Source organism: Lactuca sativa, chromosome 8 (assembly GCF_002870075.4).
Source record: "Lactuca sativa cultivar Salinas chromosome 8, Lsat_Salinas_v11, whole genome shotgun sequence".
NCBI classification, from domain to species: domain Eukaryota; kingdom Viridiplantae; phylum Streptophyta; class Magnoliopsida; order Asterales; family Asteraceae; genus Lactuca; species Lactuca sativa.
The window spans coordinates 70,587,682-70,659,770 of NC_056630.2; the positions used below are offsets into that span (position 1 = coordinate 70,587,682).

General features: G+C 38.4%; 1 protein-coding gene across 3 annotated transcripts; it reads right to left on the reverse strand.

Moving 5' to 3' along the window:
* Positions 1 to 20,339: 20,339 nt before the first annotated feature.
* On the reverse strand, positions 20,340 to 32,282 carry LOC111902652 (isoflavone reductase homolog). 3 transcript variants are annotated; one of them, XM_052766814.1, is made up of 5 exons: positions 31,887 to 32,281; positions 31,549 to 31,789; positions 31,244 to 31,447; positions 28,261 to 28,379; positions 20,340 to 20,460 (listed from the first exon to the last, which is right to left on the reverse strand). In XM_052766814.1, the coding sequence occupies exons 1-5, from the start codon at positions 32,214 to 32,216 to the stop codon at positions 20,428 to 20,430; spliced, it is 927 nt and encodes a 308-aa protein (XP_052622774.1). In that variant the 5' UTR covers positions 32,217 to 32,281; the 3' UTR covers positions 20,340 to 20,427. The 3 variants fall into 3 exon arrangements, with proteins under 3 accessions (XP_052622774.1, XP_052622773.1, XP_023754236.1); XM_052766813.1 differs by lacking the exon at positions 20,340 to 20,460 and adding an exon at positions 25,804 to 26,037 and having other exon boundaries at positions 31,887 to 32,282; XM_023898468.3 differs by lacking the exon at positions 20,340 to 20,460 and having other exon boundaries at positions 28,047 to 28,379.
* Between the last annotated feature and the right edge of the window lie 39,807 nt (positions 32,283 to 72,089).

The following is a 72,089-nucleotide window of genomic DNA, read 5'->3' on the forward strand; positions in this document are numbered from 1 at the left end:
TGGTCAGAATGAGGGAAAACCGGGATTTCTTGCTGTTTTTGCTTGAGGATACTTGCCTTATCAAATTAGATCTGTAACATCCCAAAATTTAAGACCAAAATTTCTTTTTAATAAAACATTACTTTAACCAAAGACATCATTCCAAAACATAAACTGAGTATAGGTTTTCAAAACACATGTTTATTATCAAAGTAAACATTCCCAGGTTGACTAATCTATGGTGTGTGCCATGCGATCACCCCGAGCTCCTCCCTCCGCTACCGGAAGTACCTGAAAACAAAACTGAAAACCGTAAGCACGAAGCTTAGTGAGTTCCCCACCTTACCACATACCATGCATAACCACATGCTGCACATACTGGGCCACGCCCGCTATCCAGGGCCTCGCCCCCTACTTCGGGCCTCGCCCGGTACAACGGCCTCGCCGCTCCAGGCCCCGCCTGGCTTCGAGCCTCGCTCGGATACAGATCTGTTTCCCTTAGGCCTCGCCGGTCACAGGGCCTCGCCCTCTAACATATAATAGCACATAAACATATCACATAACATTACATAAACTAAACATATACTAACAACTCTTGCTCTAAGGCCTCGCCTATCTCTGGGCCCCGCCCGAGTTCTGCTACTGATGAGTCATGGAACCTCGTCCATACTCCTGCTGATAGTGAGGTTCGGGCCCAGCCCACCCTCACTCCTTTCCTAACTTGGGCCTCGCCCCTGCTCTGCTGCTACTGAGATGTGGAACACCATCCACACTCTGCTATTGGTGAGATACGGGACCTCGCCCTCTCTCACCTCCCTACCAGGCACATACAAGTATCACTCAGACAACAAGTATAGACTATCACATAAACCACTCCTTGGGCACCCGCCCTCTGTCATTGGACCTCGTCCAACTATCATACTAGCATACTGTGCCTAGGGCTAACCCCCGGGTCTTCTACTCATAACTACATGGGCCGGCATTGTGGCCGTAGACCCATTCATACAAAGGGAAACTCACCTGATATTGCCGGACTGCTGCTGCTAACCCCTTTGACCGCTACCTGACCGCTAACTCCGAACTGCTGCTCCGCTAGCTCCCCGAGCTACCAATATTAACATAACACTTAGTCTAACTGACCTCCAAAGGTCAACCAAGTCAACTCTGGCCAAAGTCAACGTCCTGGTCAAAGTCAACCTTCCAGGTCAACCCTACTCGTCGAGTCACCCTACTGACTCGCCGAGTTCATAATTCCAGAGTCCTTCCACTCGCGACTCTACTCGCCGAGTCAGCCCCTGACTCGCCGAGTCTACTGATTCCCGATTCCTGTCCTGACCAACTCACTGAGTCCTGGCTCGACTCGCTGACTCGAGTCTTAACTCGAAGGGTTTGGGACCACGCGACCTGACTCGCCGAGTCTAAGAACAGACTCGCCGAGCACACGACAAACTTCATCCAACTCGACGAGTTGTTCATCCAACTCGCCGAGTTCATGCCCATCTTCATCCGACTCGACGAGCTGTTCATCCCACTCGTCGAGTTCCTCCTCATCTTCATGGTACTCGCCGAGTCCACTCAAAGGACTCGCCGAGTCCGTTCAGATCTCCCAACATGCAGAGGGCTTTTGAGTCATGCAGGGACTCCAATCCATAGATCCATACTTCCAAAGCTCAATCCCTACGTAAAGTTGCAAACTTTACGTATAACTAAAGAGATCTAGGCTCAAAACACATTAGGGTTTGGTTTAAGGACACAAGGGCTTCACCAACTACTCATCTCCTGATGCTTTATGACATAATAGACCAGCCCAACAATAGATCTGAAGTGGCAACAACATATCTAAGCCCCTAACCCGATTTGGGTCTCAAACAACCATAAAACCCCCAAATCTTATGACAAAATAGATCTAGATGCAAAGAAGGGAAAATGACAGCTTAATACCTCCAAAATGAACACAACTGAGGTAGATCTCGAGCACACACTTCTCCCTTGAAGCAACCTTCTTGATCTTCAAGCTTCTCTCCAAAGTTCCCTTCCTCCCAAAGCTATTCTCTCAATAATGGAAGCTCACACGGATTATAAGGTTTACAAGTCTTCTAGAGTGATATGGGGGCTGAGGGAGGGACATAACACCCTTTATATAGGATACAACTCCCGGAATTAGGGTTTTCCTTGCACAGACCAGACTCGCCGAGTCACCTTGGCCGACTCGCCGAGTCGGTCACTTACTCCCCGACCCGGATCCCGTTCCGACTCGCCGAGTCCTTCCTTGGACTCGCCGAGTCCCTCCTAAATTTAGGGTTTCCATTACTTTCTTGGCTTTCAAAATCTTGGGTGTTACAACTCTCCCCCACTTAAACTGAACTTCGTCCTCGAAGTTTACCATGGCCCATCAACTGCGAACTGCCTCCAATACCCAACACCAGCCGCCTACCTGCGCTGGCCTTCCGTCTGGTCATTCTGACTATCATCAACCTCGCGAGTAAACCTCGGGTCATACCTGACCTCGAACAACTTAGAAACAAAATTTACTCAACCGATAATCCTTCTGGTACTCACCGAGTACTGCACTGAACCCACAGAGGTTCTCCACTACTTTCCTTGCGCAATTTCCTTGCCTTCCCAAGGCAAAGCCTCATAATCAACCCTTCCTCTGACACTGTGAAGGTCCTATCCTTCACTAGCTCCATCACCTCCCCGCTATTCCCAGAATGGGTCATCACCGTCAGTACTCACTGACACTCCTTTCTGCCAACACTTGGTGTCGAGAACCCCTCGACTCAACTAACTGAATTCCACCATACGCTGCATACTCGCATTGCCACCAACTGGCGATTCTGCTATTCCTCGACTGACTCCCTGATGAACTGAGACCACCCTGGTCCCTACCAACCTATCAATGACTGGATTACCGGCTCCCACCGGTAGCTAAACCCAACACCATCCCTGGTCGCTCTCAGCGACGTCCAAAGAAACCTCGACCACCTATAACTGCTCAAACAATCCTGCCATCCAAGCACTACAAACTCGGGATCCCCGATCCCCTAACTTGACACTAAGGTCCCGACCAGGTCCCACCTGCGCTGCTAAACTCACGGGCCTCGCCCACGGGTCTCACCCAACCATACTACTGAGCAACCCTGCTCCCAGGTCTCACCTGCACCGCTAATCTCATACGGGCCTCGCCCACGGGTCTCACCCAACTATATCCTGGAGCGGCCTCTCCCAAGGTCTCACCTCTCTAGAGCTATACAGGCAATTCCCTACTACTCTCGTCCACTACCCATTCCTGATCCCTACCTGATCACTAGGAGATAAGGGCCTCGCCCCGACTCCTGCTAACGAAACTACTAAGGAATGCTACGGCTTACCCGTAGTCTTACATTCCTACCACTGACTGCTAATACGAAGGCACCCACGTGCCATCGACTTCTCAAGATCCTTATTCCGACTCCCGCGAGTCCTTCAGGCGATCCACAATCTGAATTCTCAATCATAACCAACCATACCATCCCACGCGCTAGCTGATATGGAGTTTCTCAAACTCCCAACCCTGGAATCCTCAATCCATCAAACGTTGAACTACTTCTCTTCCCTCTCGGAGGTCACGTACTCGTCCTGGGTCTGCGTGCTCTTCTCCGGGCACACCCGGAGGATTCTCCCCCACTTCGATCCTGCTTATCCCTTGCTGCTCAATACTCAAAGAGATCCCGATCCTTGCTACCATTCCATAACCCATCCACTGAGGAACCCAAGCCCGCCATAGCTAGGGCTTTAGCCAATCCATCACAATCACTGCACCACTCCGAACTAACGAAACGAACCAAATCCCTCCCAAGCATGCTACAGTTACTGCATCCTTCGAAACCTTCTTCAATAGAGCACATCCCCCTAACTACCATACAAATATCCAAGGTATGCAAATGGCATATAACTCGATCACAAACAACCAATCAAAATAAAACACTCATACCGATAATGATGCAGAACCATAACAATGAAATCATGCACAAAATAAAAGAACTGAGAATGGAAATTGCATACCTGCAATGTCCGGCGATGCTCGCGCCTCCAAGGTCGTCATCTGAAAAGCCCTGCTCCCTGCTGCAGGTGCCTCTACCCGGCCCTGACGGCCATCTGCGATCCTCAAGGTTGCAGGGGCGGGTGCCATCACCCGTCCTGCTGAAGACAAACTGGGGCACTGGGCCTTCTTGTGGCCCCGCTGGTTGCAATGAAAACATATCATGTCTGATCCCTGCGCGGCGGTAACAGTACAATCCCTGCTAAAATGACCAGTCCGACCGCACTTGAAGCAGCCAGAATCACCACCGCTACCACTCCTGCACGCGCCCCCGTGCACCCTGCCACACTTTCCGCACCGACTGCGGTCCTGATGATCCCTCGATCTCGAATCCGATCCCTTGGGCCTTTTGCCCGAACCCGCTGATACCTGAACCTCCTCCGGCTTCCTCTTTCGGATCTGCTCCAAATCAATTTCCCTTTCCCTAGCCCGAGAAATCATATCCTCCAACGTCTTACAGCTGGATCTGCTCACGAACTCCCTGATGTCGTCCCTCAACATCTCATGGTACCGAGCCTTCTTCATCTCCTCATCCGCTACATACTGCGGTACAAGAAGAGCCCTCTCCCTGAACTTGGCGGTGATCTCCGCCACAGTCTCAGTAGTCTGCGTCAAATCCTGAAATTCTCGTGCCAGCTGCTGCACCTCAATAATCGGCGAAAACTCCGCCCTGAACCTGGCCGAGAAATCGCTCCACGTCATCGCGTCCAACGCGGCATCATCCCCCAAAGCATGACCAATCTCCTCCCACCAATCCCTCGCTCTGTCCTTCAGAAGACAGGAGGCGAGTCTAACCTTGTCCCCCTCGGGACACTTGCTTGTACGAAAAGCGTTAGCAACATCAGCCAACCATCTGCTGCTAGCAATGGGGTCCCTAGCCCCATGATAGTCTGGTGCCCCGCAGGCTCTGAACTCTCGAAATGTCAAGGTACGCGCTCCCATCAATGCCATCATCTCAGTACGGAAGGCTCCCAGCCTCTCCTCCAAGATCTCAAGTATGCCCTCCTTGACCGTGCCAAAGATCACAGGAGTCTGGGCTAGAATACTGTGCGTAACCTCAGCTGATATCAACTCTCTCATCCGCTCCTCGAGCTGCTCGGTCCCTGAACCCGAGGCTGATCCCTCTCCGGCGCCTGATCCGCCCGCTGTTCTCTCTCGCAATGTCACCATGCTGAAAATATACCACAACCATAATCAGAATACCCATCATTGATACAAGATCAAACATGCCCTACCAGGTTCCCGGTCTTGCCTCTGCCCTTCCTGAATCGAGTACGGATCCTCTGCTTTCAGTAGTACGGGCCCATACTACCTTCCACATCTATCCGTACTTTCCTCAGGAATTGCTTTGACTCCACCAGGTCCCTTAACCACTCATACTGCTCCCAACTCTATCTCATCCTAGGCTTACCCTAGGGAAACCTCTAACTCAACTCAAACCAGTCCTCAGCTGCTGAAGGTCTCCTTGTGATGCCAATTAGCCATCACTTAGATACCATCACATGTGACGAGGCTCAGATAATCCTTCAAGTAAAAGACTCGTCCCTACAACGGTTGGACTCAGACAAGAGCTGCGCCATAGGGCCAAATACAGCACTCTGAGATTATTCAACCCTGATCACATGTGACATAACGTATCTATCTAATGGCTAATTCCCATCACTCAAATTCCCACAATGCACAAAGCAAGCAGCATTCGAACGAGGGGAAAGTCTAACCACGACATGCTCAAGCAATCATATCCACATAGCAAGAATCTGAACTAGCACGCAACACAAACTCATAAACTCAGGCATAACCTAAACAGGCTATCCTACTACTGTCTAATCAGCACTATCATGCGACTCAAAAGCACAAATAACAGGCACATAAGGCATCATTCCTAGATCCTTAGTCCTATTCTAGCATGCTGTTCTATCAACTGATAATCATAACATAAACTTGTATGGGTATTTTGGGGTACTTACTTGAGCTCGGTTGATTGCATGCACCACACCTCTTTTCTCTTTTCAAAGTTCTTTTCTTTCTGGATTCTTTTTGCTTTTCTAAAACTGTTTTTCATTCTCAAAATTTCTTTTTACAAAACTGTCTTTTCACATTTTGAAAACTTTTCATCCGACCCCTCAGTTTGAGTTCAGGCACACCCGAGAGTATGCCCGAATCCCTCAAACCAAGGCTCTGATACCAACTTGTAACATCCCAAAATTTAAGACCAAAATTTCTTTTTAATAAAACATTACTTTAACCAAAGACATCATTCCAAAACATAAACTGAGTATAGGTTTTCAAAAAACATGTTTATTATCAAAGTAAACATTCCCAGGTTGACTAATCTATGGTGTGTGCCATGCGATCACCCCGAGCTCCTCCCTCCGCTACCGGAAGTACCTGAAAACAAAACTGAAAACCGTAAGCACGAAGCTTAGTGAGTTCCCCACCTTACCACATACCATGCATAACCACATGCTGCACATACTGGGCCACGCCCGCTATCCAGGGCCTCGCCCCCTACTTCGGGCCTCGCCCGGTACAACGGCCTCGCCGCTCCAGGCCCCGCCTGGCTTCGAGCCTCGCTCGGATACAGATCTGTTTCCCTTAGGCCTCGCCGGTCACAGGGCCTCGCCCTCTAACATATAATAGCACATAAACATATCACATAACATTACATAAACTAAACATATACTAACAACTCTTGCTCTAAGGCCTCGCCTATCTCTGGGCCCCGCCCGAGTTCTGCTACTGATGAGTCATGGAACCTCGTCCATACTCCTGCTGATAGTGAGGTTCGGGCCCAGCCCACCCTCACTCCTTTCCTAACTTGGGCCTCGCCCCTGCTCTGCTGCTACTGAGATGTGGAACACCATCCACACTCTGCTATTGGTGAGATACGGGACCTCGCCCTCTCTCACCTCCCTACCAGGCACATACAAGTATCACTCAGACAACAAGTATAGACTATCACATAAACCACTCCTTGGGCACCCGCCCTCTGTCATTGGACCTCGTCCAACTATCATACTAGCATACTGTGCCTAGGGCTAACCCCCGGGTCTTCTACTCATAACTACATGGGCCGGCATTGTGGCCGTAGACCCATTCATACAAAGGGAAACTCACCTGATATTGCCGGACTGCTGCTGCTAACCCCTTTGACCGCTACCTGACCGCTAACTCCGAACTGCTGCTCCGCTAGCTCCCCGAGCTACCAATATTAACATAACACTTAGTCTAACTGACCTCCAAAGGTCAACCAAGTCAACTCTGGCCAAAGTCAACGTCCTGGTCAAAGTCAACCTTCCAGGTCAACCCTACTCGTCGAGTCACCCTACTGACTCGCCGAGTTCATAATTCCAGAGTCCTTCCACTCGCGACTCTACTCGCCGAGTCAGCCCCTGACTCGCCGAGTCTACTGATTCCCGATTCCTGTCCTGACCAACTCACTGAGTCCTGGCTCGACTCGCTGACTCGAGTCTTAACTCGAAGGGTTTGGGACCACGCGACCTGACTCGCCGAGTCTAAGAACAGACTCGCCGAGCACACGACAAACTTCATCCAACTCGACGAGTTGTTCATCCAACTCGCCGAGTTCATGCCCATCTTCATCCGACTCGACGAGCTGTTCATCCCACTCGTCGAGTTCCTCCTCATCTTCATGGTACTCGCCGAGTCCACTCAAAGGACTCGCCGAGTCTGTTCAGATCTCCCAACATGCAGAGGGCTTTTGAGTCATGCAGGGACTCCAATCCATAGATCCATACTTCCAAAGCTCAATCCCTACGTAAAGTTGCAAACTTTACGTATAACTAAAGAGATCTAGGCTCAAAACACATTAGGGTTTGGTTTAAGGACACAAGGGCTTCACCAACTACTCATCTCCTGATGCTTTATGACATAATAGACCAGCCCAACAATAGATCTGAAGTGGCAACAACATATCTAAGCCCCTAACCCGATTTGGGTCTCAAACAACCATAAAACCCCCAAATCTTATGACAAAATAGATCTAGATGCAAAGAAGGGAAAATGACAGCTTAATACCTCCAAAATGAACACAACTGAGGTAGATCTCGAGCACACACTTCTCCCTTGAAGCAACCTTCTTGATCTTCAAGTTTCTCTCCAAAGTTCCCTTCCTCCCAAAGCTATTCTCTCAATAATGGAAGCTCACACGGATTATAAGGTTTACAAGTCTTCTGGAGTGATATGGGGGCTGAGGGAGGGACATAACACCCTTTATATAGGATACAACTCCCGGAATTAGGGTTTTCCTTGCACAGACCAGACTCGCCGAGTCACCTTGGCCGACTCGCCGAGTCGGTCACTTACTCCCCGACCCGGATCCCGTTCCGACTCGCCGAGTCCTTCCTTGGACTCGCCGAGTCCCTCCTAAATTTAGGGTTTCCATTACTTTCTTGGCTTTCAAAATCTTGGGTGTTACAAGATCAATATAAATCCGATTTTTTTTTTGATATATATGACTATATTCTTGATCTAATTGAAGATATTTATCAATTAATAAAATATTTGTTTCCTTATGTGATAATTGATTAATTATTTTGATTAAATTGGTAAATTGTTTTGCAAGAAATCATTAAATAAATCAAATATGGATAATTATGTGATTAAATGTTAATTTAGATTATTTGTTATTTGATCCTTGTGTTATGAAATGTTTCATATTTTCCCCTTTAGGTTTTATAGTTTAAATTTGACCTCAAAAGTTTTGTTGTTTTGAAATTTAAATAGTTGAAACCCAAATGTTTTGAAAAATGTTTCAAAACTTGCCCTCAAGTTTTGGAATTTAAATTTTGATTAATTGTTTAATTTTGATGTATATTTAAATTCTAAACCCTAATGTTTTGAAATGTTTCAAAACTTGCCCTCAAGTTTAATTAGGATTGTTAAAGTCTAAAACCCTAGTATTGTTTTGAAAAGTTCAAATCACACCCTTATGGTTTTATTAATTAATTAAGGTGTATAATTAAGAGATTTAGTAAATCCATAAAGTTTTTGGTTTAAAATTTAATTGAATTAAAAGTATAATTGTTAAATTTGACCACCTAATATTTTAAAAGTGTAAAATACACCCTATACTATATATAACATTAAAAGTCTAACATTATATATATATATATATATATATATATATATATATATATATATATGTATGTATGTATGTATGAGTAAAAGTCAGTCTTACCGTTAGTAGGCCTCAAGCTGGTCTATAAGGGGTGTTTAAGGAAATTGCCTATAAAATGGCGATTGAATGGGTATCCACTCTTACCCACCGCACTCTTGACTAGTGGAAGGTCGTTAGCCCAACGGGTAAGATAGGACGAAACCTTCCATTATAAGTATAATGAATTACAAAAGTAACTAAATGTTTTACAAATTCCCAATCTTAGTTACTTAGGCAAAAGTGAATTGATGCAATTCCATGAAATTACACTTTGTGCCCTTGCGAAGACATTAGTGGAGCGTGTGTGGTTTACCGGCACACTAAATGGTTCTAAGCAAAGGTAGCAAAGGGTGACTCAATGTTTGTCATAGTTCGGTGGAGCGTGTGTGGTTTACTGGCATATCGAATAGGTGACTGTAACATGTGGGGGCACCATGTAGTTTGCATGGTTATTCACACCCACTTTGTGATCCTCGGCATCCCAGTCACAAACAAGAGGGGAATATCGAGATTTAAACATGCCATTGAAATGTTCAATGAATCTCATAGGATCTAGGAGTTTTCATAGATTTAAAACTTAAATTTCTTTTTCATTTTTCATGGTGGAAATTAGTGAATCGTCATTCACTTACCTTCAAATGTTCTGCAATTTGGGTTACGGCATCCCTCTCCCGTTTTGTAGAATATTGTGTTGGGTCCTAGCCTTAGTATCTTATTTGGGTGACTTACTAAGGACTAAATCAATCAACTAACTTGAATTCGTTTTCTCCCGTTTTGTAGATGTCAAAGTTCGACAACTATGGTCTTCCCGAATCCCGTGGAACAAGCTTTCCACATGAAGATGATATTCCACGATTCGATCGAGGAACAAGAAATCATGCTTCACTTCCTCCACCTCCTCCAATTATTCTCCCTAACACACAAGTTCAAAGGCTTGAAAATTTCAAGATCACTGAAGCCCTTTTGGCAAGTAAACATAAAGAAGGAAAGTCGGTGTGTGCACACGTCCTAGGGATGAAGTCACACATTGATAGGTTAAGAATGTTGGGATCCGTTGTCTGTGAGGAAATGGCTGTTGATTGGGTTCTTCAGTCACTTCCTAACTCATATAGCGATTTCGTAAGAGAGTACTATATGATGAACCGCGACGTGACCCTTATAGATCTCACCTATATGCTTATTGCTGCTGAATCAGCAATGGTTTGGCGCAATAGAAAAGCAAAGTTGATTGGTGAATCTGCCTTCAAGACCTCTATGGATATAGACAATGGCAACGAAAGACATGCTATGATCGAAAAGTTTGATCATAAGAGAAAGTCAATGTCTGAAGTAGTTCCATGTCATGTTCCAAAAGAGTCAATTTACTTTTATTGCCAAGAGAAAGGGCATTGGAGACGAAGCTGCCCCATTTACCTAAGAGATCTAAGAGATGAGAGAGTCAAAACGTATGACTTTGCTTTAGGTAAAATCCATTGACTAACTCTTTTAAGCTCCTATTCTAGATTCTTAATGCATAATGTGATAAGATTACAATTGATGTTTTGTAGGATCGAAGAAAAGAGAGGAAGCTTAAGGGAAGAAGTGAGCAGAATCTAACCGTGAAGAAATGGATTTCGATCGCATTACTTGAAGATTAGATTATTGAGCTACTACTTGGAGTTAGAATAAGATTGCTAAGAAAGATGTATTAGCATAGTTTTTCAATGAATTGCATTGTAAGGACAAATTTTTCCGCAATAAAATAAATTTTGATTTTAAATTTTATTTATTTATCCTTACAATGGCGTGTATGAAAATTGATGTTAAAATGTTTCTATTGTTAGCAATAATGGAGTTGATTCTTAATTATGTTGTTTGTGGAAATGTCAAGAATTTACCAAATAGGGAGAGTTTCTCATCGCCCAAATTTCAATTGGACTGAAACTTGGAATCATGCAACTTGGTTGCACGATGAATGAGAAATTTCATATTTGGAAATTAGACTATTTCATTGACAAAGAGTCAAGTGAAGGACTAGGAGATCGAGTACACCAAGTTGTGTGTTGATCAAGTCCACCATAAGAGTAACAAAATATTCGTCATGATTTACTAAAGGTTTAGTAAATATGATTATACTTATAACATTAAGTGTAATTCTGAATTGATTGAAAAGGTTTAAATCAATAGCAGAACGAATAAGAAGAATCAAGAAGGCAGAAAGATAAAAGTTTCTCCATTCTAAGAAGAAGGGAGAGTACCTTTTATGCTTTATGATAGGTCTTAATGATTAAGAACCATATCTCAATTGATCCTCTAAGTGAGTCTTAGTACAATTGTATGTCTAAGAAGAGGAATCAAGAATTGAAGAAATGGTTAAATCAAGAGGTCAATCATACTTCGTTCCAAAACAAGTCTTAGAGTTAAGATTGCAACATTGAGGGATAAGTATTAAGAAGGTTTATAGCATTCATCAAATGTGGAAAAGTTGTGATGTCTTGGATAAGACAAAGACCAACTAGGACCAATTTATGAAGTGTTTTGATAAAAAAAACTACACTAACTCTCGAATATTTGGTTGTCAAGAAATGTTTATTGACAAGAGAATCTTATATGTCAAGGATTCAGTGGGAGTCTTAATGGTCTTGAAAGGTTTCAAGAACAAATCAAAATAGACCTTATCGATCATCACTAGCACACGAGTTGAGGTTTACAACCTATCGTGTTGACATTATTTTGTTTCTGTGCTGTTCCAGTTGAGTTAATTATGCATGTGAGTCCTATGAGTTCTCATTTGAATGCATAAAAGGCAAGGACCTTGATCAATGAAAGGTACATTGATAGGAAAAGGTGAGCTGCTTAACTACTTGGAAGACATGGTGGGCAGCTGTGCTACCATAAGGCAAGAAATCAAGATTAAGAAAGTTCGGTCCATATGAGTTTGAATTTGTCGTGAACTTTGGTTTTGACAAATTCACATGGATAGGAATGCATACAACATTAAAATCTAAGTGTCATAAGATTCCCTCCTTCATGAAAATGACTGTGAGGAAATGCTTTCACTAAGAAAGATTTTAAAAAGGATAGTGACTGTGAAATTGTATTCTCGAATTCGATTATGGTTACGATATCCCTTTCCATGATTTGAATTGTGAGGTTTGACAATTAGTCTGAATTGTTTAGACGCACATATGAGCTATCTAAGAAAAGGGTGTATAAGTTCAAGAAGCCTTGATAAAATATTATCAAAGCATTAAGTATTAGAAACATGGACTTAAGAAATTCAATAGGTATTAATTTTCTGAAAGTTAAGATGTTTCTGAATACATGTCGAAGCTAGTGGGAGCATAAAGTGTTATGTTTTATAATAATCATCATGATAGTGGGAGCATAAATGTTATGATTGTATGATTATTAAGGAAAGTATTGCAAGTTAGCAATATTAATTATAGAAAAACAAGAGTTATACCTTGCAAAGTCGTAAGTGTTGTAAAGTTGTTTTGCTATAATTAAGGGAGAGAATATTATGCTTCATTTCAAATCTAAAGGCTTAGGTTGTGGAATGTTAATAAATTTAGTCAAAGGTATATAGTGTGTTCTTAAAATTTCGATTATGATTACGGCATTCCTCTTCACAATTCGAATTTTGAGAACATAGCAAATGAAATATTATGGCGGAAGATTGATAAATTATCAAATCTTTATGTAAGACATTATGCATTGTGTCCCATACGCTTCGGGTATAGGATCGATTGCAAATGCTATAATATTTGACCATTCTAAAATTTTCCAAATGTCTAGCACATTTAGAGGGAAAAAGGACAAGAATCGGTTTTGACTAAGATAATTAAACAACTATCAAAGGACAATCCAAAGTTCGTCGAGGATTGGTCGCTTGTGAGTAGTTGGAAGTATAGTATTGGAAAATATGGAAATGTTTCCATATTGGATGGACCATATCGACATTATTATGAATAGATAAGATTATATTAAGAATGAGTTGTCATATGAAAAATAGGGAAACGTGTCCATATTGGGAATTGAATATTGAAAATCTATGACTAGATTAGAAACTTTTATGCAAAAGGATGTTCAAAGAATGTACTTTGAGTGAGAGACATCATATCTAAGGAATTGTATTGTAACAATTTCCGATAGAGGACTTTGTAATATCATTGGCAATAGTCTTTGTGACTTTGGTGCAGTGACATTACGAAAGGATCATTGCATAAAATGTTAGAATCTAATATATTCTATAAGTAGAAAGAATTTGATATTCTTTCACTTATGAAAAAGGATTAGGAGTTGTGAAATGAGAATGATTGGAAATGTGTTCAATTTGATCTATTTCACAAAGTAAGAACCATAGGTAAACATTGTATGCATGCTAAGAGCATAGGGACAAGTGTTGTAATTCAAGTAAGAAGTTGATTACCCGAAACAACAAATAATGAGTAATCGATATGGTGATAAATAAAAGGTGTTTTATTTATGCTCAAAGGTTTGAGGCCATATGGGATTAGTATTATTCTTGTGTTTCACTTTGCGTGTTTTGACTTCCTGAATAATTAATTGGTTAAGAACAGTCAAATTATTCGAACGGGCCACAGTCGTTCATATGTTGGAAGTAGGTATGAATGAAGATTGTCGTGAATTGGTGTGTGGATTGTCTAAAGAGCATTAGACATGAGCAAATGTTTGCTGCAACATTCATGAGTGCTTATGAATATGACTTGAGCATTGTATTAAACCCACGCTCACTTGGATCACTTCATGGATTGTTATCACGAGTGATTGGTGAGACGGTAACATCTTATATTCTTGAAACCGAGATGTGTGAGTTGTATCTTGCAAATCGGTTGCACATTGATAATATGTAAACGCACTAGTAACTTGGTGTCATAAAACATATTATTGTGTGTAATTCGGTGAGGGAGTGTAAGCAAGCATTGTATTAAAGTTTATCCGTTCCTTTTATCCGAAGTAGGATAAAAGCGATATCTTTGGGCCCCTCTATGATTTAATGATGACAAACGTAAATGCTCGGCCGGGCTAGGGCTAATTTGATTTGTTCAATTAGTCAGTCGTCATAAATCGGAAGTCGAGAAATAGTACAAAGAGAATGATTAGAAATCATGTCTTATACGATATCTAGAATGGAGGAATATATGATCCCTTATCTAAAGGACACGCGTATCTGATAGGATTAGAGTTGACAACGGCTTTGGAAAGCTACAATTGCAGATCAGGATCTGAAGTTATACGTATAATAGTTATTAGACTTATTCAAGTGGGAGACTGTTGGATTAGTGTCTAAGTCCATAACTATTTTGGTATGTACTTGACCCGATGGTGCATGGTCCTTTTGGGTTGCCTTTAATAAAACAACTTGATAGGATGAATTATGGAGAGAAATGATTAAACATGATTTATTAATATATTATGAGAATAATATATTAAAGGAGAAATCATATTGTTTAATTAATATTAGTCAAGAATTAATAAGAATTAAGTTTGTGACTAAAAGAGATTAATTAAACTTAAGGGACTGGAATTGTAATTATAAGATAATTGCAATTTGGGCTATGGATTGCCTTATATTAAGGAGTGGACGAATTCTATGGGGAAACCCATAAGAAATCGTCCAAGGCCTTAAGGAAAGGGGTCCATGGGTTGCTTAGGGCTTAAGCATCCAAATTAGGTTTTCCTTGTTAGATAACCCTAATAGCCTCACTATATATAGAACCCTTAAGGCTCAAAAACGTGGGTAACTTCTCTTCTAGGGTTAGAACACGTTTTGGGCAGCCTCCATCCTCTCTCCTCTTCATCCTCTTGCTCTTGGTGTTTGTGAACCATTAGTGGAGTGACATTTGTGACTCTAAGCTTTCTAAAGTCAATACAAGGAGGATTTGAGATTGTTATTGCTACATAACAATCAAGGTATGATCTAAACCCATTCTTATGTTAATATGATTACTTGTATGCTAGAATTAGGGTTTATAGTCTTGGATAACTTGCATGTACAATAGAGAAACCTAGATCCAAGCATTAGGGTTTGTATGAGCACATAGGATGTTCTTATGACCAAAACCCATCAGAAAGCGTGTGTTTGTATTTATGCTGTTAGTGTGTGTCGTGGGTGGTGTTTGCTAGGCCGAAATTCACGAGAAAAGCCACCACCACCACCGTGAGGTGGTGGCTGTCACCTCCGACCACCGCCTGCCGCCACAAGGGTGGCTAGGTGTGTATACGTGTGTTATTTTGTGTGTGTGTGTGTGTTCATTTGGATATTGTTGTTCAATTGTAATTAGTTACCGTAACAATCAAGGAAATTCATAACCACCACCGTGAGGTGGTGGCCGCCGCCGCGAGCTGTTGTTGACCACCACTACCTGAGGTGGTAGTGGGTGGTGCCCGACTTAATTAACAATTAATTAACCTAAAAGCTTAACAAATGGACTATTGGGGCGTGATGGGGTTGGAAACCCTAATTAGGGTTAAGAAAACCCTAATTTTAGATATGTTAATTTGGAATTGTTGGAACCTGCATGTTTGGACCACTAGATTAGAAATTTGAATTTAGCCCGATCACGTTGTATGTTTGGTCTAGTGGATTGATAGACTTAATGGATTAATTCCTTAATGGGTTAAGTACACTTAACCCTTATCGTCATTTTATGTGAAAACCCTAATTTTCTTTGGGCCTTTCTATTGGGCTTTGGTGATTGGGCTATTAATGGGCCATCCAAGAACAAGTATATGGACTATAATATTGGGATGGGCTTTTGGATAAGGCCCATTGGAAAGGCTTGGGCCCAATTTGGAAAATTAGGCTATAGATGGGCCACAAATGGGCTTTAAGGATCATGAGCGGTTGGACCATTGGAATGTCAAATATTTGGACTGGAATAAATGGTTGGCCCTTAGGGTAAGACCATGTAGAGATTTAGGCCCAATTTGGAAAATTGGGCCACATGTTGGCCTTTGTGTAACGACCCAATTTTCACGTCCAAAAATTTCGTTTTTAAAACATTGCTTTAGAAAACATCAATAATTAAAAACATTGTTTGATCAAACCACATCACAACATAAACCATGTTTGAAAAACAAATCATACAACCAATCGAAATATCAGAGTATCAAAATCAGGGTAAACTCATAAATGTGAAATCAAGGAGTGTGTATGTGACATGCTGCTACCGCGCCGGCTCCTTTCCCCTAGCTGAGGAGGTACCTGAAACCAAAACTGAAAAACGTAAGCACAAAGCTTAGTGAGTTCCCCCATCGTACCACATACCATACAACACATATCATACATACTGCCAGGCTATTCTGGGGTGCCTGACAACCCGGTACGGCCATTCTGGGGTGCCGACTACCTGTGCGGCCATTCTGGGGTGCCGTCCTACCTGTGTCAAGCCATTCTGGGGTGCTGACTACCCGTGTCAAGCCATTCTGGGGTGCTGACTACCCGTCGGTCCTGACAACCGATCCTCGGGGACTATTTCACCCCTACTGCTACTACTATCACATATCATAACATAACATATTATCAGACATATCTGGGGTGTCTGAACTACCCTTCGGTCCTAACAACCGAACTCGGGGACTGCTCCCCTCCTACTACCTCTAACTCATGTAACGGATCATGCTAGCATATAAACACAACAACACATACTGTCAGACGTATCTGGGGTGTCTGACTACCCTCCGGTCCTAACAACCGAACTATGCTACTATCACATGTAACACATCATACTAGCATATAACATATCAGGTAGTAGCAAACCTAGATGATATCACAGAGACAAACATCTATCATACGCCTCCTGCTGGGGGGCCGACATTGTGGCCTTAGACCCACCGCTACTGGAAGGTAACTCACCTCAAAGTAGCTGCTGATATGATCGGGAACTGACTGTCTACTGCTGCTGCTGCTGCTCCGGAACTCCTCCGGCTGTAATTCCCACAACATACTCAATCAAACACTGCTAACTGTCCTTTGGGTAAAATGACCATTTTACCCCTGATCATGCCCTAAGTCAAAGTCAGAGTCAACTTTCAGTTGACCCGACTCGCCGAGTTGGCTCTCCAACTCGCCGAGTCCCTACCAAAACGATTGTCCTGAATCCCATTTCTACTCGTCGAGTTAGGCGATGAATCGACGGGTTCTCCTTCTAGACTGATATTCAAGTCCTTCATCCTACTCGCCGAGTTGTATGAACAACTCGTCGAGTTCATCTTCATCCGATGAACACTTATGCTAAGACTCGCCGAGTTGTATGAACAGCTCGCCGAGTCTGTTCTTGATCTAAGGAGATTGCCTTGAACTCGCCGAGTCAGGGCATTGACTCGCCGAGTTCCTCCATGGACGAGTTCAACTTCCAACTCACTGAGTCACACCCCGTGACTCACTGCTCACACTCGACACTATGAAAAGGGGACAACTCGAAGACTCACGAGCAGACTCGCCGAGTCAGATGAATGACTCGCCGAGTCGTTACCATGCAATTACTATATGGTCGATTCTGCTTGAATCCAGTCCATGCCAATCATAGATCTGGGCTCCTAGGGCCTGGTTATCACGTAAACTTTCCAACTTTATGTGTAAATAGACAACCATGAGGGTTTTAAGGTCCAAAATGCACCAAAGGGGGTAGATCTAGGGCTTTCATGCAATATGGTTCCAAAAAGACAGTAGATCTGAGCTCCTGGTGCTCAACCATGCCTAGATCTAAAGGTCAATCAGCTTATTACAAACCCTCAAACATACACAAGCTTGGAAATGGTTCAAAGAGGACTTTAATGGAGCTATAAGGGACAATAAGCTTACAAACAGAGGGGAAACGAGTTATACCTCAGGGGAAATGTTGGAATGACACAGAGATGCTTGGCCTCCTTCTCCTCTTCTTGATTCACTCTTCTTTCTCCTCAAAAACTTCCAGAACACCACAAAAACACTTCAAACTCACAAGGAAACAAGGCTAGAGAGAGATATAGGGCTCTGAGGGTGGATGGGGGCGAGATTGGGGCGGAATGAGAGTTTAAATAGGGTGCAAACCCTTGAAACTTAGGGTTTCATCCAACAACGATGAGTCGTCGAGTCCGGAATATGGACTCGCCGAGTCACCAACGTAAACGTGTCCTGGGGTCCCGTCTCTACTCGACGAGTCGGACCTATGACTCGTCGATTCCAAGGCTAAAAATGGAAAATACTCAAATAAGATTTACGTACCAGGAACCAGGTGCTACACTTTGGTTCATTGTTTGACTTTTGGGCCTTGGGCATGAATCAAGCTAAATTGGGGGTAAAGTAGTCTTTTACCCCAAGCATGGACTTATGGTTAGGAATTGGAACCCAATTGTTAATTGGGTGCTATTTTGATGTTGACAGTTCGGGAATCTGTCATCCAGCAGCTTGAGTTTTGTCCGTGGGACTTCAATAGTGTGAGGTGAGTTACCTTCCAGTAGAAGTGGGTCGAAGGCACCAATGTCGGCCCACTAGTAGTTGAGTATAGTTGAGATGATTGTCTTTGTGATAATTTTCTGGTATGCCACTATTTGTTATGCTTTATGTGCTAGTATGTTATGATGTTATGTGATAGTGGTAGGAGGGGTAGGTTAGACCCCGTAGTCGGTTGAGCTAAATCGGAGGGTAGGTCGAGCACCCAGATATGCTTGACATGGGTAGGTCAGGCACCCCATATATGTATGATAGTATGTTTATGATATGTTATTATGTGGTAGTGGTAGGGGTGAAATAGTACCCGTAACCGATTGCGATAAACCGGAGGGTAGGTCGGGCACCTAGATATGCCTGGTAGGGGTAGGTCGAACACCCCGGTATGTCTGGCAGGGGTAGTTTGGACACCTCGGTATGCCTAACATGGGTAGGTTGAGCACCCAGGTATGCTCAACAAGGTAGGTTGGGCACCCAGATATGCCTGACAGGGTAGGTTGGGCACCCATATATGCATGACAGTATGTGATTATGTGGTATGATGGGGAACTCACTAAACTTTGTGCTTACGGTTTTCAGTTTTGGTTTCAGGTACTTCTTTTCAAAAGGAAAGGAGACGACAGGATCGCAGCGCATCACACTATGATTTCATCATCATGAGATCTTTGGGAGTTGTACTCTGATAATACTCTTCTATGACATGCCTTAGTTATCTGAAATACTGGCTTTTTATTATGAAATGAGTTAACACTATAGATGTTTCAGACTACTGGTTTTATACTTAATTAAAAATGAAATTTTTGGCTATGAATTTTGGGATGTTACATTTATGATTTGGGATATGTTTTAAGACTAGATCTGAGACTTGGACAAAATGACATATAGGATTAAGTCCTTAAAAGTTGGAATTCTAAGCCCTCGTGTACGTTGGGCGTACCTGGATGTATGTTGAGCGTACACTGTTAGAAGCCCAATCAGCATCAAGAGTACATGGTGCATACTAGCCGAGTTCACATGGCTTACTTGGTCCGTGTTGACTTCGAACTGTTGACTTTTTGATCGTTTACCATGTTTGACCAAGGGTATTTTGGGGAAAATATTATTAATGGGAAATGTTTGGATATTAAGGATTTGATTGAGCCGGTTGTCGGAGCTGGGAATTATTCAGACTGCATTCAGACTATGAGGTGAGTTTTCCTCACTTTACTTACGGGTCGAAGGCACCAAGTTCGGCCTATTGGATTGATATCCTGGTTACCATATGATGTTATGATGTTATGATTCATTAGATCCGTATGATTATCTTTATTTACCGGTTTATGTTCATATTTGTTTGTTGCATATGTCGACATGTTGGTTTGGGTTGAGGTGGTCCTGCTTTGTGTTGTAGGCCAAGAGACCCAAGGACGACCAAAAAGGATGTGGGCCCTAGGAGACGGTCCATTCAAGTCGGAGGCCCGTAGAGTGGTTCGGATAGGCTGTAGGCCCTGCGAGGCGGTCCAGTCAGGCCTACTGCTCGTGGAGCGGTCTAGATAAGCTGTATGTCACACCCCAAAACCAAGAACGGCGGAAACGTTCTGGGGCGGAGGACGTCATGTATAGTATCACAACAATGAAAAGTAGTAAACAAGCAACAACATCATCCATTGCATTAATAATATAATTATTATACAAGTGTGTTCTGTCAAATTATAATAGACACTAAAGCATAAATCAAAATGAAAGATGAATCTTGAAGAAGCTCCATCTTCTCTAAACCTTGCATCGGTACCTGTCTATGATGACCTGAGGATACAAGTAATTTTGAAAGAGAGTATCAGCTTTAAAGCTGGTGAGATCATAAGTATTTTAGTGTCTTAATTTGTATGTAAGAATTTGTAAGTATTGAAAATGTATGTAAATCGTAAGTATTGAAAATGTATGTAAATCGACTGTATTGAAAATGTATGTAAATCGACTATAAACGTTTGAAAAACTCTAGAAATCCCTATGATTCCTACTATTATAACAGGGAGTCTTCTACCAAGACTTAACTGATCTATATGTAGTCTTCTACCAAGACTTAACTGATCTATATGTAGTCTTCTACCAAGACCTAACTGCTCTGAATGTTCGTTTCTTGTAAAAGTGTGTAATTTTCCCAAGTGTAACTATCATTAAAAAAATATAGTTTTTACATTTAATGTTTAAGTGAAATGATCACTAAATATATGAAAAGGGGAAATTAATGTAGTATTGTAGTGTTGTATTATAGGAACTACTGCTGTACTAACTACCTTAAACCAGATTTATATTAAGGTATCATGTGATTAATTTCACCATTCTATCGACTGGTAACAACGACAAAGGTATGGTCGTAAAAAGAAATGACGTTTGGCACCCGCAGACCTGCAGGTCCGGCTGTAGCTAGCAGCAAGGTGTAGGACAGTCAATCCAGTATAGATCTATACACAAACTCACGCTCTCCCTCCAAGAGAATTCTGGCTACAACTCGGGCCATGACATTTAAGGCATGCTCCGATACAGTGGATCACAATTTTTGTCAATGTATATATGTATATGTAATGTATTGTTACTCGTTCTAGTATCGTAGTATACGTTCTCTTTCTAGTATAGTTGTATATGTTCTTCCTCTAGTATAGTTGTATATGTTCTTCTCCTAGTATAGTTGTATATGTTCTCATAGTAATGTAATGTATATATTCTCATAGTAATAAGTATTGACTCATGAATGAACTGACTCATTGTATGATATCGTGTTCTAGTAATAGTTCTAGTATCTTCCTAAACTACCCATATGGTAGTTTACTAGTAATCTAACTGGTACGTATGGACATGGATGTATACCCTTGCTACCCAAGGGCATTGGATGAACTGGAAGGACCTTTATGACTATATATGTACACATGATATATAACAAATATTTAAACGACCTTCGGATGAGTACCCGATATCCCACCAGACCACATCCAAATCGAGGAAAAGGAAACAAGGTGGATAGCCTTCCTAAGTCTTTTAAACATTTCTTATATAACTATACATATAGAGGCATGAAATTTATAATATAAAAGCAATAAAATAAGTTTTGTAAAACCTTTGAACATAATAATCATCTAAGAAAAGATCGACTTGATGTCAATCTATAAAACGGTTTGAAGGCATGGGTTTGATAAAACAGTTTAAGTATAAATAAACATTTGTTTGAAACACAGTTGTAAATGAGTTTGAAATGAAACATAAAGGGTAAAATGTACAGTTTAATAAGGAGTTTTAAACATATAAAGTGTTTATGAAAATCATTTGAAGGAAACTGTTTGGTAAAACGGCTAATGAGTAGTAAATCATTTGAATGCTGCTTATTAATCACATGTGCTTGATATAATAAGTAGCATAATTCTACTTGTATCCCCCATAAAACATTTAAAAATAGTTAAAACATTGAGTAAGGGGTATGAACTCACATGTTGTGGGTGATATGGATGAACTGAAGAGGTAGGACTGCTAGGTGTCAAGTGAAGACTTTAGACACACACAATGGTCCTAATTACATATGAAGACATATGTATATAACAATTAGTGATTATAACACTAATTAAACATGTAAAAACATCCTATTGCGAGGAAAACACTTTTGGTCAAATTCTAGGAGGCTAATGGGTTGCAACAAAGGAGTGCAAGACCTCTTATGGGAGTTTATGGTCAAAAGACAATATGTGTTGCAGTTTACGGCCCAGTGGAGTAAACTCCTGGCCGTAAACTCTCTATATGGTCCCTAAATGAAGCTTAACATTATTACAACTTACGTGGTGAAGTGCTTCAAGGCTTAAACAAGTGTTTGGGCTTCCTTTTAACTCCTTTGAGGAGTTCACGGCCCATGGACCATATCCCATGGAGATTACGGCCGTAATCTCCCTTGGGAGGGGGGTTTGTTGTGTTTTCAAGTCCTTAATTTATCTAAGAATGAAGCAAGGAAATTGTCCAAGGCTTTAGGAGAGTTTATAGCACCATTTGGCACTATTTCTTGGAGTTCACGACCCTGGAACTTCTTGGGTCGTGAACACCTTTTTCTTGGTGTTCTAAAGGTGTTTGCTAGTCCTAAACACATTAGGGTAGTTGTCTAAATTAGTCTCTTGGCTTAAGGAAGGTTTTTAAGGCATTTTGACACTTAAAAATGGAGTTCACGGCCCAAGAACTTCCTTGGCCGTGAACTCTCTTCTAGCCATGATTCTTAATTGTTTTGTGGTCTTAAACATGTAATGGCAGCTTCTAGGTTCATTCCCAAGGCTTTGAGGGACATTGGGCACACTTTTGGCCCTTAAAAAGGAGTTTACTCTCCAAGTGTTCTTGGGCGGTAAACTCCCGAATCTTGGGGTTTTGATCCGATTTTGATGTTATAAAACACAATCTAAGCTATATAATACAACTAGATAGAAGTACTCACGATTTGGGATAAAAACCCAAAGATCCGTGAGAGAGAATTTGACTTTTCTCTAGTTGGAAATGTAACTAATGAATAAATATGGTTCAGATTACTATATATAGTCCTGAGATTTTCGGCAGAAAGATATTTTATTCCCGGAATGAACTCTAATATCCTAGAGTATTAGAATAACAGTGTTGCACAAAACCCTAGTGCATCCACTCTCCTGATATCTCCTTAAGTGCTAATCCTGAAATACTCAAACTTATACCCAAAGTCTGGAATTTCACTGTAACTGTTCTAACTTCTATTGGCTTGATATGGTTTGTTCAGAAGGGAAATTTCAGGTTGTCACACTATAGGCCCTGTGATGCGGTCCAGTCAGACTGACTGATCATGTTTCCATGCTTGTTTGTTATGTTTATGTGGTGGTACTTTGGGGGAGCTCACTAAGCGTTTTCTTACAGTATTAGTTTTTTTTTTCAGGTACTTCAGAGGACCGTGGCAAGGCGAAGGTTTGACCATACACATCCTTGGTTTTATGATTGATTTGATCTTGGGAGACTTTGTTTTGAAAACAATGATTATGTAAACACTTCTTTTCAGTAAATGGGTTGTCTTAACAAATCTAAATTTATTGTGATTTTTAGATGTTAAAGATCTGCCACACAGATCCAACCTATTGATCACTGAGCTTCCCTACTCCAAACTTGCTCTAACTACCGGGTCCCACCCTCATGAGTCACACACTTACCAATTCACGATACACTGTGACACCATTAGATCCACCTAAACTTTAAGATCACAGAACACCCTATTTATGCGAAAGTTCCATCCGTGGCCTTAGGACTTACCACTAATACCATATGTCCTGAGCATAACCTTTAATATTTGAATGTTCCGCTCACTCAAGATAACATGACCAATAGGGCCTCACCATCGGGTCTCACCCAAGCTAGCATAGCCAAACGGTTCTCACCTTCAGTTAGAATCTATACTAGTCCAACCACCAATACAACTCTAACAGTGCTCCTGCTTGAACACGGGGAGGCTAAATACCAATAAAGAGCCCGAATAAACCTGAATAAAGGATATGATCCCCTCACAGTAACCATTCTTGTAACTTCCAAACTCATCCTAACGGATACTACGGGCTAGTCTGTAGTCCTGCCATATATCCACTAAATCCTTGGGCCCAACCCATGGTCTTGCCAACTATCCATAAAACTGAGCCAAAATCAACATGATTCAAAACCACAACATGTTGAACCCCAAACAGGCGTTCAGGTTGTGTTTCAAACCCTAAAGCCTTCATCACACAAGAACAGGCATAGGGGTACAAATATAATCCTCAATGTGATCCTAGCCACGAACCCATAATGCAACACTACCAATGCTCCACGTCCTCAGCCATGATAACCTGAATTCCTCAACATTTTCCTACCTGATTACGACCGAACAATGAACATTGCTCCTAGCATAAACCCCGACTCATACCACAACTAGAATTGGCTTTCAACTTGTCCTAGAATATGAAATTCCATATTAATTCACACCTGGAAAATATTTCCATTAATCCAAACAATTTCCCCCCACTTGTATTCAGCTACACTATGCTAAAATCATAACCATTAGGTTTCTGATCCATCTAACACTCCTCGCTACACAACCACGACCATCTAGACCTTACAAGAACTAAGATTCCAAGACCACACAAGTTAGGGTACCCACACCCCAAACCTGATTAGACACTTCACTACTCTTGATGAAATATTTCCGTAAGCAAAGCAACTTCCAGTGATACAATTCCAAATCCTTAAACAACCTCAACTGATAACTGATGACAAATAACGAATAACCCACTATCAGAAAAGATAGATGACCAATCCAACAAATCCCTTTCTATTGGGCAAAACCCGTACGAACATGCATCAACCACGCCCGAAGGTTGATATATCACAATAGCTCTTACCGTACTAACGATAGTGATTGGTTCAACGAGCTAACCAACTCCTCAGCTGACATCCAACATGAGCAGCACAAGCACCTCTGAGCTCTATCTTTGTTGCCCTAGAAGGGACAACTGGCTACAATGAGGTCTTTTCTTTGAAGCTTTTGATGCGAGGACTGCACACACATCCCTGAAAGCATGAATTTGATAGCAACTCATCTTTCACTCGCATCTTAACCAATCCCTTATACCCTTCAACCATGAAAGATCTCACCTATATCGAACGACAAAACCCCAATGAACTTGCACTGCAACTTCCTTCGTCCCCTTTCACTGAATCAAAATCAATCATGTTGCTGATCCTCCAGACAGAACACTCAACTCACTCCCACCTAGGTCTCACACCATCACTGACTGTCGCCTCCCAAGTTGATGCCTACGACTGGCTCAACCAGATACCATTCACCCATGATTCTTGGCATGCAAAAATGGCGTATAGGAGAATTCCTCGATTAATAAAAACCATACAATCATAAAGAAACTATGATACTTAGGTAGGGACTTAACTAAACTGAACATAATATATAATCACATAAGCATAAGCAATACAAGTATGAAGGGAAACATACCCACAAGGTATTGAGGTCTTGACTCCGCCTCAAGAGGAACTGCGGATGATGGGGTTTGAGACGCCACAAACAACCAACATGGGAAAGTTTTCCCTAATGTGAACAGGCTGATGACAATGATGACATAATTCTATCTCAAGGGTTCATTCTTGGCAAACATAGCTCTTTCGCCCACACCTGCCGCATTTGAACTTGCAGCACACAGGCTCGTGGGTCCCTCTACCCTTAGTGAAAATGTCATGGTCCCTATAGCCTCCAATAATTAGCATGGAAACATCAAGCTTCTTAGATGTTGTTAGCAGAGTTAGGTCATGAGTCTGCTTCCTCTTTCCTATTTGCATCTCCAAACCGAGCTCACGCTCCTGAGTCACATTCTAGACCATTTAGATTATTATCTATAGGTTCCACATACATATTTTTGGAATCAAATTTTGAGCCAAAAAAATTTAATAAGAATTTCACTATGTTACAAATTACCTTCAAGTTATATCTAAAAAATGGCACAAATAAGCACTCTAAATTGCAATTATTCTAGATTTGTGATCGATCCAATTATTGGACAAGTTTTCATACATTTTGGGTCACCCTACGATTGATATATATTTAGATTGGTACATTTATTGTATATAGATCGAGTTGTACTTTTCTGCAAATTTGGTGATGCTAGAAAGGATGTCGAGTCAGATTGCTATGAGAGGTTCAGATCAACACTAAGTGAATTGATTCCTACAATGGTGCCGGAGTGATAAAACCCAATTACAAATGAAGAGAAGATGTCAAATGAGAGATCACACAACTTTTGTGATAAGAGTGTACACTTAAAAAGAGCTCCAAGCAAGCCTATCCATTTTCTTTCTCCCTACAACAAAGATTTTCCATTGTTTGTATTTTCCATTGAGGACTGTGATTAACCTTCCCTCCTTACTCGCCTGAAGGAGTTGTTATGGGTTGTAGTTTATGGTTCCAATAACAACGGGATGAAAATTCTATGGATAATGACAAGTTCAACTTAGACCATGTTGACTGACCTTAACTAGGTTCTGTGACTCCAACCATTCCTTTTATTTTTATTATAGTTCATCCCAAGTTCAAGCTTGGAGTGATTTGATAGTTTCATTTTATTTACTTATTTTTATAGTTTATTTTAGCAAATTGCTTTCATAATTTAGTTAATCATCATGCATATTTTCCTTTTTTTCATTTTCCATCTATATCGGGTACTTTCTAGTTTTTGAGCTTTATTGCAGATATTTAGAGAAATTGAGCAGAACGTGGATGGAGATTCGAAAGACAAACATAGTTCAATCAGATGATCCGGATTGTCGGGGCTTATCAAAGAGTTTTGGATTAAAGACTAATGCCATTGGAACTTACTTTTAAGATTATATGAAAGAAACTTGGGCATGGTGGATTAGAAGATGGAATCACAAGGTCTAAGAAATTGATGGGTCTTTGGATGATTTTTAGGTTATGAAACTCTTGGGCTTTTATCTACTTTTTGGGGGCTATATGGTATTTCATTTGGGCTTCTAAGATCATTCAAAGAAGTCAAAGCTAGAAGACAAATAAGACCAAAGAAGAAAGGGAGACAAGCAAAACTACTCTTGATCAGCACACCTCACGAGGTCGTGTGAGAATAGACACTGCAGCTCACACAGCCGCATGGCTCCTATAGGGCAATTTCAGATTTTCATATTTAGTTACTATTTGAGGGTAGTTTGGCGGGGAGTTTGGAGGTTCAGATTTTTGGTACTTTTCTATGTACTTTTGGAGCTCTAGAAGGTGAGAAGAACTTGAAGAACATATCATATTTTCATCTAGATTCTTTGGTGAATGTTTGGTATTTTTAAACTCTTATCATTTTTTTTTAAACTTATCCAAGTTAGGCTAAGTTAATCTTACTTGGCTTTAGTTGAACTCCTTGAATGTTTGGATGATGTTGAAGAACTCCATGAACTTGTTCTTGAATCTTTATGAAAGTGTTTTCCATTTTAACATCTTCTTTCTACTTATATGTCTTTATTCATGAGTATAAATGTATATGTAGTGATTTGTTGGCTAATTTATTAATTATGTGATGGATCTTTAAATTAGCAAGCAACAAATGATTCGTGTGTTAGTTTTCACTTCACACAATCATAAAAACATTTTCTCCAACATGGTAGTTAAAGCATTTGACTCCTCTTGGATTTGGTGACTTTTGGTTCTTAATGCCAGTTAACTTTCACTAATTACATGCTTAATGAAAATTATGTCTTTAACTAAGGACATATGTTATGAGCTTCCCTATCTATTTTAATAACTAAGCAAAGTCTAGGTAATCTCAAGCTTCTTGGATTACTATAGCCAAACTAGAGATTTATGACAAGTATTGCACCTTGGATTCTACTGATGTATTAACCAAATGTTTAAGTGATACAACATAATTCATTTATAATTAAAATACACCGGAATACTTATAGAAAGACTTAACTAACAACATGTGAGATATATGAACTTATTGTCATAGACACACATATACTAAGCTCTTTTGGCATCAATTATAGATATCGTTGTAGATATTCATCCATACGAGTGTATCTCACCTCTGGATAAAGATTAGAAGCTTCTTCTCCATGTTTTCCAATTTCGAAGTTCATCAAACAACCATCATAGAAAATTTGATATATCCGTTCAAATCCTGCTTTATAAGCATGGTCCAAATCTACAAAATATATTTCAACACAACAAAACATCATTTTTTGTTGAGTTTTCAATTTTGTAAAATATATATACCCATAACAAAATATAGTCAAACAATGATAATTGTTGAAAAATAAGATAATAGTTCTTGGCATAATCTAAACCACCAAATAAATAGATTTAGATCTAGAAAATAGATTAACACAAATTAATAAATGAACCCAAGTCGTACTTGTCCCATATATGATTTGTTCATGTTAAACTTAGAGCACATTTAATTTTGTTATATATATATATATATATATATATATATATATATATATATATATATATATATATATATATAAAAGTTCAATTGAGAAAATAAGAAAATGCTGAGAATGACGCAATCAATCAATCTTAGCCTCAAATTTATTTTGTCATAAAATATTTCGTTGTATTTACAGAAATGAGGAAGCAATAAACATGAGTTTTTCAAAGTTGTAATACAATAATACACGTGTGTTTTTCAAAGTTGTAATACGTTTTCCTAACTATGTTAATCATTACCATAATATATGCAAATAACTTTTTTTTGTTCTTTTTACTTTTAATAAGCTATTTTTATTAAAAAACGATTTTTAATATATCAAAATTAATAATTTTTTATTATCTATAAATAAACATTCATATTAATATAATTTCAACATTATATGTATATATATATATATATATATATATATATATATATATATATATATATATATATATATAGTTTCATCTCTCGTTATTTATTAGTAAATAACAAATGTTCTATAATAAAAATCTAATGCACTTTTATTCACTTATGAATTACGGAAGCTGAAACTCTAAAAAAATAAAAATAAAAATTTATATTTAAATTATATCAATATGAATGCCTATTTATAGTGAATAAAAATTATGAATTTTAATATACTTAAAATTGTATTTCAATAAAAATAGTTCCTTACAAATTTATTATAAAAAAGAAAAAAAATTATGTTTTTTTATATGTTAAGGTAATGATTAACATTGTTTAAAGAAACATGTTTTATTTGAAAACGCACGTATATACAGTTGTCTTTTCCATCGGTAAGACAAAATGTTTTACGACAAAATAAATTTGTGACTCATATTGATTCCTTAATTTGCAACTTTTTTTCTCAATGGAACCATCTCTCTCTCTCTCTCTCTCTCTCTCTCTCTCTATATATATATATATATATATATATATATATATATATATATATATATATATAATCAAATAAATAAAAGTTTTTTACCACTTGTCACTTTGTCATTTAAGTTGTCAAATATCATTTTGTGGTTATTTTGAATTAATTTTTTTTCACATGTCATTTTATGTTTTTTTCTATTTTTTTTTAAATTTCACATAATATTTTAATGTAATAATTGTAATAAATGTAGTAATAAATGGATATCATTAATATGTCATTAATAAACTTACATTTTAATTTCAAAATTCTCAAAATTAAAGTTCATTATTTTTTTTATTTATTTAAATTATTTCTTTATATTTAAAAGATAAAACAATTCCATTATAATAATTTATTATTTTTTCTTATTTTCTTATAAATTCAAAGTTCTTAAATATTTAAACATTTATATTTAATGTTTTTTAAAATTAATCTATGTAATAAATTGGTCTCACTACTAGTATATATATATATATATATATATATATATATATATATATATATATATATATATATATATATACTAGGTGTGAGACATGTGTCTTACACAGGTTGATTTTAAAAAAGATTAAAAGTTAAATTAAAGTTTAAACAAAAAATATTTTTTAATATATAACTTTAAAATAAGAAATAATGAAACGTATTTATTGCAATTTAGTGTGGCTTTAGTCTAGAACTAGACTATCTCATTAAACGTCGAATATCCCTATGATGCGTATATATATATATATATATATATATATATATATATATATATATATATATATATATATATATATATATATATATATATATATATATTAGTTTATAACCCGTGTTAACCACAGTTATAAAATTAAGTAAACTTTCATATTAAAAAATCAAAATTATTAATCAATTATTTTAAATAAATTATTACTTAAAAGATATTTTTTTTAGTTATATAAAATTATAATCATTTGTTTAAATAAATACGTGAAGTTATATCATCTTATAATCTTTATTAATTTTATTTCATTTTTTTAATCTAATGTTATTTATTTAATATAATTAGAGTTAAAAATTTTAAAATTTGAAATTTAAAACGGAGAATCAATTATTAATTTAATATAATTAGAGTGAGGAATTTAAAATTTGAAATTGATAATTAATAAGTTGACAAATGGCATGATTGGTGACATAAAATTAATGAGGAACTCTAATAGTATGACACTTGTCAATAGGATAATAAACCTATTCATTTATTAGAATAGGAAGATATATAATGAATTCATGTGTTGAAATTTGGCTGTTTTTATGGATTTTTATGATGTATCCATTGCTAATTATTAACTATTATGTGTTTAGAGTGTTTTTGTTTTTAAAGATGGTTGATTTGGCAGCCCATTTAACCCGTTGACTTGAAACCTTACTTACCAATTTAGATATTCGGATTACTCATGTGATAACATGTATGAGTTTAGGACTAACCTTATAATCAAGTTTTGTACTTTTGTTTGAGTTGGAATGAGAAGTTTAGTGGTATGGAATATATATGATTTTTTTAAGAAAATATATTCCATTAAACCCTTAAAAAATGATAAATTTATATGAAAGAATAAAATATTAAGTTCTATAGAATTCAATTAAGTTCTATAGAATTCAATGTATTCTGCATAGGTCGACTAGGTCATAGCCTATATATACGAACCTTTCATGGAAGCAAGGAAATCTTGAGCGGAAATGTGCACTTTTTGTAGTGTTTTGTCGGTGAGTTTCTCCCATTTCTGAACCAACTGGTTGTGCGTAAGGATGTTTTCATGTGGTCGAAGATACAACGTCTTGTGCAACGTACGAGGATCGTCTACACTCTTAACCGTGTACGTTGCCACATCATCTTCATCCATAAAAACAACTGCATTTTAAACAAGTTAATCAAAACACAAATAACTAATTAAACCCATATATATCTCCTTACAATATACAAATCGACATAAATCCTAACTCATATCACACCTTTTTGATTTCCATCACCATAGATAGACACTCGGTTCTTTGGTGGGACAAGGGTGTTTGTTTGGGAGAGGTTGCCAACAAAGTAACCCCCCAAACAGTTTGCAGAAATATATGTATATGGTATTTTAGCATCTTCAATGGCTTTTCGTACTATCATCTTGTCTTCAAATGTCTCCTTTCCATATTCAACCCTATGTTCCATTCGTGAAGGGTCTATTCCAAACTCCGATGGCAAAAACCGCTGTTTCAATTAACATCATATATTTATCAAACTATATATACATGACTTTAAAAGTCAAGATAATGAAGTGATGATCAGATAAATATTCTGCACAAACCTTGATGTTCCCAGCTTCATTAATGGCGTCAACAAGCTTAAGTTGAAGAAGAATGTTATGTGAACGGAATTGCACTCCTGACATGGTGCATATCACGACATCAACTTCTTTAACGGCATTCACGAGAGATTGATGATCGGAGAATGAACCTTCAACTAATCGAGCTCCTTGTTGCTTAAATGATAGCAACGTCTGAAGCTTTTCAACTTCGTAACCTATTTCTCGACGCATAAGGACAAAAGTCGGGTGACCTTGAGCCAAACTAGCCTTCACAATCCTCTTACCGATGTACCCTGTGCCACCCACGACCAGAATCTTACTCTTCGACATTTTCAAGGTTTTTTTTTTGGAGAGGTTAATGAAATGTCGTTGGTTTACTTTTTGTGAGGTTAAAGAGACGATATCGCATATTTATAGAGAGAGAAGATAAGCTAAAGCTAGGATGGTGTATGCTGATGTCATCGTACTCACGTGCATCGAAATGGTCATTTGAAGTGATAATGATAATTAAAAATAAAATAATAGAAAAAGCATAATAGTGTTTTGAGAATTAAAAAGTATTTAAGATCCTTGTTATCTCATGAGCGTGATTCTTGGATTTGGAAAAGAGATGAGTCCAAAACCTTCTCTGCCAATATTTGAATTTTTGAGAATGATTATGACGAAGGCTGAAATGTTGGTTATATTAATTTTTTATGAGTTAGTTGGGTTGTGATCAAAATCAATTGTTTTTCATGGAGACTTTTTTTTGGAAAAGTTATGTATTGCTTACGATCTTACTAAAAAAGGAGTTAACTTGAACTCGGCCCTCGCCCCCTTTGTGCTAGATGAGTGTGTTGATTACCTGTTTTTTTATTGTTCCTTCGCTGTCTAAAATGGTTGCAAAAATGGTCTGGTTGTTTCATTTCTCTCCTCCAAATATGATCTCCATACCATTTTGGAGAATTTAAGATTGAGCAAAAAAGAGCTTTAAGTTAAAGTGTGCTTTGAGTTATTGCTTTTTTTGGGCCATTTGGAAGAAAAGAAATGACATATTGTTCAAAAATGCTTTTGAATAAGCGAAGAAGACAACGGATGATATACAATTAATTTCCTTCAAATGGTTAAAATATAAATCTTGTTTGAAGTCATTAGACGGGACAAATCGGTGTTGTTCTTCTAATTTTATATCTTTTTATTTTGTAATGTTCTAACGTCTTGTTATGTCATTCGAAAATTTTTTTTTTAAAAAAAATAAGATCCTCGTTTCTATTACATGATTTTTAAAATATAAATTATCCTCGTTTCAATTATGTTATATTTAAAATATAATTATTTTATTCTTTCATAGTTCTTGGAGTTTTTTATAATATAATAATTCCTTTCTTAAACTGATCAAATACTAAAATAAAATATTACACTGAATTAATCGAAATTATATTTTAGATTGTTTGTCAAGTTTGGATTTCTGGAGTTCTAGAATTTTGTGTTTCAATGATTCCAAGCATCGTTCAATAACAATTTTTAATGTTTATGTGATAATTACCGTTCCTTTCCATTCATCGTTCAATAACAATTTTTAATGCTCATTTGGGACAAAAACAAAATGGTCACTAACAATAGAAGGAGTTGTCACTAAACCAAACTTTGGGTCGTCATTTTTCATCGCTATAGGTCCGTCACAAAACTTGATTAGTGACCTAAATATAAAAGTGGTCACTAAATAGTGACTAAGATATACTGGTCATTAAATCTGAGACGACCCGTTTTGTACTAAATGTTGTCACTAATCAATGAAAGTCGTCACTGTTTTATCTAATCAGTGACCATAAAAAATTGTCACCGTCTTATCCGATTAGTAACCATAGAGAGTCATCACTGCCTCACTGGCTTATCCAATTACTGAGCATAAAATGTCATCACCGATTTATCCAATGAGTGACCATAAAAATTTTTCATTGATTTTTTTTATATTTTTATATTTAACTAGTTTAAATATCTATCGTTGAACTATTCCATAGTAAACATAAAATTGTCTCAAATCTTCTTTAAAAAAACTCACACCATATAAATTGTTCTCAAATTAAAAAAAAACGAAATGTTGGAGGAAAATTATTTTCTACTTGGCTCTATCTTAATTATTATGCAGACATATATCACCTACTCAATAAAACCTTAACACAACTTACCAGAAAATTGCACAAAAATAAAACATTAACACAATTTACCAGACATATATCATCCTTTGAACAGTGTTGATGAAATAGTATTGCAAAACAATAATCTATTACTCTTCAAAGGATGCTCAAACAAAGATGTCATCTCAATCTGCAATATATTTATGCAATTTCAGTTAACAAAATTCATTTTTTTTTTCACTTGACAAAAAAATCAATCAGTCAAAGAAACTTACATCAATCAAAGCTGCCTCAGAGCCCTTATTTCATGCTTTACCACATGTACTATTCAAAGCCTATTTGTTGAATGTGTAATGTTGTAAATAGAAATGAATGAAAGTATGATGCTATAATAAACAAGTAATGAAATTATGTTGCTATTTCTAGGATTTACAATGTTGTAGAATTGGTAAATTGAAATAGAAAAGAATCAAATACCTTTAGTATTGGTCCATTCCATTCAGGGAAAACAATGGAATGAACCATTCCATTCCTTTTCCAATTCCATCATACCAAACAATACCTTAAATCAACATCACATTACCTTTCTGCCAAAAGGAACTTTAGGTTATCCCCATGATAATTTATGTCTAACAACTCAAAATTAGCTTTTCCAGCCTGAAAAAAAAAACATCAAGCTTCAAAAAAACCAAAATTGAAATAATTTATGTCCCACATGATAAAAAAATATTAGGTAATCACCTTAATTAGGGCACCAAATTTCGAATCAAAGCTTTGATATCGCTTGCAAACACGCTCCCCCAAAGAACAATCGTTCAAAAGAAAAACATGATATTATGTTAAATAACATTGATAATGATAAAATGAAAATATATAATAAAGAAAAACATGAATTAGCTTTAAGGAAAAAAGAATTTATAAAGTTATAATAAAATATCTAAATATGGTAATATACAACATAAACATGCAAGTATATCTTTTGTGAAGACGGTAGATGGACCCTGCAACCTTTTTGTTTAAATCCATCTCCATAAAGGCACTGCAAATTTTACCTCTTCTAGTTACAGTACTACAATTGAATAACATCATTACAAAAAAATTTAAATTTTAACAGTGAAAACTATATAATTAATATGCAAATACCTTGTTAATACCAAATCTCATATACATTTTGATTCCCTATCGACAATAAATGGTGCTGATTTCAAATTTTAGTCTTTCATCATTAACATCCCCAACACGTTTTTTCTGGTATGCCATGTATAAAGTCCTATAATATCCAATTATCCACAATGTAATACTTTTGAGAAAGGTTCATGTAATGGGTAAAAATAGTAAAATACCCAAGTTCAAAGATTATAAACAATAGCTTAGTTGAATCTTTGCAATTCCAATAAGATACACTGTTCTTGGATTTCATTCCAGGAAATGTATGATGAATTTATCTGCAATTTGGTGTGCCATTATGTTAGAAACCTATTCAAAAACTTCATTCCAGGCTATAGAACCGATTGAATAAAAAATAGTGAAACTAATATAAGATTCAACACACAAATGAGGCATTTAATCAAGTATTCAACACATATAAGCTTGATCTACTATAAAGCTTTCAATTTAGCAGTTTGTATGTGTTCACAATTGACATAAATACAAACTCCTAATTATAAGTTGAGGTAATTTTACTTGCAATTGTATCAGGTGCATCACTTTGCTTTCACATCACCCAAGGAACAGTTTTTGCATATAACTCTCCACCAATTTCATAGGCCCACTCAACGTCTCCATATTCATTCCTAACCTATTATATATGACAACACACTGAGAAATATACTTCAAAAGAGTTAATCATAAGCATATATTTCGTATTCTATATGCACGAGAGTGATAAAACTTAAAAGTGAACATTTATTCACCTAGGTATGTTAAGTCCTAAATACTTGTATAGATTTTATTGATGCCATTTACCTACTAAACGGAACTTAAAATGTATAGGATGAAAAACATTATGAAACTATAATTAGAATTGTGTGTGGTAATGGAGTACTTGGTAAGGGCCATTTGTTGTCTGGAATTGGATTCCAGGAATGAACTGTAACCAAAGAGGGAATCCCCCGGTGGACCAATCAAACACTCATACATAAGGCGATTGATCATGGATTAATTCAATGTAAAAGGAAAACCAAACAAAGCCACTAAGAAACATCTACGCCTCGAATCTATGAAATCAACAAAATTTCCAGAATTCGGAAGATAAATAACAGAAAATCACAATAAATTACAACATTCCTCAGACAAACACAACACATCGATCATAATACCTCAAAACTAAACAACGGGGATGTAACATCCTGTTTAATTAATAAATAAATAGATAAAAATTGATGAACGATCAGTCGCCCTAAATCTATATTATTGAGTGGATTGTTGGTCTTGGGGAGCCGAATGTTATAAATTGAATTATTTGGGGGTTAAAGTGTAATTTCAGGACTTGATTCGCAAAGGATTTTAGTCGTTAGGGGGTGTTTGGTGCTATTGGGACGTATTATGTAAGGATTTTAGTAGGCAAGGGCTGATTGGCAACATTTTGGACTGGATTTGAAAGAGATTTCAGAAGGCAGGGTTAAAAGGATAAATTATGGATTGAGTTTGGAAGAAAGAGGTAAGGGAGGGACCAGTTCTGCCATTGTGGCAAACTTTTAAAATGGAGCGGGTATTTAAGGATTCTAAACCCTAACCCTAAGGGAGAGATGCAGCGCCATCGTCAGACTCGTTCAGCCGCAAACCCCCTTCCTTGCCCTCAGATGCCGCCACCACCACTCATGTTGTCGGACGTCGCGCGCAGCCGAAAAAGAATCAACATTGAGCCATGAACGGCGGGTCATAAGTCGTGAGCTGCCAGGGAGTTTCCAGTGGGCCTACCATCATCTATCTCTCTCTCTTTTCCCCGATTTTCCTCTCGGTATTGGATGTCGTGAACGTCATTGCTGCTATCGGAGACTTTTGTGCTGCTGTAATCGTTGTTTTCGGTATTGGAATACCACTATTTCCCAGCCACAAACACCTCTCTACCCCTTTTTTTGGTCATGACTGTCGTAAACCACCGTTTCCGCCATTTCTGGCCAATGGTGTCACTACTGTCGTTAGGTTAAAGACGTGTGTCGTCGGTTCATGGGTGTCCTGTTTGCTTGTGTGTATTGTTGCGTGTTTGGAAACCAAAGGAGACCACCGCCACCACCGTGAGGTGGTGGCTGCCATTGTGAAGCAACTGTTGCCGCCGCCTTATGCCACCAGGTCGGTGGCTGGACTTCCTCCATGAGCAGAAGACGTGTGTTGAGTGTGATATGTGTGGTCGGGAAGCAAGAACAACCACCACCACCACCGTGACGTGGTGGCTGGCACCATGTGCCGCCATGTGTGTGTGTTGTCTTAGTAAGCGGGTGTGTGCTTATTTGTGACTTTAGCATTGTATATTGTAATCAACAAAGGATTAATGAAAAGGAACTCAAAACCACCATTGTGAGCCGTCATTGACCACCACTACCCGAGGTGATGGTAGGTGGTGCTTGATTGATGAAACCCAAGTGTGCCTGACGGAGCGGTTGGCCTAATGAAGCCCTAATGGGCCTAAGGACTTAACTTTGGACCTAGTCGGATTGTATTGGGTTGGAAACCCTAATTAGGGTTTGGAAAGCCCTAAATGCCATGAAGCCCTAATTTTAGGGATTGATCGGGAACCACTTTATAACTGATTAATAAACTTAAAATATTAATTAACAATCTTTGGCAAATTAACCTAAAGGCAATATTGGACTTAACGGATTAAATCCTTAATGGGTTAAGTAGGAACACTTAACCCTAATCAACATTTTATGTGAAAAAACCCTAATTGGAATTGGGTTCTTATTGGGCCACTTATTAGACTAAGTTGTTGTGGGCCTTAATGGGCCAAATGGGAACATGTTATGGCCTAAGGAAATCATTGGGCCTTAGGATAAGACCCGTTAGAGAGGTTTGGGCCCAATTGGGAAAATTGGGTCATAAGTGGGCCATAACTAGGCCCTGATGATTATGAGAGGTTGGGCCATGGGAATGCCTAATATTTGAACTAGAATAACTGGTTGGGCCTTAAAATAAGTCCATATAGATATTTGGGTCCAATTTGGAAAATTGGGCCATATGTTGGGCTTTGGCCCATTACTTGGCTTTTGGGCCTTTGGAGTGTGATTTGGACCTTGGGCTTGGAACCCAATTATTAATTTGGTATTGTTTGATGTTGGCAGTTCTTGAATTTGTCAACCAACAGCTGGAGTTTTATTCGCGGTATTTCAGCAGTGTCAGGTGAGTCTTCTCACCATACCCATGGGTCTAAGGCACCAAGGTCGGCCCATTATGTGATTATGGTATACGTGTTAGTCATTCTGTGATTTGATATGCTATGTGATTGTGTTTTATTGCATGGAAGACCCCGGGGGAGCCCGTGGCATTGGATGTAAGACCATATGGGGTAGCCCATGGCATTCCTAGGTAAAGACCATGTAAGGTAGCCCATGACATTGGATGTAAGACCATGTGGGGTAGCCCATGGCATTCCTAGGTAAAGACCATGTGGGGTAGCCCATGACATTGGATGTTAGACCATGTGGGGTAGCCCATGGCATTCCTAGCTAAAGACCATATGGGTAGCCCATGTCATTGGATGTAAGACCATGTGGGGTAGCCCATGGCATTCATAGGTAAAGACCATGTGGGGTAGCCCATGGCACATTGGTGTAAGACCTTGGGGGGAACCCACGACATCCTTACAGGTTTTTGTATGCATGGCTTATGTGTTATATATAGCTTCTATAGCTAGGAGGAAATGTGATACATGTATCTTTTATAGCTAACATGATATGTGAATTGTGGGCATGGTATGCTCTGGGAAACTCACTAAGCTTCGTGCTTACAGGTTTTGTTTATGGTTTCAATTATCATCACTTTGGAAAGGATGGGCTTGGATTGATCGCAGCGCACACACCTACGATTTCCGCAATGAATGATTTTGGGATAAACGCTGATAAATGATTCGCTTGACTATGATTTGAAATGTTTTAAACGGTCTTGAGGTGTTCGAAATAAATGGTATCAACATTATAGCTATATTAAAAATAAAATTTTTACCCTTGATTTTTGGGTCGTTACAAGTTGGTATCAGAGCCTTGGTTTGAGGGATTCGGGGATACCTTCGGGTGTGTCTGGGCTCAAACTGAGGATCTGTAAAGTTTTTAAAAAATTTCCAAAGAAAATGTTTTCAAGGAAAAGGTTTTCTAAGACAAGAAAGGGTGTGGTGCACGCAATCAACCGTTCTCAAGTAAGTTTCCCCAGAATACCCACAATTGTTACCTGTTATGATTTGATTATGAATCCGTGAATCGCATGCTAGTTAGGGTTAGGAGAGATGCATGTATATGTTGTATGAGCTGGTAGACTTGCATGTTAGTGCTGAGTAGTCACCAATAAATTGGCCTGATACGTGGTCCTTGTAGCCTTGGGGAATATTTGATGTCATGCTATAATGAGAATGATTATTGGTATTAGTAACTGCTATGTGTATGCTTTTAAAATTGTATACGGTTAGGATCTTATAGCCTTAGAATAATTGATTTGGCCTTATTTCTTGTTCCTTGTTTGTTTGTGGTCCTAGGGTAGATTCGATTATTCGACAGTCTATTAGATCCTGTTATGTGTATAATTTGCATGCATAAGGCAACCGACAGTGAGGATGGATGGATGTGGATGGCGCGAGTTGCGATATGTGGGCAGAATGTTCTATGGCAGTTCTTTGGATTGGAGTGCTGTTGAAAGAATGGTGCTTGCTTTGTTCTTTGTGGAACTCTTGAGTGATGGGAGTCAGCTACTAAGTGGATATGACGATATCCAGGAGGTGGGTGGCTAGCATCATTGGGAATTCTGCAGCAATTGATGGCAGGGCGAGGTTGGGGACCTAGGAAAGCCTAGGATATGCTTCAGTGAGTTAGTGTAGGCAATAAAATGAGGTTGGGAGCCTAGGAGGCGCTTCAGTGAATATTGTGTTGCAGTTTAACGGATATTGGTGCATTAGTGGGATAGGTGAATTAGAGGATTCGGGAGGATTGCTGAGGAAAGTATGGATAGGTATGGAAGGTAGTATGGGCCCGTACTACTGAAAGCATAGGATCCATACTCGAATCAGTGAGAGTCTTGGAGAATCTAAGAAGCTGAAGCGAAGGGGAATTCTTGGTCATGCTCTGATAGTGGGGATAACTGCTTTGCCAGATGAGGATGAGCACACATGTGGGAGGACTAGGGTTTGGTCCCGGCTTCGGTGGTAAGCCAGATAGCGGAAGGACTGTCAGGATTTTGAGTTCGCCTTGGATCTCTTGTTTCAGGCAACAAGCATTGATTATGCGATCTATTACACTTTTAGGATTAGAGATTATGTCTTGGGGTAGTTTGTAGCCCGGTTTAGGGCAGAGGTTGCTTCAGCTATTGCAGTTCAGCCGTGGACGATTGAGCTAGTGAGTATGCTAGGGTGCGAGACCCTGAGCGATATAATTTATAGAACTCGAGAGTAGGGATTGATTTGGGGCACATTGGGAAGAGGGGACCAGGTCAGGTTCATACATTGGAGGGTCTCGGGAAGGGACCCAAGAGTTCGAGTCAGTTTTGAGAGGCCAACAGGGTCGTCTTTAGTGCGGTACTTGCTAGAAACTACATGAGGGAGTTTTGGTTTTGGGGGGTTTTAGTAAGTGTATCTGTGGATTTGTTTCCCTGCTTGTGTTTGGACTATACATTCAAACATTTGTCATATGTTATTTCCAAACTGTGAGTTACAGGGTGGTTAGTGAAAAGTTGTTCCCTCTTGGTTGGTTTGGAGCGTTCAATGTTATCTGGGTCTAGGGTCGATATTGGTTCAGGGACATGATGCGAAAGGTCTACGGACATGATTGGTGACTCAACCATTATGATTGGGTTGGCTTTTGGAAGCGCCAGGGGGAGTGGTTTACTGTTGAGGCTTTGGTCGAGGCATCGGTTATTTGGATTTCGAGATATAGGTGGGACATCATTTCAAGGCATCTGAGGTTATTAGTCTCGCCGGGATTCAGGAAGTGTTTATCCAATCTTTAGGAGTTGCGTGGTACTTGGGGATTTGGGCCGTAATAGAACACTCGCACGGACAAGAAACAAGTTGTCAGCAGTTGGTTATTAATGAGTAAGAAGGATCGGGAATCCTTCAAATCTCATGTATTGCGAAGACTTAGTTGAATCTAAGTGGGGGAGAATCGCGTAGGTATTCAGGACAGGGACAGGTATGAGACCGGGTTGGGCTTCTTGTCCTCATCGTGGGAAAGTGGCGGCCCAAGTGGCTATTTGCTTTAAGAGTTGTGCGAGTTTGGAGTTCAGTAGAACTCCCCAGCATGTGAACCGCGTCTTCTTGGGGGATTGATAGCAGAATTTGGGGAAGTGGGTTGGGGCTCCTGTCATGAATGAAGTTCAATTTGGGTGTTCAGTGGAGTGCATGCTTGAATCTGTATGAGTTTGAATCAATAGATTAGGGGTAAGGTATTCGGATATGGTTGTGTTAGGATGAGGATGCTGTAAGACTACGAGGGAACCGTAGCATTCACTAATGGTCAGTTGGTATGGAAGTGTTGTAAGACTACGAGGGAGCCGTAGCATTCACTAATGGTCAGTTGGTATGGGAGTGTTGTAAGTCTGCGGGTGTAGCCGTAGCATTCATGAGGTTAGCAGATAGTGCTTGAGTGATTTAAGTATGTGGGTGTAGCCGCAGCCTTCACTTGGTTGGTAGATGGCATGAGCGCGTTGTTAGGATGCGGAAGGAACAGTAGTACCCACCAGTTTGGGTGTAGCAGTGAGAATATGGACATCCACAGATTGGATTTTGAAATTACCCACACAGATTATACCTGGTTAAGCCAGTGACAAGACTGTAGAAGCATCATATGGCTATGAGAGCAAGGAGGCAGTGGACTGATTAAGGTCATTCGTGACATAAGGCTACCAATGGTCAGGTAGCAATCACTTTTAGCCTTGGATTTGGTGACATCATGGTTCGACGCATGGAACCGAATGGTTAGATCAGAAAGTTGTTAGCATCACAGTGGCATGATAACTAGTGGCAACTAGTCCCTGAGAAGGATTTCGTTCAGATGTCATGTGAGGCGACTAAGTGAGGAGTCCTTTGGCTTTGCAGCCAGGCCGAAATCCGGTATTTCAAATGATTGGCTAACGAGATGAGACCAGGCAGGTCTCGGTAGGTTATGGAAAGTGGTCATATGGCAGCATACTGCTTCAGGCAAATCAGTGTTCGGGCAGTTTTAACATTTGGGCTGCATTAATATTTGTGTTTTGGGTTGCTGAATAAACGGACTGGATTCAACGATAATGATTCGGTATGAGTGGTCAGTCAGGGAATCAGACTATCTCAAGACAGCAGATTTCAGATGGAGTAGATGTGATCTTGTTGGAGGGAATTCGTTCATCTTCGGGTTCTAGGATATTGCGAAGGCTGGTCACGGTTACCCTGGGAAGACTAGGATGTACCCCAGATTATGACCATGCCGCCCAAGTTTTCGGGCGTGTAAGGGATGGTAAGGAATGATTTTGAGGATGAAATCTAATTTAAGTGGGGGAGAGTTGTAACATCCAGTTTAATTAATAAATAAATAGATAAAAACTGATGAACGATTTGTCGCCCTAAATCTATATTATTAGGTGGATTGTTGGTTTTGGGGAGCCGAATGTTATAAATTGAATTATTCGGGGGATAAAGTGTAATTTCGAGACTTATTTCGCAAAGGATTTTAGTAGTCAGGGGGTGTTTGGTGTTATTGCGACATATTATGTAAGGATTTTAGTAGGCAGGAGTTGATTGACAACATTTTGGACTGGATTTGAAAGAGATTTCAAAAGGCACGGTTAAAAGGATAAATTATGGATTGAGTTTGGAAGAAAGAAGGAAGGGAGGGGCCGGTTTTGCCATTATGGAAAACTTTTAAAATGGCACGGGTATTTAAGGGTTCTAAACCCTAACCCTAAGGGACAGATGCAACCGCCATCTTCGGACTCGTTCAGCCACAAACTCCCCTTCCTCGCCTTAAGATGCCACCACCACCACTCATGCTGCCGGACGTCGCGCGCAGCCGGAAGAGAATCAACACCGATCTGAGAACGGTGGGTCATAAGTTGTGAGCTTCTAGGGAGTTTCCAATGGGCCTACCACCATCTCTCTCTCTCTCTCTCTCTCTCTCTCTCTCTCTCTTCCCCGATTTTCCTCTCGGTATTGGACGTCGTGAATGCCATTGCTACTGCCGGAGACTTTTGTACTGTTGTAATCGTTGTTGTCGAAATTGGAATACCACTGTTTCCTAGCCGTAAACACCTCTTTACCCCCATTTTCGGTCATGATTGTCGTAAACCGCCGCTGCCGCCATTTCTGGCCAATGGTGTCGCTACTGTCGTTACGTTAAAGATGTGTGTCGTTGGTTCATGGGTGTCCTGTTTGCTTGTGTGTGTTGTTGTGTGTTCAGAAACCAAAAGAGACCACCACCACCACCGTGAGGTGGTGGCTGCCACTGTGAAGCAACTTCTGTCGCCGCCTTATGCCACCAGGTCGGTGGCTGGACTTCCTCCATGAGCAGAAGACGTGTGTTGAGTGTGATCTGTGTGGTCGGGAAACAAGAACAGCCACCACCACCACCGTGACGTGGTGGCTGCCACCATGTGCCGCCATGTGTGTGTGTTGTCTTAGTGAGCGGGTGTATGTTTATTTGTGACTTTAGCATTGTATATTGTAATCAACAAAGGATTAATGTAAAGGAACTCAAAACCACCACCGTGAGCCGCCATTGACCACCAATACCCGAGGTGGTAGTGGGTGGTGTCCGATTGATGAAACCCTAGTGGGCCTAATGGAACAGTGGGCCTAATGAAGCCCTAATGGGCCTAAGGACTTAACTTTGGACCTAGTCGGATTGTATTGGTTTGGAAACTCTATATGCCATGAAGCCCTAATTTTGGGGATTGATCGGGACCCGCTTTAGAATTGATTAATAAACTTAAAATATCAATTAACAATCTTTGGCAAATTAACCTAAAGGCAATATTGGACTTAATGGATTAATTAGGAACACTTAACCCTAATCGACATTTTATGTGAAAAACCCTAATTGGAATTGGGTTCTTAATGGGGCACTTATTGGACTAAGTTGTTGTGGGCCTTAATGGGCCAAATTGGAACATGTTATGGACTAAGGAAATCATTGGGCCTTAGGATAAGACCCGTTAGAGAGGCTTGGGCCCAATTGGGAAAACTAGGCCATAACTGGGCCTTGAGGATTATGAGAGGTTGGGCTATGGTAATGCCTACTGTTTTAACTAGAATAATTGGTTGGGCCTTAAAATAAGTCCTATATAGATTTGGGCCCAATTTGGAAAATTAGGCCATATGTTGGGCTTTGGCCCATTACTTGGCTTTTGGGCCTTTGGAGTGTGATTTGGACCTTGGGCTTGGAACCCAATTATTAATTTGGTATTGTTTGATGTTGGCAGTTCGGGAATCTGTCAATCAACAGCTGGAGTTTTATTTGTGGGACTTCAGCAATGTCAGGTGAGTCTTCTCACCATACCCATCGGTCTAAGGCACCAAGGTCGGCCCATTATGCGATTATGGTATATGTGTTAGTCATTCTGTGATTTGATATGCTATGTGATTGTGTGTTATTGCATGGAAGACCCCGGGGGGAGCCCGTGGCATTGGATGTAAGACCATATGGGGTAGCCCATGGCATTCCTAGGTAAAGACCATGTAAGGTAGCCCATGACATTGGATGTAAGACCATGTGGGGTAGCCCATAGCATTATTAGGTAAAGACCATGTGGGGTAGCCCATAACATTATTAGGTAAAGACCATGTGGGGTAGCCCATGGCATTTGATGTAAGACCATGTGGGGTAGCCCATGGCATTGGATGTAAGACCATGTGGGGTAGCCGATGGCATTCACAAGTAAAGACCATGTGGTTGTGGGGTAACCCATGGCATAATGGTGTAAGACACTGTGGGGAGCCCACGACATCCTTACAGGTTTATTTGTGTTATGTGTGGATATTTCTGTAATATATGTTATGTTTATGTGATGTGTGTTATGCTAGTTGTCTTTGTGATACTTTGATGTAAGACCCCGGGGGGAGCCCGTGGAAATTGGATATAAGACCATGTGGGATAGCCCATGGCATTCCCAGGTCAAGACCATGTGGGGTAGCCCATGGCATTCCCACGACATCCTTACAAGTTTTTGTATGCATGGCTATGTGTTATATGTAGCTTCTATAGCTAGGAGGAAATGTGTGTAACGCCTGTGTTTTTGGGCTTGTCATTAATGATGATGTAATAGTCTAGGTTAACCCTTGTAACCCATTTCGAAATAATAGAAGTGTATTATTTGAGTATTATATGTTTTGTGCTTAATTGTGTGTCTTAATTGAATTAAGATTAAAAATAAGCGTCAAAATGAAATATTAGATAAAGTCGATATCTATGGATAATGTTGTAGTAGTTGAAATGAGGTTTTCGAATATATATAGAATGCTGAAATCCGAGTTATAACGAAGAAGTTATGATCTGTCGAAGTTTTGCGACAGGACTGACACGAAGCTGAATGACGTAAAATACGAAATTAAGATAGAGCGATATTTAGCCCTAGTGATCTAAACGAATGTTGTAGATTTCATTAAACCGAGAGCATGCATAAAAAGAATGCCCAAATCTGACTTCGTATGAGGAAGTTATGGTTTTTCTAAGTTTCAGCTTAGCAGTATGCAGCCTGAAACTCGAATTCGAAATCGAGTGATTGTTGGTCGAAACAATCTAAACGAGAATCGAAGATCTCGTTGATAGTAGTGCAATGGTGAAAAGACAGACGAAAACGGACGTCAGATGAAGAAGTTATGAATTTATAACAGAGTTTTCCTGTCCCAGCCCACTAAAAATAAATAATAAAAATAAATTCAAAATTAGTCGATGGAGTGTAAACGAGAGTTGTAGAGCATAGTGTCACTTATGCGTGGATATAAAGAACTTCGAAAATGGAGTTAGTATGAAGAAGATATGAATTTCTGAAGTTTTTAAATAATTTATATTTATTATTTAATCTTTAACTCGGATGGATATCCGAAAGAGTCAGCAAGCTTATCCGAACTACGCCCAACGTAGTTGAGTACGCCCGGCGTACACCGAAACGTGACCCGCCTCGCACTTGAGTGCTCCGATGACGCATGCAGTGACAAATCCGAAGCGTACGCCCCGCGTACTGAGCATTACGCCCAGCGTAATGCGAGGCTTCAGCCTCTATAAAAGGGCATGCGAGGCTGCCGATTTCTTTTGTCAAAATTCTTTCTTTCTCTCCCTAGTTTTCCTCGTTTTGCGTGCAACTTATACCCCAAAGCCCCGGTATCATTCCCGAGCCCCGAAGCAAGTCCCGAAGCTGCGAAGATCAGGAGAAGTAAAATTCCCGAGCCAAAGCTCTGCCCGCGAGAAGCCTGGTTTTTGTGAAGATCTTCCAGATCTACCGAAAAATACTACTTCTACAAGCTGTAGTGTTGTCCAATCACCTTCTGATCAAGTGAGTGTGTATTTACTTTCGTCTAACGCATAATTATGAAGTATTTTATATAAAATACGTGTTATATATATTTTTTGTTGTTATATGTGTGAATGTATATCACTTTCTTCTATCTCATAGATATGATTTGTTCTCTATGAAATACGTGTTATGTATGTGTCTCATCTGTTGTTTGGAATATGTATTGAATGAAAATGCTATACAGGTTTTAAACTATGTATAAAAATATATATATTTTTATCTACTAATATGTTAGGTAGAACATGGGTAGATTGTTGATGTGTGATAAACAGATGAGAGGCCTCGATGTTGTTGTTGTTGATCTAGTTATTCAGCGGAGTATGGATAACGACCACAGACTCTTTCTAGACAGTCCTATGGAACGCTAGCAGGCTCATAACCTGTAGGTGTTGTGAACGATGTGTTCACCGGTGTACTCTATCCCCCACATGGTTTCCTTTAGGACATCTATTATTGAGGAAACCCCTTTGCAGTAATGTCCGTCCCGATGAAAATCCTAGATTAGGTCCCTGGTAATAGATGTTGTTTTAGGGACGTAAAGTGAGGATAATGGGAATGGGTAATTGGGTTATTGTTTGTTGGTGAAATTAAATATAATTATTTATTGCGGGTTAAAAACCCTATATGCTCACCCGGCTCCCAAGTCTGACCCACTCAGTTTACTTGTATTACAAGTAGTGGCGCGAGGGCATAAGATGGATGAATCATAAAGTTATTTTGTTTATTAGACCAGTTGTTATATGTAACTATTGTATGGTCTATCTTTTGTTGTTTATGCTTTTGTGTCTGTATCGGAACATGACATCCCGAGTTTGATTATATAATGAAAATACATTTCTTTATGAAATGCTTTGGTAAATATTATTCTTATCATATTTTGTTTTTGGGAGCAAATTCTGCAACTCTTTTAAATCAATGGATTTACTCTGAAATTATTTTAAAAGTATAAATGAAACCGTTCTTTTCTGGCCGTGATTTTGGGGATGTCACAATGTGATACATGTAGCTTTTATAGCTAACAAGATATGTGATATGTGAATTGTGTGTATGGTATGCTCTGGAAAACTCACTAAGCTTCGTGCTTACAGGTTTTGTTTATTGTTTCAGGTATCATCGGTTTGGAAAGGAAGGGCTCGGATTGATCGCAGCGCACACACCTACGATTTCCGCAATGAATGATTTTGGGATAAACTCGGATAAATGATTCGCTTGACAATGATTTGAGATGTTTTAAATGGTCTTGAGGTGTTCGAAATAAATGGTATCAACGTTACACCTATATTAAAAATAAAATTTTTACCCTTGATTTTTGGGTCGTTACAGGGGAGCAAACGCCACCATGACATCCTTCAATCGGAAACGTATAATAAAATTTAATAAAAATTGAGTCCTTTCATAAGTGATTGTGTATTTTTATGTGTTTTTGATTGTGTGTGTTCATACATGCTTGTGTAAGTGTGTGATTATGAACAGGAATCAGAATGGAGTCGAGAACCAGAAGAGTAGGTAGAGGAGGATGTCGTCCATGAGCAATCAACGAGGAAGAAAAGAATAGAGATTGAGGAAAGGATAACATTACCTTCGACGTTAAGTGATGATGAACACAATATCAAATGCGAGTAACTCAGCTCCAATTGATGTTTTTCGAACCCTAATCACACCTTAATCAATCGAATTTTGGGGAAGTGATTACCTAATCAAAGCTTCAATTAGGAAAACTAGGGCTTCAAACTTTAGAGCGCGGTACTGAAAGTGAATAAAGTAGAAAGTGGTGATGTTCGATGCGGTAGCAGTGCCAAGAAGAAACGTTGACGGAAGACAGAAGGCTAGGTAAGGATGGTGGCAATGGTTGATGCAGATTGTGAATAAAGAAAAGTGAGGTGAGGTCTGTATAGCGTAAATACTTGATGGAGATGATAACCACATTTTGTGTTTCTTTTTTTAGAATTTAACGTTCTGCTAATCGTACTTAAGATGTCACCCCTTCATCTTTTAATCATTTCCACTAAGAACCTTACTAGGATTGTTATTACTCCAAACCCCTTTATACCAAATTACGAAATTACCGTAACATCAAATGGGTAAAAATCACTACTATAAGCAGCTATGTAATGACACCATACTATCTAACATTGTATCTTTAATATGAAATTACCATCATGTTCTTCAATTGAATAAACTACCCTCGTGGCCATTTACATAATGTGAGTTTACAGTTCTCATTTTTGTTTTTAAATTTATAATGAAATTTTTTTGGTGATCATTATTATACGGTCCTAATTTTTTTGCAATTTTCAATCATATATTCAACTACTACTATTACAGTTACTATTTTTTTCAACTCATAAATATATAAATAGCCAGTGACCACTATGTTTGGTCACTAATTCTTTAATTTAGTGACCTTTATTTTTGGTGACCGGGTCTCCAATTCAGTGACCACTATTTTTGGTCGCTAAGTCTCCAATGCCACTATTTTTAATCATTAACCCTACAATCCAGTGACCACTATTTTTTGTCACTAAGCCTCCAATATACTGACCACTATTTTCGGTCACTAATACTTGCTATGACATATAAACGTAATTATTTAAACTTTGTTCTACATTTTAATGACGAGTGAGTGTCGACCATCATGATAGTGGTCATTAAATTTGTGGTATTACCAAAATTTAGTGATGACTAAATATATGGTGACTAAATGATGTTATTAGTGACCAAATTTTAAGTCCTCATTAAAGATCATTTGAAGGAACCTGGGGTACATAAAAAACAGATCTTTTTTCTTTCCCATGAGGTTGCTCTTCATTTCTTCGAATACGAACTTTGAGAAATTGTAATCCCAATCCATAGCTAGAGCAACTTTGAGAAAATGGGGCTTCATAATTCAACAGAGTTTTCGAGAGCTACGATTGCTGGTTGGTTCCTGAAGTAACATACGCAAATATAGTTATTAGACTTATCCAAGTGGGAGTCTATTGGATAAGGTGTCTAAGTCCATAACTTATTTGGTATATACTTGACCCGACCCGGCATGGTTCATTTGGGTTGCATTTCATCCAAACTATTTATGGATAATTTTATGAGAGTTATACACATATGATTATTAATATATTATAAGTTATAATATATTAATATGAAGTCATGTTATTTAATTAGTCTTAGTCTTAAATTAATTATGAATTAATTTAGAGATTAAAAGGAAGACTAATTAAATTGTGGGCTATTGTTTTATATGGTGTGGGCTAATACTCATTTGTTAATGGGCTAGGCTTATATGGAAGTCCATGGATGATCCATGGAGCTTTTAACCCATGGATCCTTGGAAAAGGAAAGGCCATGGGTTATTAGGGTTTCACCCTAATCATGTACACTATATAAGCATGCTTATGTTGCATGAAATGGCTACGAGTGTGACTAGTGTGACTAGTGTGTGTGTTTGTGTGTGACCGATTTCTATGTGTGTAAACACTCTCTCAAAGTTTTCCAAGAGTTTGTGGTGATTTGTGATTCCATTTGAGGCATTCACATTATTGGTTCTTGGCCCTCAAACTCCTTAGGAATTGAACTCATCATCAAAAGGTATGTAATCTCATTTAATTCTTTTATGTTGAAATGTTCCCCATGCCATGTTAGATAGGTTATGAACCTTGGAAAATTATTATTTTGCATGTATTTAGACAAACATAGATCCAAGGTTTATTAGGGTTGCATGCACACTTAGGAAGTGTTAGATTGTTCAAAACCCAACAGTGGTATCCAAGCCTAGGCTTGCTTGTTTGAATACTTGATGCAAATTGCTGAAAATCAAAGATTTTATGCTGTCTGCACAGCTGACTCGCCGAGTCCATGAAGGGACTCGACGAGTCCAAGGCAAAACTCATCCAACTCGGCGAGTTGGTTCATGCACTCGACGAGTTGGACCCCCAGACAGCATATCTTTGAGTTTTGGTGCTGGAATTGGTCTAGAATCATTACCTTAAACTGTTTTCGACTCATAAAACCTGTTTTTGATGTGGTAATGATGATGGTGGACCAATTTCAAAGTTATAATCAAAATTCCATGATTTTATGTGTTCATATAATTCTTGAAATTTTGATGATCATGTTCATGTTCTTATGAATTTAGAAGATGATAGGAATTATTTGCTAAATTGTTTAGAATTAATTCTTGATCATTTATGTGTTTTAATGGAGTCCATAATTTTTCCTCAAGTTATGGATATCCAAAGGTCACTTTTATTTAACACACACTTAAAACACATAAGTTACATGAAAATGAAGAGTCTTCATTTTTATGAACCTTTAATTCATAAGTTATGAAATGAAAAGTCTTGGATGGTTACAAAAGCTGTCTTGTCCTTAAGTTATGAAGGTTCAAGAGTCACTTCACTAATAAATATATAAATAAAGTGTAACCTTAATTAATTCCATAAGTTATAAAATAAAGAAAAGTAATTCTTTTATTAGTTTAAAGTATTCCATAACTTGTCCTCAAGTTATGGAACTTGAAGAGTTTTTGGATTAAAACTACTTTAAACACATAAATCATACAATTAATTAGTTTTGAATAGTTTCAAAACTTTCCCTCAAGTTTTGGAATTTGGAAAATTTTCACACACTTTAATAAACTTTAATTCCAACACTTAGAATTTTAAAAGTTAAAATTCAACCCTTATACTATTTATAACATTAATGGTTAATTATATATATGTATAAGAACAAGTCGTTTTACCGTTAGTAGGCCTCATTCACGAAGCCGGTCTATAAGGTGGGTATAAGGTTGTTGCCTATAAAATGGCGACTTAATGGGTGTCCACTCTCACCCACCGCTTGCTTGATCGGTGGAGGGTCGTTAGCCGAACGGGTAGGACAATGACTTTAAATTCTCATTAAAAGTATGATGAATATTATCAAGTAATTAAATTTTTTATTTAATTCCCAATCTTAGTTACTTTAGGAAAAATGTGAATTTGGTGCTAGCCCATGGAATTCACACTTTGTACCTTACCAAGTCGTTGGTGGAGCGTGTGTGGTTAACCGGCACACTAACTTGGACTAGTAAGGATCACGAAGGGTGACTTAGTGTTTGTCATAGATCAATGGAGCGTGTGTGGTTTACCGACACATTGATTAGGTGATAATATTAAGGGTACCAAGTGAATTGGTATGGTTATTCACACCTTGTTTTGTGATCCTCGGCATCCCAGTCACAAAATTTGAGAGGGCACACTCGAGATTGAAACATGCTATTGAAAAGTTCAATGAATCTCAAAAGATCTAGGAATTTCAAATCCAATTAAAACCTAATAAATTATTTCGTTTTTCATGGTGGAAATTGGTGAATCGTCATTCGCCTACCTTCAAATATTTTATAGCTTGGATTACGGCATCCCTCTTCCAAATTATAAAATATTGTGTTGGGTCCTAGCCTTAATATTTCATATTGGGTGTTATATTAAGGACTTTGAATCAACTAACTTGATTTTCTCCCATTATAGATGTCTGGTTCAGACAACTATGATCTTCCCAAATCTCTTGAAGATGGTGTCCCTCAACATCATGCTTCACTTCCTCCACCTCCTCCAATTATTCTCCCTCACCCACAAGTTCTTGAAAAGTTTAAAGTCACTCAATCCCTATTGGCAAGCATAGTCTATGTGTGCTCACATCTTGGAGATAAAGTCACATATTGACAAGGCGGGAGAGTTGGGTGTCAAAGTCTCGTGAAAGTTGGATGTTCAATCACTTTCTTAGTAACATAGTGAGTCTTTTTGGGACTACTATGAGACAGACTATGACATGACCCTTAATGATGTTATCTATTTGCTTGGTGTTGTGGAATCAGCAATGATTTGGAACACCAGTAAAGCAAATTTGATTAAAAGAACAACTTCCCAAGTCTTAAATGGACATTGACAATGGTAGCATTGGATATCTAGAAAAGGATTTCTCTTCCCAATGAAAAGGGATCGGCCATAGTCAACTCGGTTGACCAAATGGTAAAGAGAAAGGCTAAGTCTGAGATAGTCTCATGTGGCATTACCAAAGGGTCCATGTGTTTTATTGCCAAAGGAAGGGGCATTGGTTGCGAAGCTGCCCTATTCACCTGAAAGGTCATAAGGTTGATCGAGTCAAGAGGTTTGACTCTACTTCGGGTAAAGTCCACTGTCTAACTCTATTAAGTTCCTATTTGGAGATTCTTATTACATAATGTGAATGGGTCACATGCTGATGTTTTTAAGAATCAAAGAAAAGATAGGAAGCTTAAAGTAAGTATATGTTGATTCTGATTGCGAAGGTGGGTTTCGATCGCATGGTTCGGTAATCAGAATTTTGAGTTGTTGCTTAAGAGTTATAATATATTGCTTATGAATAGATAACAACAAGGTTTTCATGTGGATTGTAAGGATAAGTTTTTCCGCAAAGTTTTAAAATAAAAGAAAAAACGGGGTTTTAATTTTATTTATTTTAAAAATATCCTTACAATGGCATCTGTGGAAAATTGTTGCTTATATGTTTCCAGTAATAGCAATATTGGAAAGTGGATTTGATTCGTTCATTTGTGGTAGAGTTTGAATTTACCAAATGAAGAAAGTTTTTCATCACCCAAGTTTCAATTGGACAGAAACTTGGAATCATACAAGTTGTATTGTATGATGAATGAGAATTTTCATCTTTGAAAATTAAGACTAATTCTTTGATCACATGTATATGTGAGTCAATTGAAGGACTAAGGAATTAGGTACACTGGGTGTGCGCTGGTCAAGGTCAACCACAAAGATTGATTTGTCATGATTTACTAAAGATTAGTAAATATGATTATACTTATGAGGTTAAGTATAATTCTGTAACATTGGAAAGGTTACAATGTATGACAAAACAAATGAGAAGAATCAAATTAGGCAGAAAGATAAAAGTTTCTCAAATCTGAAAGGATGGGAGAGTACTTTAGTATCGTATTTCATGATCATCTTAATGATTATGAAACCATATCACAAATTCATGCTCTAAGGACGTCTTAGTGCATTGTTATGGCTAAGAAGAGAGGTCATGAATTGTTGGATTGGTTAAAATCAAGAAGATGAGTCATACTTCGTTCCAAAACAATTGTTAGAGTCATACTCCAAGATTGTAACATTGAGTGACATAAAGGAAGATTTATTAACACTAGTCAAATGTAAGAGTAAAATGTTTTCTACCCTTGTACATTTGAGATTGGTAAGTTGTGATGTCTTGGATGAGACAAAGACCAACTAAGACCAATTGTGTGAAGTGTTAGTCTTGATAAGAATCCGCATTGTCCCTTGAATATTTGTTTTGTCAAGGAATGGTTCTTGACTGGGGAAACTTATATGTCAAGGGGACAGTGGGAGCCTTAAAGATCCTGAAAAAGTTTCGAGATTTAATCAAGAGTAAAACCTGTAATTTATCACTAGCACACGACTTAAGGTTTGCAACCTATCGTGTTGACATAATTCTTATTTCTGTACCTACTTCAAATAAGTTGAATTTGCATGTGAGATATCAGAGTTCAACTTGGAAGCATTGGTGGGCCTTGTGCTACCAAGGTGACAAGAAACTAAGACTGAACAAGTTTAATCCATGTAAGGCTGAATTTGTCACTAACCTTATCTTGTGATTATGGTTTTGACAAATTCACATGGATAGGAACTCATACACTATAAAATCTAAGTATCATAAGGTTTCTCTCTGATTCATGAAAATGATGGTGAGGAAACGCTTTCACTAAGTAGATTTTACGTAGATATCAATTGTGTTATTTGCATTTTCAAAAGTCGTTAGTGGAGCGCGTGTGGTTAACCGGCACACTAACATGGACTTGTGAGAAATGGAAAATGCCTAAGCAATTGAGACTATGATTACGGCATCCCTTTTCATAGTCCTGAAAATTGTTTAGACACACATGTGAGCTATCTAAGAAAGGGTGTATGAATCTAATTTTCAGAAGTCCAGCAGATATCTGGAAATATGTCAGAGCTAGTGGGAGCATAAGTGTTATGCTGATAATCATCATGTTAGTGGGAGCATGATTATTACGTTTAGTGTTGCAAGTTAGCAATGTTAATTATAGAAAACAGAGTTTCAATTCGTGAAGTTGCAGGGGTTGAAAAGTTGTTTTGCTATAATTAAGGGAGAGGAAATTATACTTCATTTCAATTCTAAAGCTTAGATTGAGATTTTAATCATCTTTAGTCAAGAATATATATATATATATATATATATATATATATATATATATATATATATATATATATATATATATATATATATATATATATATGAATTTTATGTTGGAATGGTTCAACTTGAAGAAATTCTATATATATTGCGTTTTCAAGATTCGATTATGATTATGGCATCCCTCTTCATAGTTAAATTTTGAAAACATGGCAAATAAAAAATATTGTAGCAAAAGACTTGTCTAGTATCATGTCTTTATGTCCAACATCATGAATCGTGTCCCATATGCTTCAGATATAGGATCGATTGCATGTGCTGTAATATTCATCTTTTCTAAATTTTCCAAATGCTTAAGGCATTGAGAAGGGAAAAGTCTAGAACTGGATATGACTAAAGTGATTAAGCAATTGTCAAGGACAAATCTGAGGTTCGCCAAAGATTGGTTGCTCAGGGAAATTTGGAAGTATGATGTAAGTTGTCGGAAAGGACCATATTGACATATTCTAAAAAGAAGTAACTCTTGTTCGGAAGTGATAGTCAAAATGGGACTATGGAAATGTCTCCATAGGTGGAAGTTATTCAATCTATGTAAGATTAGAAAACCTTAATGCAAGAAGGATGTTCAAAGCAATGTACTTTGAATATGAGACTTCTGTTCCATAGAAGTTGACCTTATTTGGAATACTCTGTAATGACTGGTGACAAGGTTTTGGTGACTTTGTGCATAATCATTACAAGAGGAACATTGCATAAAAGTTTAAAATCTAACAATTTTTTTGGTAAATGATAGGAATCGGGGATTCTCACATTTACAATAAGGATTTGGGATTGTGAAATAAGTATCAATGGAATCATGTTCAATTGATCTACATCACAATGTAAGGATCATAGACAAACATAGTGTGCATATTTGGAGTATGGCATAACTATTGTTTAGAAAAACAAAGTGTACATGCTAGGAGCATGGGACGACTGTTGTTTTTATTCAAGTATTAAGTTGATTGTTTGAAACATTATACAATGAATAATGTGTAATCAATATGGTGATAAATAAAAGGTGGTTCTATTTATATTCAAAAGGGTTCTGAGACCATATTGGATTCGATTATTATTGTGTTTCACTTTGCATGTTTTGACTTCCAAAATAGCTAGGTTATTCTTTCCGAATGACTAAGTTATTTAAACACTCCACAGTCGTTCATATGTTGGAAGTAGGTATGAATCAAGACTGTCATGAATCGAGTTTGTAGATGGCTAAATGGGTTTAGTCATAGCAATGGTTGCTACAACATTCATGAGTGCTCATAATTTATTAGTATTGGAATAAACCCACGCTCACTTGTATCACTTCATGGAATTTATCTCGAGTGATCGTGAGATGGTAATATCATATAAATCTTCAAACCTAGAGATATGAGTTGTTACCTATGAGTTGGTTGTGCATTGATTGCACGTAAACGCATCAGTAACTTGATGTTATAAAACGTGCATTTGGGTACAATTCAACAAGTAGTAGAACAAGCATATAAGACGAAGTTTATCTGTTCCTTCTAGAAATAGAAGTGATATCTGGGCCCCTCGATGATTTTGTTGTGACCTATGTACCGGCCGGTCAGAACTAAATTGATGTGTTCGATTAAGTTCTTTGTCAAACAAATCGAAAATCGGGAAACAAACTGCTGGACAATAAGTACGACGTTGTTCCATGTATTTGTCCGGCTGATATCATGAGAACAGAGGATTATATGATCACTTATCTAAAATGGCGCTTCATAGTTCAACAGAGTTTTCGAGAGCTACGATTGTTGGTTGGTTCCTGAAGTAACATACGCAAATATAGTTATTAGACTTATCCAAGTGGGAGTCTGTTGGATAAGGTGTCTAAGTCCATAACTTATTTGGTATATACTTGACCCGACCCGGCATGGTCCATTTAGGTTGCATTTCATCCAAACTATGTATGGATAATTTTATGAGAGTTATACACATATGATTATTAATATATTATAAGTTATAATATAGTAATATGAAGTCATGTTATTTAATTAGTCTTAGTCTTAAATTAATTATGAATTAATTTAGAGATTAAAAGGAAGACTAATTAAATTGTGGGCTATTGTTTTATATGGTGTGGGCTAATACTCATTTGTTAATGGGCTAGGCTTATATGGAAGTCCATGGATGATCCATGGAGCTTTTAATCGATGGATCCTTGGAAAAGGAAAGGTCATGGGTTATTAGGGTTTCACCCTAATCATGTACACTATATAAGCATGCTTATGTTGCATGAAATGGCTACGAGTGTGACTAGTGTGACTAGTGTGTGTGTTTGTGTGTGACCGATTTCTATGTGTGTAAACACTCTCTCAAAGTTTTCCAAGAGTTTGTGGTGATTTCTGATTCCATTTGAGGCATTCACACTATTGGTGCTTGGCCCTCAAACTCCTTAGGAATTGAACTCATCATCAAAAGGTATGTAATCTCATCTAATTCTTTTATGTTGAAATGTTCCCCATGCCATGTTAGATAGGTTATGAACCTTGGAAAATTATTATTTTGCATGTATTTAGACAAACATAGATCCAAGGTTTATTAGGGTTGCATGCACACTTAGGAAGTGTTAGATTGCTCAAAACCCAACAAAATCTACCAGTCAGCCTTTAGTTATGGGTGTAGTTAATGTTAATACATTGGAACATGTTCCCCCACTTCATGGCATACCCAGTAATCAAGGAAATTTCTTCGGAATTCTCTACTTTAGGTGAGTAGATAATCATTGTGGAATGCATTTGTTGTGTCCCAATTTGGATCTACCAATCACACAAAGGGGACAACATATGACTAACACATAGAGTAAGATATATGTAAGAGACAATATACTAACTTAGAAGCATTGGACATCATATGAGTGTATATGTTGTGTCCCAGGTCGGATCTTCTGATCGCGCAGAGGGGACAACATATGACTGACTAAGAAATAAAGAATAACGAATTTGAATAGACACAGTTTATCAGAATCCCTTAGTCACCCCTGTCAATACAAGAATTAAGGACACAAGTCCATACGTCAATGAAGTGTTGAGCTGTAACATCCTATTCCGAATCGATTCCTAGTATGAGCCTGTGGACCAAAGACTGGTCATCATAAGGATTAGGCCTTTTGAAAAGGTAAGATCTAGGACCATCTAGGTGTGGGTGATGTATTAGAAGTGATCTGGGTGTTCAGTTCGTGTTTTAGAGCCTAGGGGTATTTTAGTAAAGTGTCGGTTCGGGCTTTTGTGGAAAATGGATTTTTGTTCGGAAGGTCTTGAGAAAGGTATGAGTTGATAGCAGTGTAGGGCTTCTCCTTACCTTTCCGTGGATATAAGGATCATCGAAATTGATTTTATAACGAAGAAGTTATGGCCTTCGGAAGTTTTGTAGTTTTCAGGCTTAACCGAGTACACGGAGCGTACTAGCGAAGAAGGGAGTACACGGGGCGTACTTTGGAGTACGTTGGGTGTACTGACCAGGATCGTCACGAATGTTCCCAGGAGTACGTTGGGCGTACTCCAGCCAGATCAGAACCCTACTTTAGGGTCTTGGTGTTGGATTAATGTCTAAGTCTATAACTATAATTAGTGTGACTTGACCCGACCCGGCATGGTCCATTTGGGTTGCATGGCATCATGAATTTGGATAGACTAACATGAGAGAAATAACACTTAAGGTTGTTGATATATTATAAGTTCTAATATATTAATAAGATTATTTAATTAGTATTGTTCAAGAATTAATCTAGGATGAATTAAGTGATCAAAAGAAGACTAATTAAATATATGGGTTGATTGTGTAAATCATCCATACTTGTATAGTGGGCTAATGCTTCATGGATTATCAAGTTGGGCTAAAACCTATAAGATGCTCCATGGTGTATTTGAATCCATGGATCCAAGGAAATGGAAGGCCATGACCATTAGCGTTTACCCTAATTGTGACACTATATAAAGATCATATCATTGGGAAAATTGGTTACTGTGAGTGACTGATAGGGCTAGCCGATTTTCATGAAGTGTGGAATTCTCTCAAGTCTATCCAAGTGCATATGATGTTGTGTGAACCATTTGAGGTGTCACACTTGGGGCATTAGGCACTCAAGCTTCATGAAGACAATCTACATCAAAGAGGTATGTAATTCTAACTTGATATATTCATTTGATTCAATGTTATTATGCTAGTTAGGATGAATACCTTGGAAAGTTCATATTTGCATGTATAATAGAGAAAACATAGATCCAAGGTATTTAGGGTTGTATGTACACTTAGGAGTGTTAGAATGCTCAAATCCCAACAGTGGTATCAGACCCCAGGTTTGTTTTCTTTTTATACTTGCAAAATTGGCTGAAAAATCGAGTTTTTATGCTGTCTACTCAGCAGACTCGCCGAGTCCACTGATGGACTCGCCGAGTCCAAGACAAAATGCATCCAACTCGCCGAGTTGATTCGTGCACTTGACGAGTTGGCCTCCCAGACAGCATATATTCAATTGTTTTGGCTGGAATTGGACTAGGAACATTACCCTAAGATGTTTTTGGACTTATAAACTTGTTTTTGATGTGGTAATGTTCATGCTAATCCAATTTCAAAGATAATTGTCAATAGATTCATGTTTTGTATTAGTTTAAAGTTTAGACTAATTACATGAAAAAGGTTGATTTGAATTATCTTGTTCTTATGAGTTGCTTAGATTAATAGGAAGTTATGTGAAATTGTTGTTTTCATTCCAAATTAATCTAAGAGTTGATCCTAAAATGTGATTTTGTAACTTGTCCTCAAGTTATATGAAAAGTCACATTTAAGTTTCATAAAACTCATAAAAGTTGGCAATGGTTACAAAAAATGAAGAGTCTTGTCCACAAGTTATGGAGGTTCAAGAGTCACTTCATTAAGTAATAAAATGTGTAACCTTAATTAATTCCATAAGTTACAAAAATAAAGAAAAGTTACATTCTTTTATTAGTTTAAAGTCTTCCATAACTTGTCCTCAAGTTACGGAACTTGAAGAGTTTTTTAATTAAAACTACTTTAAACACATAACTTATGGAATTAATTATTTTTGAATAGTTTCAAAACTTGCCCTCAAGTTTTGGAATTTGGAAAAGTTTTCACTTATGAATACTTTAATTCCAAGTTAGCCCTTAGAATTTTAAAAGTTAGAATTCAACCCTTATACTTTATAATATTATAAGTTAATATATATATATATATATATATATATATATATATATATATATATATATATATATATATATATATATATATATATATATGTATAAGAGTAAAGTCAGTCTTACCGTTAGTAGGCCTCATTCACGAAGCTGGTCTATAAGGGGGGTATAAGGTTACTGCCTATAAAATGGCAGTTTAACGGGTGTCCACTCTCACCCACTGCTTCCTTGACCGGTGGAGGATCGTTAGCCGAACGGGTAGGACAAGGACTAGAATTCTCCCTTCATTAAAAGTATTAATGATAAATACTAAGTAACTAAACCTTTTATTAATACCCAATCTTAGTTACTTAGGAAAATGTGAATTTGGTGTTAACCCATGAAATTACACTTTGCACTTTGTTTAAGTCGTTAGTGGAGCGTGTGTGGTTAACCGGCACATCGATTAAGGGGTAAATAATTAAGGGTACCAAGTATATTTTCATGGTTATTCACACCTTGTTTTGTGATCCTCGGCATCCCAATCACAAAACCTGAAGGGCACACTTGAGATTGAAACATACCATTGAACAGTTCAATGAATCTCAAAAGAATCTAGGAGTTTCAAAAACCAATTAAAACCTAATAATACATTTCGTTTATCTTGGTGGAAATTGGTGAATCGTCATTCACCTACCTTCAAATATTTTATAGCTTGGATTACGACATCCCTCTTCCGAGTTATAAAATAGTTTGTAGGTCCTAGCCTTAATATTTCATATTGGGTGTTATATTAAAGACTTTTAATCAACTCTCTTGAATATCTCCCAAAATATGTCTAGTTCAGACATCTATGATCCTCCCAAATCTCTTGGAACTTCACTTCCTCCACCTTCTCTAATTATTCTCCTTAAGCCACAAGTTCAAGGTCACTCAAGCCCTATTGGAAAGGCAAGTTCTAGGTGTGATCACATCTTGGAGATGAAGTCACATATTGACAAGCCGGGAGAGTTGGGTATCAAAGTCTTGAGAAAGTTGGTGGTTTAATCACTTTCTAAGTCACATAGTGAGTTCCTTTGGGACTCCTATGAAATAGACTATGACAAGACCCTTAATGATCTTATATATTTGCTAATATCAACTTCCTAAAACTTTATGGACAATGACAATGAAGACACTGGATATACAGTAAAGCTCTATCTTCCCAATGGAAAGGGATCGGCCATAGTCAACTCGGTTGACCAAATGGTAAAGAGAAAAGCTAAGTCTGTGTTAGTCCTGCATACCATTACCAAAGGGCCCATATGTTTACATTGCCAAAGGAAGGGGCATTAGTTGCGAAGCTGCCAAATTTTACCTAAGGATGTTAAAGTCAATAAGTTTGACTCTACTTCAGGTAAAGTCCACTATCTAACTCTGCTAAGTTTCTATATTGTGATTCTTGATACATGATGTGACTGGGTCACATGTTGATGTTTGTAAGAATCAAAGAAAAGTGAAGTAACTTAAAGAAAGAATATGTTGAATCTGATCGCGTAGATGGATTTCTATCGTATAGTTTGAAGATTGAATTCTTGAGCTACTTCTTAGGAGTTATGATATATTACTTAGGAATAGATAACAACAAAGTTTTCATGCTCTTTTGCATTGTAAGGATAGTTTTTCCGCAAATTTTTTAAAATAAAAGGAAAAATGATGATTTTATTTATTTTAAAATATCTTTACAATGACATTTGAGGAAGAAAATTGTTGCTTATATGATTCCATTAATAGCAAGAGTGGAAATATGAAATTGATTCTTTCATTTGTGGTAATGTCCAAATTTATCAAATAAGGAAAGATCCTCATCACCCAAGTTTCAATTGGACCGAAACTTGGAATCATGGAAGTTGTATAGCATGATGGATGAGAATTTTTTATCTTTGGAAAATTAAGACTAGTTCCTTGTTCACATGTATATGTGAGTCAAGTGAAGGACTAAGGGATCGAGTACACATTCTTGTGTACTGGTCAAGTCCACCTCAAAAGATCAATAAAATTATTCGTCATAATTTAGTAAAGCTCGTTAAATATGGTTATACTTACAAGCTTAAATGTAATTCTGAGACATTGGAAAAGGTTCCCATGTACGGCAAAGCGAATAAGAAGAATCAATTTAGGCAGAAGGATAAAATTTTCTCAAATTTGAAAAGATGGGAGAGTACTTTAGTATCATGTCATATGATCATCTTAATGATTAAGAGACCTTATCGCAATTCATCCTCTAAGTGCATTATGATAGCTAAGAAGAGGAGCTATGAACTGTTAAAGTGGTCAAATCAAGAAGACGAGTCATATTTCATTCCAAAACAATTCTTAGAGTCATACTCCAAGATTGTAACTTGAGTGACATGTCTTAAAGAAGGTTTAAAAAAACACTTGCTGAATGTAAGAGTAAAAGTTTCCTACTCTTGTACATTTGAAATTGGTAAGTTGTGATGTTTTGGATAAAACAAAGACCAACTAAGGCCAATTTTGTAAAGTGTTTGTCTTGATAAAGAATCCAAACTATCTCTTGAATATTTGGCAAGTGAGTCTTATGTGTCAAGAGGATAGTGGGAGTCTTAAAGATCCTGAAAGGATAATCAAGAATAAAAACCTGTAAGTTCTTCACTAGCACACGACTTGAGGTTTATAACCTATCGTGTTGACATATTCTATGCCCATTCCAGTTAAAGTTGGCTTTGCATATGAGTTCTTAGAGTTCTCAATTGGTTGCATAACAACTTGGAAGCAATGGCAGGCCCTCGAGCTGCCAGATGGCAAGAAATTAAGATTGAGTTCAGTCCATACGTGTTTGGATAAGAACACATACACCATTAAATCTAAGTGTCACAAGGTTTCTCTCCGATTCATGAAATGATGGTGAGGAAACACTTTCACTAAGTAGATTTTAACTAGATAGCAATTGTGATATTTGCATTCTCAAAGTCGTTAGTGGAGCGTGTGTGGTTAACCGGCACACTAACATGGACTTTTGAGAAGTGGAAAAGGTCTAAACAATTGAGACTATGATTAAGGCATCCCTTTTCATAGTTCTTAAAATTGTTTAGACACACCTGTGAGCTAATTAAGATAAGGTGTATGATATTGATAAAGTTTTATCAAAGCAATCTAGTATCATAAATATGAACTTTGGTAAGAAAGTCAATAAAGTATTGATTTCTAGAAGTCCAGTTGATTTCTGATTACATGTCAAGGCTAGTGGGAGCATAAGTGTTATGCTAATAATCATCATGTTAGTGGGAGCATGATAATTATGATAAGTATTGCAAGTTAGCAATGTTAGTTATAGAAAAATAAAAGTTTCAATTTGTGAGGTTGCAGGGGTTGGAAAAGTTGTTTTTGCTATAATTAAGGGAGAGGAAATTATAAATCATTTCAAATCTAAAAGCCTAGATTGAGATTTTAATCAAATTTAGTCAAGAATATATATGAATTTCATGTTGGAATGGCTCAACATTAGGAAATTCTATATATGGGTTCATTATTTGCGTTCTAAAATTCGATTATAATCACGGCATCCATTTTCATAATCTGAATTATGAGAACTTGGCAAATAGAAATGGAAATATTATAGCAAAAGACTGGTTTAGTCTTTATGTGAGACATCATGAATCGTGTCTCATATGCTTCGGATATAGGATCGATTAAATGTGCTATATTCATCCTTTCTAAAATTTTCCAAGTGCCTGGGGAATTAAGAAGGGAAAAGGTTTAGAACTGGATATGACTAAAACGATTAATCAATTGTCGAGGACAATCTAAGCTTTACCAAAGATTGGTTGCTCAAGGATAGTTGGAAGTATAGTGTTAATTGTTGGAAGGACCATATTGACATATTCTGAAAAGAGGCAACTCTTGTTCAGAAGTGATAGTCAAAAGGGGAATGTGGAAATGATCTCATTGGTGGAAGTTGTTAAATAAATCTGTGTAAGATTAGGAAACTTAATGCAAGAAGGATGTTTCCAAGGAGTTGATCTCCTTTGGAATGCTCTGTAATGTTTGTTGTCAAGTCTTTGTGGCTTTGTGCATAATCATTACAAGAGAATCAGTGCATATAAGTTTAGAATCTAACAGATTTCGGTAAAATGGCATGAATTTGGAATTCCTGCATTTGCCATAAGAATTCGGGAGTGTGAAATTAGAATCATTGAAATTTTGGGCAATTGGTTTATTTCGCAAGTAAGGATCATAGACAAACATAGAGTGCATATTTGGTGTATGACAAAGCTATTGTTTAGAAAAACATAGTATACATGCTCGGAGCATGGGACAACTATTGTTTTAATTCAAGAATAAAGTTGATAGCTGAAACAATATGCAACGAATAATGTGTAATCATATGGTGATAAATAAAAGGTGTTTTATTTATGTTCATAGGTTTTGATACTATATTAGATTCAATTATTCTTGTGTTTCATTTTGCATGTTTTGAATTCCAGAATAAACTAGGTTATTCTTCCAGAATGACTAAGTTATTCAAACCATCCACAGTCGGTCATATGTTGGAAGTAGATATGAATCAAAACTATCATGGGTTGGCTTGTAGAGGTCCAACTTGGTGGACAAAGTTGTGCTACAACACTCATGAATGCTCATAAGTTCTGAGTATTGGATTCAACCCGCGCTCATTGGAATCACTTCATGGATTGTCTCATGAGTGATCATGAGACGATAATATCTTATATTCTTCAAACCTAGAGATATGAGTTGTTACTATGAGTTGGTTGTACATTGATTGCACGAAAACGCATTCGGTAACTCGATGTTATAAAACGTGCCTTTGTGTATGATTCAACAAGTAGTAAAACAAGCCATATGAGTCGAAGTTTATCCATTACTTTTACCTTCGGGATAAAAGCGATATCTGTGGGGCCCTCGATGATTTAATGATGATACATGTGAGTGCTTGGCCAAGCCATGACTGATCTGATTTGTTCAATCAGTCAGTCATCATGAATCGGAAATCGGGAAACAACAAATGGATAGAGATAATGATTTTAATCCATGTCTCAGTCCATATGATGTCTAGAATGGAGGAATATATGATCCCTTATCTAATTGACAAGTCATTGACAAAGGTCAGAGTTCATCTACAAGGTCAGAGTTCGACATAAGCTTTTGAGAGCTACGATTGCCAGTCGGTTCTTGAAGTCATACACAATAATAGTTTTAGACTTATCCAAGTGGGAGACTATTGGATTAATGTCTAAGTCCATAACTATAATTGGTGAGACTTGAACCGACCCGGCATGGTCCATTTGGGTTGCATGGCATCATGCATTTGGATAGACTAAAATGAGAGAAATAACACTTAAGGCTATTAATATATTATAAGTTCTAATATATTAATAAGATTATTTAATTAGTATTGATCAAGAATTAATCTAGGATTAATTAAGTGATCAAAAGAAGACTAATTAAATATATGAGTTGATTATGTAAATCATCCATACTTGTATAGTGGGCTAATGCTTCATGGATTATCAAGTTGGGCTAAAACCCATAAGATGCTCCATGGTGTATTTGAATCCATGATGCTCCATGGTGTATTTGAATCCATGGATCCAAGGAAATGGAAGGCCATGACCATTAGGGTTTACCCTAATTGTGACACTATATAAAGATCATATCATTGGGAAAATCGGTTACTATGAGTGAGTGATAGGGCTAGCCGATTTTCATGAAGTGTGGAATTCTCTCAAGTCTTTCCAAGTGCATATGATGTTGTGTGAACCATTTGAGGTGTCACACTTGGGGAACTAGGCACTCAAGCTTCATGAAGACAATCTACATCAAAGAGGTATGTAATTCTAACTTGATATATTCGTTTGATTCAATGTTATTATGCTAGTTAGGATGAATACCTTGGAAAGTTCATATTTGCATGTATAATAGAAAAAAACATAGATCCAAGGTATTTAGGGTTGCATGTACACTTAGGAGTGTTAGAATGCTCAAAACCCAACACTTGGACCCTATTTAATCTCCTTATCTCATAACCTAACCCTAATATCTTCAGCCTCCACCCTCTAAAACCCTAGAAATCGTCATATATCATCCATGGTGGCATTTTAAGCTTATAGACTCCATTTTTGGGATATTTTGCCCATTTTCAAGAAGATGGAGCTTGTTGCAAAGATGGAAATCAAGGAGGAGCTTATGGATCTGGCTTTTGGGACTCATTCTCAGATTGATGAAGGTATAAAGCTTTGAACTTGATCATTCATCTCTTTGATCTACCATTTTTGGGTTTTAGTTCATTTTAGTCCCAAGTATGAGATCTAGTGGTCTTGATTTCATTCTAGTAGCTTTGAGTTGCCCCTCTTAGTGTTTCTAAGGTTCAAGGTCCATAATGTTAGCATTTTTAGAGTCTAGGACCATCTATGTTGAAGCTTAAGCCATTTACATGAAAGTAGAATGCTATTTGGTCTTTTAGGGGCATGTTAAGTCACCAAGTCAGTGACTTTATGGGTTTAGACGTCATTTGGGACTCAGATCTATGGTTTGGACTTATGGCTTAATGCTTTAAGTTCTCAATGGTAAACTGGGATTAAAAGGGATATACGTTGGTTGTACAAGCATGTATGAGCAATGTACAAGTTGTTAAGCGAGGATGGATGGATGTGGACAACATGAGTTGTGGTATGTGGGTCGAATACTTCATAGCTCGGAGACTACCCTAGGGTAAGCCTAGGATGAGGTTAGTGACAGGTGTTACCTGCTTGCGGATTGTATGTGTGGATAGACTGACTTGTCTAGTGTATGCTGGTTAGATTTACCGTTACTTGAATGTTGTAAAGGTTGCTTCAGCTATTGTAGTACGGCTATGAACGATTGAGCTGGTGAATGTATCAGGGTGCGAGACCCTGAATGATATAATTTTTAGAGCTCGATAGCAGGGGACTGATTTGGAGCACATTTGGAAGAGGGGACCAGATCAGGTGCATATATTGGAGGGTCCCAGGAAGGGACCCAAGATTTCAGATCAGCTTTCAAGAGGCCAGTAGGGCCGGATACAGTGTAGCACGAGTGGAAAACCATACGATGGAGTTATCGCTCCAGGACTATGGGTCGCTACAAGCGTAGCAGGATTTATCGTGTCAGCATGTGACATTACGAGTGGGTGCTTGATTTAAGGTATGTCTGATCCGATGGATCGAAGGTGAGGTTTTGGTTCATTGTGATGAGGCAAGAGTGTTGTGAGACTGAGGGGTATCCCGTAGCATTTACCGATCCATAGCCAGCGGTAAGATGATGGTAAATTTGTATTTGCCTTCGGAATTATTTGGTGAAAGGGGTGATTAGATCATTCGATTGGTTAAGAATACAAGAGTATTCTTCATGATTTCCAAAGCTAAGTGATCATTGTTTTGGGATAAATATGGGGCGCTTGTGTTGTCGACACAAGATTTGGGTGGGTCATGCATATTAATGAAAATGGATCGGAGATCCATAAGGAATAAGAGGTGAAAGAGCATAGTCAAGTCCAAGTGGGGGAGAAACAAGTGGTTGTTTAGGCTTAGGTTGTGTTGGTGGGAGTTCAGGAAACTCCTAATCGCCGGTTGGCATCGCCTTAATTATGCATACTGAGCAGTGGGAATCCATAAGTGCAACTCAAACTCCTGATGGGGTATAGGATTCAGCTCGAGAGGTGCGACAATGTGATAATGGAGTGTGGAAAGGCCATGGGTGGTAAGGATTATTGGAGGGAAGTAGTGTTAGGCTGCGATAGGATCGTGGTATTCTTCGGTTTGAAGTAGACTATTTATGAGACGATCACAAGCATGGAAGGGGGATCTGCTCGTGCTTTGGGCACGCTGACCAGGGTCATCAGGAAATTATTCTCGATTTTTTTGGATTAAGGATATTTGGTGTCCTTAGGCGAGCATGAGTGATTATGGAAACTCGAATTGGAACTGGTATAGACTGTTGAGTCAAGGGTTGGATCTTGAGTTGTAGAGTTATATGGATAATCAGTATGTGACGCGTTAGGGTTTAGGTTGGGTAGCCTTGATTTTGATCTCATGGGAACTTGATGGTTACCAGGTGCGAGATTGGAAATCTCGAATATAGTTTGGGCATACCAACCCATCGGTTAGGTAAAGGGATTGGTAATCAAGAGGATGTGGCGTGATATGCAGGTGCAGATTTGTAGATGTTGGGTTATGAGTGGGTATCGAATCAGTTTTGGGTAAGATCCCGAGTCGGGTACCGCACATGATTTATGCATGAATTTTTGTACCATCGAGATAAGGATGGAGATATTTATACACTGAGGGTACAATCACAGGGTTCAAGGGTAAAGGATGGGTTGTTGGAGACCGTGTATGGGATGAAACTGCAGTGGTTCATGTAGCGTTTATTCTTCTAGCAGAAGTTTGATGACAAGGTGTGTAAGCAAGTTCGGCCAGTCGGTTATATTCTAGGGAGACGCATGGGGCTTTTGTGTGTGTATTGTCCCTACATCAGTTAGGTGTCCGATGTTTCGAGTGGTTGTCAGATAAGGTGGGATCAGAGAAGTTTCGGCTGCTTCTGAAAAGCAGCTAGTGGTAACAAAAAAGAGTTGAAGTGGGTTCAGTAACTTGGGATTCGTGCGAGGAGTTGCTTGTATTCAGGCTCTCATCTGAGCCTAACCGTTGTAGGGATGGGTATCCTACTCGAAGGATTATTTGAACCTCCTGTCAAGTGAGTGTTCTGCAGCCGCGTTTGTCCAATGATTTTGTTCTTTTGGATGCCTCAAGATATTATGGGTGGTAAGTATTCTGTTAGGCTGGTTTTCTTATGGGATAAGTTTGATAATGGTTCAGTGTGGGCAGTTGTCGGGACCTAGGTCAATTTGAAGTTTCGAGTCGAAAGAATAGAGAGGTTTTTATGCAGGAAGGTTTAAGGTTCGTTCCTTTCCAGGTGGTTAAGTTCTTTTAGGGTTGGTATCAGGATGTCTTGGAAAGGCTGTATTTAGTCCAGATTGTGGAGGTATGGTCTATATTTTTGGAAGTGCATGGAAGGTAAGGACGGATTTCGAGGATGAAATCTAATTCAAGTGGGGGAGAGTTATTACATCCTGTTCTGAATCGATTCCTAGTATGAGGCTGTGGCCCGAAGACCGGTTATCATAAGGATTAGGGCTTTTGAAAAGGTAAGATCTATACCCATTTGGGTGCGGGTGATGTATTGGAAGTGATACGGGTGTTCAGTTTGTGTTTTGGAGCCTAGGGGTATTTTGGTAAAGTGTCAGTTCGGGCTTTTGTGGAAAATGGATTGTGTTTGAAAGGTCTTGGGAAAGGTATGAGGTGATAGCAGAGTAGGGCTTCTCGTTACCTTTCTGTGGATATAAGGATCATCGAAATCGGGTTTATAACGAAGAAGTTATGGCCTTCGAAAGTTTTGTGATTTTCAGGCTTAGCCGAGTACGCGGGGCGTACTAGCAAAGAAAGGAGTACGTGGGGCGTACCTTGGAGTACGCTGGGCGTACTGCCCAGTATGGCCGAGAATGTTCCCAGGAGTACGTTGGGCGTACCATATTTACATTGGGAGTAATCCAGTCAGATTAGAACCCTACTTTAGGGTCTTGGACTCTATTTAAGCTCCTTATCTCATAACCTAACCCAAATATCTTTAGCCTTCACCTTCTAAAACCCTAGAAATCTTCATATATCATCCATGGTGGCATTTTGAGCTTATGGACTCCATTTTTGGGATATTTGGTCCATTTACAAGAAGATGGAGCTTGTTGCAAAGATGAGAATCAAGGAGGAGCTTATGGATCTGGCTTTTGGGACTCATTCGCAGCTTGATGAACGTATAAAGCTTTGAACTACATCATTCATCTCTTAGATCTACCATTTTTGGGTTTTGGTTCATTTTAGTCCCAAGTATGAGATCTAGTGGTCTTGATTTCTTTCTAGGAGCTTTGAGTTGCCCCTCTTAGTGTTTCTGAGGTTCAAGGTCCATAAAGTTGGCATTTTTAGAGTCTAGGACCATCTATGTCGGAGTTTAAGCCATTTTCATGAAAGTAGAATGTTATTTGGTCGTTTGGGGGCATGTTAAGTCACCAAGTCAGTGACTTTATGGGTTTAGACATCATTTAGGACTCAGATCTGTGGTTTGGACTTATGGCTTAACGCTTTAAGTGCTTAATGGAAAAGTGGGATTAAGAGGAATGTACGTTGGGTGTAGAAGCATGTATGCGTAATGTACAAGCCGTTAAGCGAGTACGCGCAGCGTACTGTTGAGTACGCCCTGCGTACTCAGTCAGGTTGGCTTCGTATTTTGGGCTTCGGGATTGGGCCATTTCTTGGACTATGTGGCTGTGGGCCTTAGTGGGCCAATTGGAAACAAGGTTTAGACTAAGGAAAATTTATTGGACTTGGTGATAAGGCCCATTGAAAAGGTCTGGGCCAAATTTGGAAAATTGGGCCATAAGTGGGTCGTAACTGGGTTTTGATGACTATGGGTTATTGGACCATCGGGATGCTAAGTATGTTGGACTGAAATGAAGGATTTGGGCCTCATGGCAAGACCTATGTTGAGGTTTGGTTCCAATTTGGAAAATTGGGCCATTGATGGATTTATGAACATTATAGCGCTGGACTTTTGTTTTGGGTTTGGGCCTTAGTTTTAGGTCATAGTGGGCCAAGGGTAGAATGATCATTTTACCCCATGCATAGAATAAGGATTATGGTGTGGGACCCAATTGCTAATTGGGTATATTGATCGGTATTGATAGCTCAGGAAGTGGACATGGGCAGCAGCCAAGGATTTCTTTCAGGAAACTTCTGCATTCGAGGTGAGTCTCCTCACCATACCAATGGGTCTAAGGTACCAAAGCCGGCCCATTCAGTTAGTTGTAGTGCTTATTGTAAATTCACTACTAATATGTCTGGTATGCATGTGTATGTGGTATTCTATGTGGTATGTGCTATGCTAGTTGTCTTTGTGATACTTGCATTGAAGACCATGGGGAGCCCATGGAACCTGGATGTAAGACCATGTGGAGAGCCCATGGCTTTCCTATTTAAGACCATAGGAGAACCCATGGCACTCGGATGTAAGACCATGCGGAGAGCCCGTGGCTTTCCTATTAAAGACCATGGGAGAGCCCATGGCACTTAGGTGTAAGACCATGTGGGGAGCCCATGTCATCCCGGAGTAAGACCCTGGGGACGTGCCCACGACATCCTTATATGTTTGTATGCATGGTTTATGTGATTGATATGGATTATGTAGTTGTTATAGCTAATATGGATTATGTGGTTATGTGGATTGTGTGGGGTATGCTCTGGGGAACTCACTAAGCTTCGTGCTTACAGTTTTGTTTATGGTTTCAGGTATCATTGTTTTGGAAAGGAACGGATCAGCTTGGTCGCAGCACACATGCCCGTGTTTTCCGCATTATGTGATTTTGGGATGAACTTTGATAAATGTTTTTAATTAGCAATGTTTTGGAATACTTAGATTTTAAGATATATGTGTTTTGACTATAATAAAAATGAAATTTTTACCCACGATTTTTGGGTCGTTACATGAGCCACAAATCTAGATGATAGTAAGCTTCAGTTTATGTCATAGGCCTCTTTGTCTATTTTACTATTAAATTTATCCAAGCGTCGTATCGTCAGTCCAAATGAGGTTTTCTAAGTTCAAATGAGTACACATTGTCTAGTCCATTAGTCTTAGTCCTTTATGTATACCAAGACATTGAACACAAAGTTTAGACAATTCAGTTTTAGTGCTTTACATGTATTTTGTTTGCCCTTTATCACTAACTCATATCACTTCCCAAAAGATTGTCACAAATTTGCTTTTCTAAAAGCAAAACAAAATGAAAGAAAGTAAGAAATACTAAATAAAATTGAAAAGAAATTTCAGTCTTCGAAATGTATCATCTTAAGAAATCCTACAAGCACGAGCTTGTTTAAAAATAGGTTTTGGACGATTGAAAATTAGCATTATTATCACAGAGAATAGAA

What these genes read in the sequence shown, in the direction of transcription:
- LOC111902652 (XM_052766813.1), bottom strand. Translation starts at nt 32,216, where the DNA reads ATGTCGAAGAGTAAGATTCTGGTCGTGGGTGGCACAGGGTACATCGGT. An exon ending in TTTCCTTGCTTCCATGAAAG is followed by an intron (nt 28,380 to 31,243) that starts GTTCGTATATAT and finishes TATATTTTGTAG; the next exon opens with ATTTGGACCATGCTTATAAA. An exon ending in CTTCTAATCTTTATCCAGAG is followed by an intron (nt 26,038 to 28,260) that starts GTGAGATACACT and finishes AATGTGACTCAG; the next exon opens with GAGCGTGAGCTCGGTTTGGA.